This window comes from Symphodus melops (genome assembly GCF_947650265.1).
Source record: "Symphodus melops genome assembly, chromosome: 4".
Lineage (NCBI taxonomy): Eukaryota > Metazoa > Chordata > Actinopteri > Labriformes > Labridae > Symphodus > Symphodus melops.
The window spans coordinates 25,822,936-25,893,977 of record NC_136694.1 but is presented as its reverse complement, the minus strand read 5'-3'; the positions used below and the strand labels follow the sequence as shown (position 1 = coordinate 25,893,977).

At 38.1% G+C, this 71,042-nt stretch overlaps 3 protein-coding genes across 4 annotated transcripts; all 3 read left to right on the top strand.

Moving 5' to 3' along the window:
- The first annotated feature begins 16,093 nt into the window (after window positions 1–16,093).
- igfn1.1 (immunoglobulin like and fibronectin type III domain containing 1, tandem duplicate 1) lies at window positions 16,094–39,801 on the top strand. Of its 2 annotated transcripts, none has more exons than XM_079340887.1 (25): window positions 16,094–16,238; window positions 20,841–20,926; window positions 25,895–26,014; window positions 26,655–26,797; window positions 27,171–27,270; window positions 27,740–27,784; window positions 28,822–28,855; window positions 28,951–29,134; window positions 29,234–29,347; window positions 29,424–29,592; window positions 29,799–30,071; window positions 30,240–31,154; window positions 31,543–31,653; window positions 34,227–34,351; window positions 34,461–34,602; window positions 34,768–35,061; window positions 35,163–35,459; window positions 36,120–36,299; window positions 36,431–36,559; window positions 36,657–36,965; window positions 37,234–37,319; window positions 37,422–37,614; window positions 37,720–38,016; window positions 38,727–39,053; window positions 39,183–39,801. In XM_079340887.1, the coding sequence occupies exons 2-25, from the start codon at window positions 20,878–20,880 to the stop codon at window positions 39,185–39,187; spliced, it is 4,641 nt and encodes a 1,546-aa protein (XP_079197013.1). In that variant the 5' UTR covers window positions 16,094–16,238; window positions 20,841–20,877; the 3' UTR covers window positions 39,188–39,801. The 2 variants fall into 2 exon arrangements, with proteins under 2 accessions (XP_079197013.1, XP_079197014.1); XM_079340888.1 differs by lacking the exons at window positions 16,094–16,238; window positions 20,841–20,926 and adding exons at window positions 20,983–22,213; window positions 24,096–24,196.
- A 2,638-nt stretch (window positions 39,802–42,439) lies between these two features.
- On the top strand, window positions 42,440–50,200 carry igfn1.3 (immunoglobulin like and fibronectin type III domain containing 1, tandem duplicate 3; the record flags this gene model as incomplete). Its single annotated transcript, XM_079340889.1, has 23 exons — window positions 42,440–42,491; window positions 42,667–42,789; window positions 42,866–43,002; window positions 43,106–43,205; window positions 43,302–43,343; window positions 43,432–43,477; window positions 43,677–43,860; window positions 43,998–44,111; window positions 44,200–44,362; window positions 44,511–44,783; window positions 44,901–45,500; window positions 45,592–45,716; window positions 45,814–45,955; window positions 46,072–46,365; window positions 46,449–46,745; window positions 47,620–47,799; window positions 47,902–48,030; window positions 48,115–48,423; window positions 48,527–48,612; window positions 48,749–48,941; window positions 49,232–49,528; window positions 49,722–50,048; window positions 50,134–50,200. The coding sequence occupies 23 exons, from the start codon at window positions 42,440–42,442 to the stop codon at window positions 50,136–50,138; spliced, it is 4,218 nt and encodes a 1,405-aa protein (XP_079197015.1). The 3' UTR covers window positions 50,139–50,200.
- Window positions 50,201–56,421: 6,221 nt separating this feature from the next.
- On the top strand, window positions 56,422–68,283 carry LOC306823098 (immunoglobulin-like and fibronectin type III domain-containing protein 1; the record flags this gene model as incomplete). The annotated part of the gene is made up of 21 exons (XM_079342463.1): window positions 56,422–56,467; window positions 58,119–58,241; window positions 58,397–58,536; window positions 59,844–59,943; window positions 60,211–60,292; window positions 60,384–60,576; window positions 60,760–60,873; window positions 61,123–61,291; window positions 61,463–61,735; window positions 61,884–62,123; window positions 64,072–64,187; window positions 64,440–64,581; window positions 64,668–64,961; window positions 65,086–65,388; window positions 65,698–65,877; window positions 65,980–66,108; window positions 66,214–66,293; window positions 66,498–66,690; window positions 67,192–67,488; window positions 67,864–68,190; window positions 68,279–68,283. The coding sequence occupies 21 exons, from the start codon at window positions 56,422–56,424 to the stop codon at window positions 68,281–68,283; spliced, it is 3,546 nt and encodes a 1,181-aa protein (XP_079198589.1).
- Window positions 68,284–71,042: the final 2,759 nt, after the last annotated feature.

Genomic DNA, 71,042 nt, shown 5'->3' with positions numbered 1-71,042 from the left:
GAGTTTTTAGACAGAACTAGCAGAGATGTGTGCTGCAGGTGAAGTTTCTTTAAAAGTTTTGATACTGTGAAAAGTTTTGAGCTGACAACAGCCTGTGTTCTCCATAAAAAAAGCAAACAGAGGTTCTTTTTTTTTATTTTTTTAAGCAGTTTTCTCTCAAGTCTTCAGAGTCTAGGTGTTTCATGCTCAAAGATGCTGAAGTTTTGAGGTGGAGTATATCACTTGAACAGCCTGCAGGTGCTCGAGTAATTTACCACACCGCTTGTCAGCTCTTTGGAAAGCCTCCCTGCTGTTTTTGTTTAAGTACAATCACAAGTCCTTGAATCAGACAAACTGCTTTCATCCGGCTCTAATGACTAGAGACACTGACAAGAACACAAACTGCACAGGGGGACTGGGAAGCTTCGCTGTGCATGCACGGAGAAATGAATGAACATTAGCAAATGGACTGATGATTCATTATCTAAGGACATAGGTGGGTGAGGCAGATGAGTAATTCTGTCCCTTTCCTTAGAAATGATTGTCAAATTGCCCTTGATGAAGGCAGAGGTGTGTTTATTCTGCAGCAAAGCCACGGAACGATCCCTCAGGTGATTGTATTAGCTTAATGTTTTAAAATTAAAAATAAATAAAACATTGCTGAAAAATTAAACCTTCAGTTCTAATAAATATCAAAGCAATAGTAAAGGCTGTTGCAGAGCACAGGGAATTTCTCTGTTAAAAAAAAATAGGATACTAAATAATCACTGATGACAATTTTGATGCAAAAAAAAATATTCTTTAAACTATTTGACCAGAGTCAGCAAAACAGAGATGATTGCATATCTCACCATTACTCACACATCGATATTATAACATTGTTGTCAAAAACATTGTCAAAAATAAGAAATCCACAAACATGTCGTTATGTTATGGTCGTGCTTTTAATGATGAATGGGAAAATCACATAATAAAAATCCCAAAACTAAAAGCGAACCTGATCAAACTGTATTTATCAGTTTCTTTATCAGATTTTGTCAACATTGTTTTAATCAGGGCAAGACACTCCTGAAACAAGATGATGCTGATCAAAATGGTGTTTTTGAATGTTATTTTATATTATTATTTTGCACATATTCGTAATTTGAACTATTAGACCTCGTGTCCACCGAGCATTTTTCCAGGCCGAAAAGAGCTGGCTGTGCGCTCTGGAGTGTTTGCATGATGCTTGTTTGCTTGGAAGAAAAGCGCTGCACGTCCTTCCTGTCTCTATGACAACAGTGTGTTGACAACACCCGCTGTATGACAGACACTGCTTCGTTTCTTTTTACTACATCTTTTATCTTCGAGTTTTTTTTTTTTTTTTCTCCAAACCAAACATGGAGCAAAAAGGATATGGGTACAAGACACGATCTGTAGGACGCTAAAATACGGGAAATATCATACATTTGAAAAAGATAGCCGTGACGTCTAACATCGCCTTTCTAAAAGTGCTCGGAGCGGCTGCACAAAAACGACAGAAAGCTCGGAAAAAAAGATGCTGGGCATTGCGCTTTTCATCCAGTCGGCTGTTTCTGCTGCAAAAGCTAAGCAAAAAACGAGGTCCTGATGAGTGAAAACAAAACCAAATAGTTTCACTAGAGACTGAGGATCTTTTTTCAAACAGTCCAGAATAAACCCCATCACAGATGTTACAACACTGTGTTAATCATTTGAAACATATGTACATTTACATAAATATTAAAAGAATGATATTGCAATTAGTTAGGTTTGAAAAAAATAGAGATCAGTTTCATACATTTATGAGAACAAGTCCTGTTAAATTAGGTATAATTGTCTTGTCTGGTATTCTGACATCATGCTTTGCAGTAATAGTGTCAGAGCTCAATGTTAAAACCTGTGGTAAGTGCAGACTTGTAACATGATGCCCACACACAGATAACAAGGTAAAGCAGAGGAAATGTGATCGGTAGGGAAAGCGGTCCACACTCTATCTCGCTCTGCCTTTAGCTTCTCAAAACAGAGTTATCAGTCTTAGTTTAGCACTGATATCATAGCTGTCTCATGAGTCAAAGTCACTTTCTTGAGGGGGGATCATCCATTGCAATCATTGATTTCGGGGGACTTTCTTATTAATGTTACACTTTTGCTTCTTTCTTTTTCTTTTACCTGGAGCATCTGAAAATAAGTGGAGTGCTGCTGTTCGCACAGTGTGACAAGTGGAAAGCCTGGAGAGATTACTTTTTCAACGCTGTCTACAATAACGTAATATTGAAGCTTCTTACCATCCAACCCTAGGGGTACTGCTGTCCGTCCCAAAGTAAAGCCTTTGATGTACTATTTGACGTCTAAAATGTTGTGTATGTTCAGATTGCCTAACATATGCAAGATCATAATTTTACCAAATTACTTTCCAAACTCTCACTTTATCTGATTTTGATTTGTTTCGGTGCTCTTTTTTCTTAAGATTCAGTGAGGGACTGGAAGGTTGTTGGGATGGAAGGTAATAGACTGCACAACAGCAGCATCTGTTTCTAAAGGCAGGGGTGCTGCTTGTCAACAGGCAAAGCTGGCAATCGCCTGGGGACCCAGGATAGAGGGACCTCCAAGGTCTGACAGAGTTTAAACCACAGCAGTGGCTCAAAATGTTTACAGTTTTCAATGATGGAAACCCCCCAAAGGAGGCTCCATCTGACAGCATTCACTCGTGTTGCACTGTCAAGCATTGCATACATTATTGCTGTGAATGAATGCTGGTTGGTATCCAGAAACAGCACAGACGGCAGAAAGTCATAAGCAGTCCAACTTCACATATAAAGACCTGTGCATTCACCTGTTTCTGCCAGTCGACCTCTTCCACCAACCTGTGTTATTCCAATATAATAATAATGACACTTCAGAAACAAATTACACTTTCTTTACAGCAGTCCAATATGATAGAGACTGAGCTCCAAAGAGCAGGTACAACATGTTCTCAGGTTCTCTGCTTTTATTTAAAGTGTTAACATTCAACCATAGCTGCTGTATTTTTATAGTTCACTGTGGGACTCACAAATCCCTAATAACAAATTTAGCTCACAGGTCAAATAACTAAAGGCCATCTGGTTTCTAATTCAGATTCCAATTGCCCTTTTCTAAATAGAAAAAGAAATGTAAAATAAAGTGGAAGTATCTCACATGGGCCGTTACAATGAGGCTTATCAGACAGCTAATCAGCTCGAGGCAGATGAATGGCATTTAGCATAAGCAAACGCTGAGATGGGGACCTTCAGATATAATCCTAAATGATTATCACAATTTCCCCCCAAAAGAGGATACATTTGGTTGGTAAGCAAAATGCAGGAAAAGAAAAATAGCTGTAAAGAGTTTGACATACATGCCTTTATTTTTTTAAGAAGTACCTAAGAATACATGCGCTTGTATGTTAAAAACAGAACATGTACATTGAGACAAAAGAAAGCCTGTTTTAAATGTGTTCAAATCCTTCATCAAAGATTATTCGTGAGTGCATGCATTAGATAAGTGAACAGCTGGTGGATTTTTAAGATTAACACCAAAGTGAGTATGACTGATCTCCTGTGGACAATTGTCTGCATCCACTTAGTTCAGAGTTCTTGGAATATATCAAGCCACAAGCAAAATGGTGGACCAACTGAGGGACGGGCATTGCTGTCAAATAGCAGACCTTGAGAACAGAGCAAATTAAGTGGCTCAGCTTCTTGGAGTTAACCTTTGGAACTGTGAGGCTCATATGTGTATGCATCTGCTGAATAAAATATATTCATCATTTCTTTCAATGCTATTGAACAAAGGGTTATTCTCTGCAGCGACAACCTTGGACAGCTCAGGTATTCAAAGGAGGCAAATTTCAGTCTCCTGAGTTTTCTCCCACATGAGAATTCTAACAGATAGGACCTTTATTAAAGAACTGGGTTTTACTTAGGGTGTATTCCTACAAAGGGGCTCGTCTTTCACCATAGGTGCGCAGTGGTCCATTATTACACCAGAGTTATCACCCCTGTCCTTGGCAACACTGCAGTGTTCGAACGGCTACTTTGAGGAAGAGTTATGGTGACTAAGAGAGAGATATATTACAGCCAAGCATCCTGTGATGAATTGCTGCTTTGCCTGGGCTCATTTGTTGGTACTTAGGGGTTGGCTGTGATATATACCAAAAAGCTGTGGCCTGATATGGAGGAGGTTTAAGGTAGTCTCTCAAGGTAGTTGGAAATCAGACAAGCCAAGAGAACAAGTGGGTTGCAAAAAAAGACCTTAATGTTTGGGTTATTTTGGGCTTTAATAATTAAAGTATACTCTATAACACCTCCTCATTTTCACTGTTCAGTGACAAAATGCTAAGCCTTCTAGAAGAGATATATTAGATATGGAGATTCCATAGATTTTTCCATAATGCAAATTTGCATGTAGTTCTGCATCAAAAAGCAAGATAGAAAAATCAATTACTTATATTGAATAATGTATGCAATGTATTATGAAACCATGTTTCAATTTTTTAAAACAGTGACGTATATAACAGTAACTGGTCAAGCTTGGATTGAAATGTAAAGGACTAACTTGTACCAAATTTCAAGAAAGCAGTCACAGCCAAATGCAAGGTTTGGTACAGAGTGTTGTAGTTTGAGCTGTTAAACCATTGTAGAGGTAAAAGTCAAACTTAAATATTAGGAAACCATATAATAAAACATTATATTAAAATTGCCTTTACAAGAGTCAAGTATTCATTTTAGAAAGGTGGATGACTTGATCTTGAATTTGACAAAATCCTGAAATACAAATAATACAAGTGTGTGAGAGCATGTGGACGTAATAGAATTCAACCTGATTAGCAAGAAAGCTTGCACAGCCCATCTGCCACACAGTAAGGTTATGTATGTGTTTCTGAATGGATTGACATGTTGTGTAAAGCGCGTTGAGTGGTGAAAAGACTAGAAAGGCACCATGGAAGTGCGGTCCATTTAGCATTCTTGAATAATGTGCTTATCTTTTCAAAAGAGTGCTGTAAGGTAATTCATGATGTGGCCATGAGTCATCCCATTGTTTGATCAAACACTACGATGAATGCATTACTACACTCTCGAAAAGCGACTTTACCTGCTTTTCTATCACTTCCTCAGATGACCCCCTTCTTTGAAGCCTCATGCTTTAAAATGTTGCCTTAAGATTCTTCAAAAAAGATCTAATTCCTTTAATCCACCAGTTCTCGAAGACTTACTGCACTTGTAAAGCGTGTTTATTCAATACATTTTTACACTTTTTCGTCTTTTACAGATATCAAACTCTTTGGCCATAGATTTACATTTTTAGAAGTTTACGGTTTTGTTCTGTGACATGATCTCTTTTCTCCATTATGAGAAAAACTCTGTGACAGCCGGTAATACCTCATACTCTTATTTCATACTAACTTAATTTATAGTTTCTAATTCAATGCCACCTTCAGTGAGTTATCCACATGAGAAATGCCGGACGTGATATGAAAAAACAAAGCAATTGTGTTGGTTTTCCCTCGATGAATGCTTGGAACAGCAGGAAAAGAATTGGTTTCCCCTTGGCAATGCAATTCAATTTTACCTCTGCCTTCAAACACTCAGATTTTTAATGTACGTCTACTGAGAAATGAATAGCCATTAAGAAATGGAGGTCTTTTAGTTTATGAATATACATATTCCAAGACACCACTTATCATCCTCTTGAATTTCAGAATGCAATCAATACTTCATGGCATCAACACAACGAGAGCCCAGCCACAAAACAACAATGAAATACTGGATCTTTAAATTCTGACCATTGTGTCTAGATGACCCCACAACATTTTTATTTTTTATTAAATTAATTTATACCTTGCTTTTAGGGACGTCAGTCCACAGAAGGCGGTGCGATGCAATAAAGTGTAATAATGCCATCTAGTGGCAACGCCAGACACTGAGCAGTTCATTTAAAGTAATCAAGTCAAGCTTTTGTTACTCTGTGTGGTGATTTTAGGTATATATCTTCTCCAGGTGACCTGGTTTCAAAAGGTAATCAACAAGTTTTACTTTCATTATGCTGACAAGGCCATTTATATGTTGTCCTCACCCAAGCATGAAGCAGAAATCTGATCTATGTGATTTCACTGCAGCTCAGCACAGACGATCAGTTTTCCAGGAGCTATTTTAAACCCTGCTGGCCACACACAGGCCACCAACACCAGAATATGCTGTGAGCACTCAACTGGTGCTGATAGGCTGCAGCTCTGCAGTTTGAAATGACAAAGCTTGTTTATGATGAAAGCAATAATCCATTTTCATGACATCAGATGAAAATGTGTTGCTATGATAAAAAAAAATGTATGGGTACAAACGATTAAATCCTCTAAACAAAAGAAAAGGACTGGCGTTGTAAGTTGTGATGGATGAAGCCAATCAGAGATGAATGTTTACGACATGCCAAAGTTGATCCTGACAAGTCACAAGGGGGTCATCTGAAACCACAAAGACCTGCTGACCTATATAAACAGCCTCCTGGTTTCACAAGGCCCAAGTTCAATACCACTGTGCTACATATTCAATGATTAAGTGAACATGTAATGACTAATAAACCTTATTCTGTTAAGATATTGCTATAACGGTCAGTCTTGAAGTAGAAATTATAAAGAGGTTTCATTTTTCTCTGAAAAATAGAGCGCTCTTTTCATTTTGTTGCAGCGCACTTAAACTCAGGTCAAAAATCAGTCAAATTGTGCCCTTATTCAGCAAAAAATACAAATGTATGTGCATGAACCTAATTTCACAGTTACTTGAATAATTGATATTCACATTATGTGATTGAGATTTTTGGGTTTTAACATGAAACTTTGTTTTGAACTGAACCACAGATGGTGGTATGTAGAATGTGCTCAAGGATGATCACTTTAGCTCAGAGTCTTTCTGGGAATAGTTACAGCTTCTTAAAGACATGCTGCATCTACACATAAATGTAGGTTGTCCATGTCAGAATGTAAGAATGTGCTGGCGGATCTAATGTCTTAAGGCGCCTCTGTTTACCGTTGCGAAGGAGTCAGGTGGAAACAGGACAGATTCTTTAGTCCAGCAAATTGTCAAACATCTTCAGAGAAGAGCGAGGGAAACTGGTGACCCTAAGGCTATCCTGGATTATGTTAATGATATTAAACATATTGTGTTTTCCTGAGTGGTTTAAAGCAGGCTGAAAATAAGAACGTCCTGGTAAAGTTAAACTGAGGGAAATGTTTTGTTTTGCAAACAACATTTGGATAACTTCGGTCAGGATGCAATCATTTGTTCAGAATGGCTGAATGGTCAATGTACTTAGCTAATGAAAGAAAGCTTAACAGAATGAAAATAGAATGAAAGAGTGGATATTAATCAATAGAAGGATGTTAAGCTTGTTGTGGACAGACTTGTATTTTCTGTCTATACTTTACATATTGGAATATCCTAATGAACTAATTGTATCCCTGGCAAGCAAACTCACAAGTTTGCAGTTGAAGATTTCATATGTGTTAAAACTTATTTACATCAAGTGTCGTTTGCAAGCTCACAAAAAAGAATACAAACAGAACAAGGAGTTAAAGTGTGAGAGTCACCTCAGGTCTCCTTTAATTTGTAAACTTGTATACATTTGTGATTTATACTTGGGAAATAACCATAGGTCTTCCAAAATGATTTCACAAGATGTGAGGCACAACTTCAACGCTTACAGGCAGGTTTGGTCTTTCAACCAAAAACTTAAAGTGTATCTGGAGGAAATTACATACCCTACCTTTAACACAAAGCCATGTTCTCCCCTTTTTGCAAAAAGCTTTAGCAAACTAATTTAGCAGGAACGAAGCATTCACATAAAGTTCACTGAGCCTGCTGAGCATTAAAACATTATACCACTAATCTATAACAACCTGATCAGTACTGCCTGCAGTTGAGCTGTTAGGCTGTATTATGAAGAGTGTGCCGAGTAAATGGGAGGTGAGACATACCGGGGAATATACAATATGCTGTGTAAAATAGTTAGAGCAATTTAATGAGTAGGTGCATGACGTCAAACTAACTGGCTCCACCCCTTTCTACCTGAAGGCAACCTCAGTGGCAGTGGTTGTTCGAGACTAAATGCATGTCAGATCTACTTGTAGAATAAGCCTTGTGAATTGCCTTGTGTCTGAACAGCGCCGTATAAATAAACTTGCCTTGCCTAGAGCCCTAGGCAACAATTAATTTGGGGCCCCTCCAAACATTATTTTATTTACTCTTCCTGTTTCTTTTTTTTTTTACTCCCAGACAGACAACATCTCTTCCCCTCCAAACGTTGATTTTCACAGTTGCCTGTTGACAAGCAGCGCTTCTGCTGAGTGTGGGAGAGTTACGAGGCAACAGGAGGAGCACTGACTCAGTCAGGGGTCGTCACAGGTCCTTAAAGAATATAATATGGATCATGCATCTCTGATATTTGATCATTATTGATTCATAAAAACAGTCCCTATTGACAGATTATTGTACACTTATAGTGTGCCCTTTTGGAGAGATGCTTTAGTTTGCCTTTTTATAAACTGTATTGCTCAAACAAATTCATGTTTCTTGAAAAAGTTAGACAAACAGTCCTTCTGACAAAATAACATGGAGAGGCATTTTCTGAACTCACACCCCTGTCAGCAGGACATCATTCATCACATCCTCCCAGCGGCTTACAAACAATCTTACATCCATCGGTTTCAAACATTTAGGAAACAAAACCATGGAGTCATGGTTCTGAAATATGGAAGGTCATGGTCAAAAGAGACTGTCAACTGTTGCTAGGAAACAGAAAACAAAGAGTGTTCCCCTATGGTTGACTGTTAAGATGTTCTTCTTGATCTGTCAGCCCTGAGCACCTGAATGTGATGTTGGCGCTGTAAACAATAACTTTGAGCTCCTTTCACTGTTGCTCCGGACAGTCCCCAGTTATAATTCATTTAGCTGCTAGAGCTCCTTGTGGCATAAGAACAAACAAAAACATGTCCATTTTTAGTTAGAGGACGATAATGCTTTGTAATATAAAATGGAGGATTTTAGTGGACAGAGTATTAATGGCTTTATTTAAGAAAAAGCTCATTATAAAACTGATAATTTCATTATTTCAAGATAAAAATGCTTAGAATGTACATTTAACAGCTGATTTCATTAGTGGAATGATGATGTTACATCACAGTAAAGTGACGCAGTCAGAGAGCCCTTTTTATATACTGTATGTATAGTTGATATAGTTATAGTTTAGTTATATAAGCTATAGAAATGGTGTTAATGCTCTCTGTAAGTGATTTACAAGTATGATATAATGTGTTGATCCTAAACTTCCTACCAGTGACTCAACGTCCCCAGCTTTTGTGAATTATATTACCTTCAGTTAGCAGGGGATTGAGCAGCATTAATTAGACACATGTCACCAGTAAAAGGATACTGGGCTATGGTGGGCTGCGGGGGATGGTAGGGTAAATGAGCGAGTAGTGCCAAGTTTGCAGTGTTCCTAGTGAAGCGTCCCGGCATGCACCAGTAACAGGTGGCGCTTTTATGAGTGCTCTGAGTGTTGCATGTCAGTGCCTGCTTCGGGGTTCATCACCACAGTCAAAGGGACAGACAGGCCACGGGAGAGGGAGCAGGAGTTGAATACCAGTGGTTGAGCAGTAAAAGTGCGACTTAGCAAGGTGTGAGAAATAAAAAAGAACGGAAATGGCTCCTAAGATAAAAGAATCCCAAATGATGCTGACGATGATGTGCTAAGTCTATAGGTACTGAGTTTTCCATTACGGCGTGAAGTAATGAAGCAGATAGTTCCTTAGCTGGAAATAGAGACATCTCAGTTATCCTAAGCGCTCCCTCAGCAGCCGAAGCACATGATGCGCGGAGAATTCCAGGGAGGCCATGCTAACCTCGACCTCCCGGCTCCCTCCAAAGCTAAAAGAGCATTGGATCGTGACTCCAGCTCAACCAGCAAATCTCAAAGAATCAGAAAGTGATCACGACTCTAAAAGCCTTCAGTGAAAACATCTAATTCTTAACTAAATCTGCTCGCCTAAAATGTACACCAACTCGTCAAAACGATAAAAAAAAAAAGGAGTAGGAATCCTACCCTGCATGCGAGAGGAGGTCAAATTACAACTTCATACTGCATGTTCAACTGATCCTTTCACCCTTCATATTCAGGTTGAATAAGCACTTGTCTGGTGTATGTGCAATCCTTAAACATTGAAAGATATCAAATATATATGACTGATTAAGAAGGTGATGTTGCTCTAATTCAATCTCTTAATGCACATGTGAAAAACGTCAATCTCAACACCACAATGGGCGCTATACAAAAAAATTTAACATGGCAACTGTTTTTTTAAGGAATATCGAATTGCCAAAACCTTTACACCAACCCTATTAAAACCTCATTTTGACCATGTTAAACGCCTTGAGCCAAGAACACTGTGAAATCTAATTTAGCTCAATGCACAGTGTCGACATGTTAACACTTCTCTCCCACTCATGATGGCGAAGTGCCAAGGTGTGACCATTCGAATACCTGCTAAATTGGTCAATTAACATGTATGACGATAGAATCATCTCTCATATCACAGGAGTACATGCATCTGTTCAACCATCTGTTAACTACACCACGCCAGAGCTGCTTATGGGCCATACAGCCAGAGAGAATCCAGTTTCTCCTGCACACACTTCTCTCCTTATTAGAGTAAAACTTTCAAGTAGTTAAGTGAATGATACAAAGTTTTAAAGCTGGAACCACTTCTTTCTTTTTTTTACTTTGCATTCAATGCGATACCGTATTTAGCATAGTTTAGCGTACAGAGAATAGGCTTCCAACCATTGTCAAATCGACTTAGACAAAAACAAGACGATACATTGAAAACATTTAAACATGGTGTTTGAATTACTTAATTACTGAATGGTAAACATGCCATGTGAATGAAAAAGTTAGCAATAACATATCTGCAAAATAGTTTTTTACCCCAAGATGTCTAGCTCTTTTAAACTCCTTAGAAAATTTTAAACATTTAAAATGTTTATAACAGCTGTGATGTACAACTACAAATTTAACATTGGACTTCTACTTCATTATATTTTTGATTAAAAGAACTAAACCAGTTGTGAGTTGCTTACACATTTCAGGTCTAAAATAGCAACAGAAATGTCTTCTACTGCCTCCTGAAATGTTGTCTAATTACAGTAAGATTGTATATAAGAAATCTAAAAAAGTCTAGTCAGATGTGTCAAAGACATCTTCTGAGTTCTATATATGTAGTTCTGACCAGGTTGCATCAGCACAGCAAAGTTACAGAGAAGTTATCTGACACATGGTGTGACCTCATCAGTCACTCTCTTCTTACAGGGACTGGAGGCATTACCTTGCCTGATCCTGTGGTACACTCCCTGAAGCGTCAGACATCCACAGTGGATAAAAAATGCCTTTCTTATTCTGATACTGTTGATAAGACACCTGACGAGAAGAGTTGGTGGCCTTTATCTACAAAAAATGCTCCATTGCAGTCCTGTTGGTCTTCATGCAGAGAAACTCTCAACATACATGTTTAAATTTGACAAATACAGCCTGGTTGTCTTACTACATTTTTAAATGTGGTAAAATGTTAATTCGTCCAACAAGTAAAAATTTGACTTTGTACTGTTGATACTCTTAAAAACAGTCCTTTACATTTTTCAGACGTGGTCATGTAGCTTCCGTTTAATACAATTGTAATATATGGTGCCTGAAATCAGCATGGGAAACTGACCATGAGGCACTTACAGAGGCAGAATTTATAATATTTTATGTTTAATGTGAATACTGATGAGTGTTTGATGAATGTCTTTCTGTGGCTGCAGCATGGGTGAAGAGGCACATTTTTCACTTTGTGAGAGTAAAGTTAATCTTGTCTGATTGACAGCCTGGGGTGCTTGAGGTGTCTCGACAAAGATCGTACTCGAGTACAAATGCTTTGGAGATGTTGCAAAGTTCACGAGTTTTGGCCTGCGATAAATACACCACGAAGGAAAATGTATGGGCCGCAAAATCCCTCAAACCCCCGGTCACTTTATCTTGGGGTGACCCCTCAGCTTTAAAGTTACCGAACTCCACCACTTGTGGACTGGACCCAGACTGTTTTTATGTTAGGAAGGAATCCTTTTAAAGAATGGATAGCTTCCTCTGCACCAGCACCATCCTTAGGGCACACTTCTCTTTGCCAACTGGCTTCTCTAGAATTATGACAGGCTACTGGACACGATAAAGGAGTAAGACTTGAACTGAGGGCAATACCACTTATTTCTTTATGTCAGCTGTGGAGTATACTGCTGTAGAAGCTCATAATTATTGTTGATGTTGATATTGTTATGACTGGTCAACAATAACAGTTTGTTTGGTTCATCGTGAAAAACAATAAACTGACTTTATAGGAGCAGTTTCCTCTCTCCCCTTTAGCCTATTGTTTGAATGCTCATTGGCTGCAAGATGAAGTATGATGAGAAACGTTTCAGAACTATATTTCAAAATGATAAAAACTTGTAAACCAATTCCTCATAGAGAAATATGAGTTGGGTTGAAAACCACTTTTTGGCCTAATAGAGCTACAAATCATACAGCGACCATGGTGGATCAAATTAAAAGTGATATTAGTGCTGAAGGGATCGCTTTCAAAGAAGGGAGGGACATTTTAAATAATGGACGCATTCGTAAGGAAGAAGTGTAAGAAAGGTAACAGGCAGCCAGAGAAAGCAAGTGTGAATGATGACAAAGACCATAAGAGACACAAGCGACAGTCATAAGAAGTCATTTGGAAAGTAGGTCAAGGAATTGAGAAAATACTGAGTCATCATTGTACCTATTTACCAGAGACCTTTATTCAGTGAGAAGCAGGGGGAAAAAAGTAACGACACATGATGGGAGAACGTGTACAAGCGAGTTATCTAAGACAAGCCGTCCTTTTTGTGTGTGCTACAATCTCTCTACTGGCATTCACCGTCTGGGGGAACAAAAACAGGGGTGGTGATAAAAAGACTGTACCTTTGGAAGACACCCATCTTAGCTGTCTAACTGGCTTTGCTGTATCCTCAAACTGGCTTTAGAAAAACTTTAGGAAATCAGCTTTTTGTCACAGAATCAGCACTATCCCTTCAAGTCTTTTTTAAAGGGATTTTATAAAAGAAGTAAGAACAGTAATAATAAAAAGGAGCGAGACTTGCCTTAAAGTACTTTTTCATGACTGTGAAACTTTTTTTCTCTAACTTTTCCTATGTGGAGAAAGTGCAGCCATTTTAGCCCTCATGATCGCATCTTGGTTACTTTATAGAACAGCTGAAAAAGACAGGACATGTGAGGAGGACAGAGAGTGGGGAAAGACATGCAGCAAAGGCCTATGAAGGACCCTGTCAAAGAGCCTGTAATGCACAGTATATGGGGCACGCAAGATAACCACAAGGCCATCGGTGCCACCCGTCACATTATATTACAGTTCAAAAATCATAAATGAGTGAGTAGAAATGTAAAAGTAGTATAGTAATTTATAGTTTTGCATTCATTTATTGATCATGGGTGGAGCAGCCACTTCAATAGTATGGGTGCTAATGCTAATGTCTCCCCCCCCCCTTCCAATACAAGATTTCTCCAGGGGTCAAAGTATTTTGGATCCTGAGAGGATGATGAAAAACTTAAAAGCTAATTTGATTTGATTGCCCACCTGTGCCCCTTCACGCTGTGTCATCAACCCTTTTTAATAACCGACATGATTTATTGAAAGTCATTGAGTTAAAAAGTGTGAGGGGTGAAGTCATGTTTTAGTGATAGTGGGGGTGTCACAACAGCCATTGGTGCAACGTGCCTGGATGATACTGTATATAGTTACACCAGACTAGTGTGTTCCAAAATGACCATTCAAAACAGAGAGCCGAGCAGACAGCCCTCTGATAAGTGAACGTATATGTTTTATGTAATGTATGCATACTGTTTAAGTAGCTACAAAAGTTCTTTGAATTTAGTCTTTTACAAAGAGACTTTAAGAAGTTTATACAAAAAAGAAAAAGAACAAGAAGTAAATTCTCATTTATTAATACATTACAGAAGAAAGGATATACAAAAGTAGGCCTCTAGAAACACAAAAGTCACCGGCCATTTTCACTAAATTAAATTAGGTATTTTGATGGCTTTTCATCAAAGCACTTAACTCCTATTGACACCACTGTGGGTTATTTGTGGTTCACGACACACAGTAACCCAAATATAGCGTGGGACAGCTTTTATGCTCTCAGCTTACTCTTCCCATACCTCAACCTGACCAGACGACAAGGCAAAGCCTCTGATCAATAAACTATAACATGCCTGTGGTGTCATCTTTCCATGTAAGGGAACCAGTAAGCCAGTTCAGTAGTTGGGGAAAGTCAATGTGTGCTTAGGCCTTTATGATTTGTAATCGTATGACATCCAGAAACATGTTAAGTACTGCTGTATTAGACGTCAAAACCCATGATGGATTTTTTGGAATAAGTGCACATTATACACATCAAAGCAGAATAAATTATTCCCCAGTAAAGAAGAGGTTTAAAAATAAATGTTGATTTTGAGACTTATATACTGATAAAACTTGTGTTAGATCAACTATATAAAGAAATGGTTACTGTCCCAGGACGGTCTGCTTGAAAATGCTTGAGATTTATGAACAGAACAGATTTATGGTTGTTTATGTTTCTTGAAGGTTAAGTTCACTGGTTCTTATGTCGGGGGCCACAAGGGTTTGGGTATCCAAGAGGTCCTAAGAAAAACATTTTAGGGTGGTCCTTCAGTGTCTTAAAAGTGCTTGTCTAGTACACCGAATGTGTTTGTCACTATTCCTAAAAGTAAAACAGTAACATACAAATTAAATACTCAGGTGTGTTTTATGGTTAAAGTCAGTTTGGAAAGTGGAGCCCATATAAGGGGTTGCACATTTTAAATTGCAAGATAACTTCACTTGTCGAGTTGCAAACGATTACCAAGGATTTTTAATGTTTGGCAGCCTTGATTCTCTTGTTTCATTTGTTATGTGTCTTATAAATGTGTTATTGTTGGAGGTATTTACACATGTTGATACTCTTGATCATGTTTCAGATGTTTATAGCAACATAAACTCCAAGCAGCTGCTCAGTGTTTGGTATGACACCTGTTTGGACGGGACAATGTTCCAAACTAACGCATCATTTCTTTATATAAGACCCTTGTGCACTGAGCATCAGCTGGCAACATTCACCGCCGCTGTGACTTAAAATAATACAACTCTGTACATGACGTGCAGTGAGAATACCAGTGACTGTAATAAAAGACAAGGGATGAAGGCATTCAAGGTCAGCGGCCTTGAACCTGGATTTAGAAGCTATACACATAAGTTGACTTCATAAAAGGCCAAATGCATCACACTGTATTGTTTCCTAAGCTGCCTTATTTAAAAAACAAAAAAGTGTGATAAAGATTTAAAAACCAACGTCTCTGTTTCAATTCCAGTTTGTCTGATAAATACCGAGCATTTCCAGCTTGCTTCTTTTGTGATTTGGTGTTTGGAGGATGGTCATAGATTTGTCACGGATTGTAACTTGTAAGACGAACACATTCTGACACACTACGGCATTTGGGTTGAAGTGTAAATATTTACCTGACTGCTTTAATGAGCTGGGTGCCCTTTTACCTTTTTGCAGTGTGACGTTTGTTATCAAAGTAAAAGTATTCCGATTCAAAATGAGTAAGAGAGTCAGGTACAATAATTATTTACTTTGCCCTAAAGTGTATCACAAACAAATAACAATGGATTGGTTGCATGGAGTCGTATGTTCTTTATTTTTTACAAAGAATATATACATTCAGGACATGTGAACTTGATTTATAAAAAACATTACATTTAAAGAAGATGCTTCTAAACAAGACAAAATCCTCTTTGTTTATGTTCCTGTACGTGGCTAATGCTAACAAATGATTCTTTCAGAAGTATTTAACCTGCTCTCTGACCCAACCTTTACTGTTCCCCCCCTTCATCACCGCCCACTCAACCTCCAATGTCTTTGGAGTCACCACAAATACAAAAAAAGCCTAAACAGCTTTTGGCAGTCATTGAGTCCCGTCAGTAGAGGAGCATCAAGCACAGACATACTTGCACGCTGCTGGAAGGATCTATTACATCGAAAAAATTAGTAGAAGGCACAGTGTGACCAGACTGCTGCCTGAAAGGGAACAGAGCTGACAGCACTGAGGACTGTGGGCAGGTAGGTGGCTCTCTTAGTAGAGGCTGTAGAGGAAAATGTTCTGGGTAGTGGAGAGAAATGGATTAAAGTCAAGCTATTTCTTGTGAATTGGCCCCTGCACGTGTAATCAGGATTAAGACAATGTGTTCTGTCACAGTTTGCATCAGTACCGACGGAGCAGGTGCAGAAACAGGAGCAGAAAAATAATCTGAATAACACATGTATGTGGATGATTAAGCCATGTTTCCATATGCAATATAGCAGATCTTTCTGTGTTCAAACAGCAAGTATAGTGATTTACAGTAAATTGGATTTTTATACCCTATCTAATTTCAGTTGCTCAGATTACCTTGTAAATAATTTATTATATAGTGTACATTAAAGACTGTACAGGATTTAGTTACACAGAGAACACACAAACTTGGTGTTCAGTGCATGAAATCACTTTAGTCACGCGTGCAGGCTTCTCAGTTTAAATTTCACAGTTTTACATCTGAGAGCTGGCTCACAGCATTGAGGTCAGAGCTGTAGGGTTGTTGGGTGCTGATGACTAACTTAAGATGCAGGAATCAAAATCGATGTGCAGCCTGAGAGCCATGGAGGGTGTGGGTTGTAGTTTGGCTGAAAATAGGACTTGTGCTCACACTGAATAACTACACAGGACTGGAATAGGTACTCTGCTGGCTGCAGGTTTACTTTTAATGCGCTTCAGACTTGTGAGCATCCAAAATCTGTTTCTAAAAATAAGCTGTTAAAAAAGCGTACATGTCACGGTGAAACTTTCAAGACGAAAGACTTGACATGAATGAAAGACATGTACATGCATCAATGGGAAAATTCAATAGAAGTCCATATAGCAGCACGAGTGCTCATTTGACACCAAAAGGCCTTGTCATCAGGTCCAGTTTTATGTGAGCTGAAGCCACTTTCTGTCTTTACCACTCAGCTGCAGTCAGTGATGTGTCGAGAAATGCAGAGGCAGACATTCGAGAAGCAACCAGATGCCCTCTCAGGAGTTGGTACTGTACTAAAGTGGTTCAGGGATCTGCTGTGGGTTGCTGAGACTCGGGAAAAAAAACATGTCACGTACGACTGACACTGAAGGCTTTACATGTTTGTCTGCCCCCACCAGACTTTTTGTAACCTTACAAACTTTAATTATCATTGCCAGCATCATATGAAGTAAATGTACAGTATTTCCCATCATTAATACAACAACAAGTCAACTTGGGGTAAAGTCCAGGGATGTGTACCATTGGGTACCAATGTAAAGATGAAATTAGAGTCAAATATGATAATGATTCATCATGCATTGACAGCTAAGGGACGATAGAAAATGAGTAATCATTATGTAATAATGAGAAGATAATCAAGCAGGGAAAGGTAATTGTTATCTAAATTAAGACACCAACATTGTGTTGGGAAAAAAATCACAAGTATTTAAACAGCAGAATAAAAACTGCACAGGGTAGGTTTAGGTTTTACGAGAAGCACAGGTTCTGAGATGTAGTTGTATATGTACAGTTTTATGTAAGGGTCGCTCTGAAGGACATTTTTCTCTGTGCTTACTGATCATCATGTCATATTCAGCTTACACTTTAAATTCAAACAAAACAGTTTAGCTCCATGTGTACCAGAATTAAATGAAAACGTTGCACTTGTGTCGCTGGAAATGTTAGTTTTGGGTTACTTTCCTCCAGGCAAAGTTCCTTCTACACTGCTTCATCTGGAGTCGTCTCTTTCAACACTACATTTCTACAGTATCTGTCATACACCTGTCATGACTGATATGGCAGGAATAATCGCTTTAAGTGCAATTGGCCAATCTGCCAAGTTTGTAGACCCACCTGGTTGGTAAAAGGTGAGCAAAGATGTCAATTTAAAAAAAAAGCAATAGATCATTTTGAATGGATAATAAGAACAGCTACAAGCACCCTTTGAAAAGACATCAAGAGCAGAAAGTGGAGATGATTGTTCTGAAGATCATTATGTTGGTATGATTGTGTGTTTAGAATAAGATATAAATACTTAAACATTCATGAGATCAGTAATAAGTAGGAAAAAAAGACAAGGGAAGGGATGCTTCGGTACAAACTATGGGTTGACAGAGGGTTAAAAGCTGGATACATTTTCTTTCTGCTGCAGCAGTCCGACATTTCAGATACCTTGTGTCTAAATTTAAGCTTGGTGACATGTTATGTTGCAGCAGTGACAGTCAGCCTGCCTGCCCACATACTGGTTATACGTAATGATATTATGAAGCATGTATTTAGGGCAACAGTATGTGTAAAGAGTAAACTGCAGTGCAGCCTGCAGAATAAATCTTTGAAATCTTGCTGACAGCAACAATGACAGATACTCAAGAGTCTATTGACAGTTTTTTGTCCACATCCCCCTCCCCCACATGTCAGTATTCATTTAGATCACTTGAGAGCCTCAGCCAAACATTAAACTATAAATGTGATGGGCTAAAATGGCAGAGGTATTCAGTGGGAGGAAAGGGGAGTGGGTTTGCTTTAATGCAAAGGAGCTCCTGCCAAGCTGTCTCGTGTTGCAGGCTGTTTTGCAATTACCATATGTGTAGTGCAGTTCATTTTCACAATCCAACAACAGCCGTGATTGCCGATGGAGCCCAGAACGTTTCTGAACATATGCTGCTGGATTTTTGTGGAACTGAAAATGAAACACTTACTTTCCAAGACGGCAAGTTTTATTTTTAGTCGGACATGAGGACGGACTGTAAATGTTTGAAATTCAAGGTCAAATATTCAAAACTAAATATCTTCACTTCTTCAAATCAAGACTGATTAAAAAGGTCAACTTCTAGGCCATTTCTGTTTTGTTTAATGGGAAACTTTGCAAAATCTTTGCAAAATGTGTTACCATCAAACTGCTTCTTAGTGTGAGAAGTTAGCTTCAACACAATCTCAAATGGGAATTTAAGAATAAATGTCTTAATCAATCATGTACACTGAAAAAAAGCTTAAAAAATAAATAAATACATTTTTCAAAGTCATTGTAGGCTCTGAGAGTTGGAGCAGGTTAAGTGTGAAAGTTTTAAAATGTAAAATCCTTTATGAGTCAATCAAAGGATCATGCAGTCAAGGAATTACTATGATTATTGTCATGCAGCGGGAGCGTTTCACACGAGCAGGTAGTAGAGTACATCTGTACACTTTATACTAAAAGCTCTGGCAGCACTCATTGGTTATCAAAATATTCAATAATTATGAAAAAAATCTAAGGCACATGCATTTAAAACTAATTATCTATTTGATGTTTACATGAGGTTATACAAAGCACAATGTTATTCACACACAGCATCCAAAGCAGAGTCAACCCTCACCTTGTCATGTTAGCAATATTCTCTGAGGATGTATGTTCAGCTACTAAGTAATCGCAATATTAATTGCCAATACACAACCACACCTACTTTGAATCTCTGTCCAATCAGAAGGTTAACACCTCTTCAGTGGAGAGTCCTAAGTTCAGATTTTACAAGAACAAGAAATAGTAACAGCTTAAAGTGATGCATGTGACCTTTCACAACTGAGGGATATGACTCATGTAAAATATGAGGCAGTCATGTAGCAGCAGGTGTTTTTTAAACATAAATCAATCTTGGTGTCTTAAAACAAAGATGTTAACCTTATGCATTTGGTAATTAAATCCCCCTTTCAGTCGCTGCTTAGATTTGTTATTTTGGAAAATGTATTGGCCCAAATATTGATGTAGACTTGATTTATAGACTTTAAAAGAGACCTGAAGGTGCTGCATGCTGCATCTTTCGGCTTTTTGTTTCCTGCTACCATCACATTATGTGCTAGTTCAGCTCAGTACTTATTTAAATAAATTAATAATGAATGAGGACTAGGAGGATTTAAACTGCCAGTATGCACAGTGTTTTTAAATGTAACTCTTCACCCTCTTTATTTCAGCATCTAAAAAAGTCCCTTGCTTAATTATCACAGGTCTCCAAAGGATTGCTGAGACAGATATTTATCCCATGTTCAGGCCAACAGCAACTATAAATGACATTGGTTGCTGCCTCTCACTGACAGGTTCAAGTAACTGCAGTGTACATCCCAGCAGTCAGAGCAATTGAGCTAAAATGATCCAATAAATCCATAACATCATTTGAGTGACATTCTTTTTTTTCTTTTGGTAATCCCTGTGTGGGAAACTGTGGTTAGCATCCCGGTTTTTTAGTGACATGCTTCTCATACACACACAGGCCTGAATCACACACAAGCACAAGCAGGACCTGTGCACATGCAATTAGAGGTGTCAGAGTGTGGCGGAAGCCCACACTGGAGGCGCCTCCTGAGCTGGTGGGGTTTCGATGCCTTGCTCAAGGGCACCTCAGCAGCGCTTGAGAAGTGGTCTGACACCTCTCCAGCTACCAGAACAACTTCCATATTTTGGTCCGTCCTCTGGTTCCCAATCCAAGTCCCCACAGACTGAGCTACTTGCCGGCCCTGACATGTTCAAAACAAGAATGAGAAAGAGCTAGACCTATTGTGAAGTAAAAAAATATATAAGTCAGTCCGTATTACTTATTTACCTTTGCATCTATGCAGTGTTAATAATTCCTTCTTGAATCGTGTGTCTGTTTTGCTACAGAGCCTCCTGAATCAGCAGAGCTCAAGAGGAAGCCAAGATGTGGAAGAAGTCGAAGGTGACCGATCAAACTGCCGCTGGGCAGGCGGGTAAGTGTGGGGTGTTTTATGCCCACTCTGCATAGGTAGGTTCAGGGTTGGTATTGGAGCTCTCTCAACCTGTGTGTCTTATCTGAGGATGAGGGTGAACAGGATTCACCCGAGTTATAAAACCAATCTTGAAGCGAATAAAGGTTCATGACATTGCGTTTCAAAAAAAAAAAAAAAGATTCCCCACGCAAGAAACACCTGGGAAGAGTTCAACTTCAAAGATTGCACAAGATCAGTGCCGACAGAGTACATCTTTCAAGAATCTGTGGAAAACCCAACTCATCGGAAGAATTCTGCTCAATGAAGACGGTTGAATATTTGTGCAGAGAGAAAACAAAGACAGGAACCACAGCCTCTTCTGTGCAGATGAAGTTGTCCCAATCATCATCATCATCAGGGATCTGTTGGCTCTACCTCGAGGAAATCAAGCACAAACCCTTTCTGTAGCAAAGTATACATGTGCTACTTTTTTGAAGTTTTTGCCGAAGAAAAACTCGCTGAAACAAGTCGTCATTGGTCGACTTTTCTTTAACCAAGGATTCGGAATTGGATTGGGAAGCTGTCTCTCAAATGATAGACTAAAAGTTTCCAGTCGCAAGACGATTACATGCAATGAAGTGGTTGTCCCCGAACAAGAGCATGTTGAGAAACAAAATCTCTCCCAACAAATGATATCCGAAGAACAGTGCCAACAACAGCGAGTGGCTTGAAGAATGATCAACAGTCATCACAAAAGATCAGCTCAATACTCAATATTTGATGCTGCAATTGAAGAGGATATTGAAAATAATTGGTGCTTATGATTGGTAAAAGATGAAATGGATTTTTTTTTTTTAAATACATTTCCAACATTCTTCTTCTCTACAAAGTATTTGCTCATAGTTTCTCTCAAGCACTGCGCAGAAATCATCCTGAGATGTCAGCCATGAGAAAATGCCTACGCCAGCTTGAAGTTAAGTCTAATCTATAGTTGTACAGCACAACTATTTACACGCTGCTGTAACAAGATATTACTAACATATTTTATCACGTTTGTCTATGACTTACCATTTTGTGTTGCGTCTGAGTGTTGTGTTCTGCCTCAGGTCTGTCCGTGTTTGTGCTTCCCATTCATGGGTTCTACTATACGTTGTGGTGTTTTATGTTCATTGTTCAATAATCCTGTCAAAGTTCCAACCTACCATGGTGCTTTTGTCAGGATTTATATTTACCTGTCCTGTTCCCTCTCCTGCTGTCATGTTATGTGTTAAGTCGACGGTTCTGAGGGAAGTCACCCAGAAGACAAAGGTATGGGAGCAAAAACCAAATCAAATTACACAAACGACTCACCGTCTGTAAGTGCATGACTCCATGTTGGGTGAGTTGCATGTGTGATGTGGTCTTCATCACCCCGTGAAAGGTGTCATCTGAAATGGATGATTCAACTTTCAGTGTCACAACAGATGCATTTCATTGTGACATTCTAAACAAACGTCATCCAGTATGAAAACTACCTCAAGGCTATTGCTGCTGTTGATTTCCATGTGTCTACTTCATCTTATGATTTAAAGGATAAACAGAATATTGACACATTTAAGGCTCATTAAGTAAACCTGCCCTAAAGGGACACACAACAGAAGTGGCTCCAACTCTTCTTAAATCTGCTTAAAGCTGTGACGACCAGGACCTTCACAGATACAAAATTGCACTTTTGATGATCCAAACAGTTTGTGGTCTTATAGTAACCGTGTGCTGTCAAGTTACCTCAGAACATCGAGGTCTCAAGGTAATCAGCTGGAAAAAAACAAAAAACACCCATGACCTTTTGCAGCCCTTTAGCCTCACCCAACTTGAAAAAATGTTTGATTTCTTTAATTTCCTGAAAGTCACGGTATAAATGGGGCAACACCGGTACATAAGGCTTTCATGTATTAGCCTTTAAAGTTTGAAATTAGTAACTGTACCTGCTTTCCAGCTACAAAACTAGATCGCTTTTCAGCGAAGACATGCAGAGGTGCAGCAAAGTCCTAGCAGAGATCAAGAAGTGTCAGTGTTGAAAATAAACACAATACATGACAATAGAAGGGACATGATGGTGGGGCAACAGGTTTTGAAGTTATCAAATAGGTTCTGGAAGTTATCTTTATTATTCATGTTATTGTGTGAGGCAAGAAAGCTCCAATTATAACCATGCCTTTATACACAAAGGTATTTCAAAGTGCATTATAAGCCATTACAAGATGAAACAAGTAACACCAGAGCTAAACTAAACAGAAATAAATAGAAGGACGTACTTCAGTGAAGTGCAGGGTTTTAATACTAATATTTAGGTTACTCTTTAATGTTGGCGTCATACCATTATTGAGACAACTTAATGGTCCAACACTTGACGGATACTTTTCTCTACTTCTTCCTATTTCTGATAAAACATTAGTTTCACACGAACACGTGGAAGCATTAATTATGTGTAAATGTTTTGGGATTTTTAAGGCAGTAAACAGTTAACTGACCCGTGTGCAAACATGCAATCAGCTTGCAAAGTCACATTTTATGAGACAAGTTTATTTTTGATGCTACTATGGGCCCTGTTTTCCTCAAAAAGGAGATCTTGAATCTCAATCGGCCAAACCTGACTAAATAAAGGTGAAATTAAATATTTTACTGCATATATTACTCAAGAGAACAAGCTGTTCTCCGGTGCAACTGCACAACATGCACAACATTTTTAGAGACAGAAACCATTTTAAGATCGCAACAAAAATATGACACCAAGATTCTTGGGATGGTTTAAAATGTGATCTATTATTGTGATAGTCATGTTTAATCAGTTCAGGGATAATAGGCTCTTAAACATATTTTTGTTCCAAAGGTATCAAAATTATACTTTATCAGATATTTTTCGCTGACTGACCCATGAAATCAATGTCTGGCTGAAACATGCAGCTTAAATTGCTGGTCTCCATTAATAGCCTGATCATTATTTTCCATGCAAACATCTGGCTTTTAACAATGTCCACGGCAAAACTCATATAACTATCAGCATTCTTCAACATTCAGGACATACTGTTGTGGAGCACCTGACGCAAGCAATTCATCTCTAACGTGCTTCAGATCGCAAAATGCTGGGCACAACGCTCATCTCTACTTACTTTATCTACATATTCTATAGTTCATATTCTGCCTGTTACAGGTTGTTCATGCCAAGAGAAAATTATTAAAGACCAGGGATCCCTGGACCAGCTGAACCCCTGGGATCAGCATTCAGTGATGATCCCCTCGAGATTTCTGTTGGTTAGTCCAAATGGGTTGCTTCGGGGGTTTTGGGTTCTGCAAAAACACGTCAACTTGCACTAATGTCTTATTCTGAATCAACAGTTTTGAAAAGCCAGACTAGACCTGAGCATAATGTAAGCAAGTCAGTTTCAAGGGCTCTCAATTTTTACTGAACTATACAAAGTTCAAAACAAGTCTTCAAATCTAAACTTTACCAGAAAACCCCTTACGAGTTCATTGATTCCACCTCTTTAGATAAAATTACTTGTTTGAAGGGAGGGTGAGACCACATGGGGAGACTTCATCTGGGCATACACATAACATGAATTTGGGAAATGATTTAGATATGGGGGGGGGGGGGGGTCACTTTGGTCTGTATTCTGTTTGTATTTGAGAAAACCTGTTAGTGAGGCAAGCCTCAACAATCCAGTCATCAAACTGAGCTGTGGTTAAGGTCATCAGATACTGTCTCTGGAGATGGTTGAAAAATTAGTTGAGTTCTATGTGGCGCCATTCTGATGTCATGGACCCTGACAAGAAAGAAATTGTTTTCCAACATACTGGAAAGGAAAATATCGGGGGCTTGTATCCAATCAGTAAAAATCAACAAAATGATCCCCAATATCACCCACTTCTGACGAGCAATAAAGAATTGCTAAACTTTGAAACCTGCAAGGGACCTCTAGCAGCATCCCAGAATAAAAACATATCAAATCATATCATATCTTTAAACTGAGTTTGTTCAACTTTCCACGTACTTGTATTAACTACTCACATTTTCAACACAACATAAACATCAATGTTTATGGCAACTGTTTTGATTTGATCACAACAAAGACTTAGTTTATCACATCTTCTACTGACCTTTATAAAAGTCAGTTATGGGTGCATGTGTATTTCAGGCCTGAACACTCACTACTAATAGAGAAAGGCCCATGAGAAGGCAGAGTCCACATTAAATACTCACAGACAACTTGTTTTAACTTTGTCTTATATTTAAAAGTTAATGAAAAAAATTTGTTTTACACATCAACAAATAAATGGATAACTCCAATAATACCCATGAAAAAGTTCCTGAACTTCGCCCCTCTTACTGTTCTTACAGTTTGGACTTCTCAATGTTAATATTTCTGTGAAGGTTTAGTAAAGACTGAAGATAAAAAAAACAGGATATGTAAACTGACTCAATTGTAACTCAATTGTAATTGTAAGTTCTTGCAAAAAGCTTCAATAAAACGTAAAAAACATTGGTAGTTATTAGGCTGCAGGAAAGTCATGCTAATTTGGTTCAGAACTTTTAAAATACTTATCCCAATTTACACGTCACTGTTTATTGAACATACCATACAAACGACTGATGAGACTTTTTATTTGATCATTGTTTTGTTATTCATTACATACAAGTTGAATCAGTTATAAAACAAAAAAAAAAGAGTAAACTCGCCACATTCTTTACGATTTGCAAAATTTGCAGGGTTATTTTCCTGGTTTAGGAAAGTGTATCAATTATGTTGAGCAAAATCTTGAGCATTCTTAATGAGCCATAATTGTAAAAAAAAATACATATAAAAACACACCTGTTTCTCTGGTTTCCAAAGATCTCTCTTCATAGTCATTTACATGTTCATGTCTTGATGACTAGATTAAAAACGCTGTATATTTACCCTGTGTTCTCTATATTCTAAACTTATTCTAATCTTCTTTTGATTTGACCAGGGATAAAGAAGAAGTCGAAGGTGCCTGGGGTGATGATTACGCAGTTTATCGAGGAACTTCCAGCAGATATGTCAACCCCTGATTTCACACGCAAACCTATTGCTCTGACCATTCAAGAGGGTAAGTCTCCTTGTCTTGAAGGGATATTTTTTTATTCACTCATAGACTACAACATGAAAACAAACAAACTTTTAAAATATATATACAGTACTCTTGGGGGTCACTACACTGGCAGGCACCTGCTACCATGCTGGTGGCGTGGTTCCTCGGGTCTCCCGCTCCGGGCGTCTGGAGGGTCCCATAAGTGTGTTGTGGGATCCGCCGGTCTGCCCGGGCTGGGGGAGTCTGTGGGGCGGCGGCACCCCCTGTGGTCATAAGCTGTGCCGCTCCCAGTGTGGACGGCCCTCAAATGTGTCCCTTTCCTCACCTTAGTCCTCAGTGCCATGCCATGTCTCCATACTACCAGCTGTCTGCATGTGTGTTTATATTTCGTGTAAGCACACTTTGTTTAATATGGGTCTTTTACCACATTGCTTTTGAACGTGTTCAGCACTTTGTATTACATTTTAAATGTATAAAAAGTGCTATATAAATAAAGTTGATTGATTGATAGAGCAACTTTAAGGGAACATTGTTGGCACGTTGTTGATTAATGAATGTGTCAGCAGGACTCAGGTTTTTGTTTTCTGTCTTTAGATTAGATCTGAGATGTAATATAATTATACTTTAATAATGTAATCCTCAATTTATCCCATTGTAGGTAAATGTGCTGTCTTTAAAGCCATTGTTGTGGGCAACCCAAAACCTTCTGTAACATGGACCAGAGCAAACGGAGACATTCATTTTCATCCTGACATGTGCCTGCAGAAGTATGACGATGTTACCCACGAGCACACCATTGAGGTAAGTTTTACAAAGGAGCATCGGAGATATACATGATGACAATCTGCAACAAATACCAAGGGAATGGTTTCATGACATTAACACTGTGATGCCCCAGTAGGGTCAGCAGAGGGTTAACAACTAAATAACCGAGCACTCTGGCTAGAAGAATGACATGATCAAAAATAGAAAGCACTGGGTCCTTAGTGTCAATACTGGTCATCTGTTCGGTCAAAGGTTACGATTACAAGAATTGGTTTGTTGGTCAGTTCAATATCAGTTGCAGAGTGATATTCAAATCAGCAAAATCTATAATGTGGTTATGCTTAAAGTGAAGTTAACTCAAGCTGCATTCAATGACGATAATCAGGCCCTTCACTCTGTGCTTCCATAGTTTCCTAAGGTGGCTCCCGAGGATGCTGACACCTACAAGTGCTTTGCAACCAATGAGTATGGAAGGGCTGTTTGCACTGTTGTCTTGAACGTCATTGAGGGTAGGATATCACTCATTATTCTTTCACCTTCATGTCTTTTATGTAAGATGACCTATGTTCGCTACTTTTCCAAGTTGGTATTGAAGGTAGGGTGATGAGTAAAGAACAAATGTCAAAATAACACAGGAGGATTAGTATTTATGAAATAATTGCAATTTATGGACTCTGCCTTTATCCGGATTCTTATGAGATGTCTTAAATGTCTTGTGAAATTCTTGAACTTTTGAACGGTTGCCTAACGGAGTATTTTCTATAAAAGTTGTGGTCATAATAAACCGAAGCTTCAGCCCACACCTTATTGGTCAGTTTAATCCCTAAATGTACTTATTTGTACATTTATTATTCATATGTAATGATGATAGTATTATGTGTTTTGCTTTTTTTTTTTTTTAAATACTGTCATAAACTTCATTTCACTTCAAGTGTGAAACAGCTGTTTGTAATGATGTTTTTTTTTTTTTGTCAACAGTTGGATTTTCAAAGACCAAAGAACTTCAAAAGACACAAGGAGAAGGTGAGCTTGACCAAATGTTGATCCATACACTGTCCTCACTCCTGTCCAGACACAATTCCTGTAGTACTTGGTACCAGTCAGGCCAAACTGTAAATTAGAACACATTTTTACATGAGCACTTTAAGGGATTAGGGAAACCATCTGTGAATAAAGATTGATGGTTTTCACCCAAGCTATTTATAGTGGGAAATATGCAGCAGCTGAGATTCTCTGTTCTTTAATCTGGGTCATCTATTTCCATGGAACATGCACATTTTATTTTAACAATTTGTTGTACGGGGGAACAAATCTGCCTGTTGTGGTGCATCTGTCACAACAGTGCAGTGCCACCGTGTGCCAACACGTGACACATAATTAACTCTAAGATTCATGCTGCTGAAAACAAAGTGCTGGTGCTGGATGCTGTGTACTCAGTTGCCTTCATGTTTAGTAGGAGCTCATAAAAACATGGTAAAATCAGGCTGGTATGTTGGGTTGCTTTAGCCTGAAGGGTTAATGGGACAGTGTAACGTGTGTTATCACACAGAAAAGTGGAGCAGTCTTTTTTAATACTCTGTGGGTGACACATTAGATAGGAACAGCTTCTTCTTTCAGCCATTAGTCTGAAACTATAGCTTTGTTTATAATATGCTGTTCAAGGAGTATTTTAGAACAGTGGTTCTCAACTGGTGGGTTGGAACCCAGAAATGGGTCGTGGTAATATTTTCAGTATAGATCATCTGGAAAAATCTTTTTTTTTTCTTTTTTTCTGGCAAACGTTTCTTGTTTTTGTCAGATGTTTTGCACCATACGAAGTACAAGTGTTTTTTTGTTTTTTTTTCAATTAAATCAATCTGATTGGTTGAACAATATCAGAATTTGGGTCACAATTTTTTAGCGAATAGTTGTTGGTCGTTCCTGAGACTAAGCACATTGAGAAACACTGCTGCAGAACATAGTTTTTGTAAACTTTGAATGAACTTGAATAGAACTTGATCTTTCTCAGACAAAGTATGAGAGTGATTTGCAGATTGATGTTTCTTGTAACGGCTCCACAGATGCAACAGACTTCAGAAAAAAACTCAAGAAACGGTGAGTGACATTTTCTAAACTTATTCGTTTGTCTTTGTAAATTTCCATCAAACATTAGTTGCTTTCGTGGCTGAATGAAAATTGTTACTTTACAGTAACCCTGATGGGACACGTGAAGAAAAGCCAATGGAGCCAGAGGAGAAGGTCTGGGAAATTCTGCTTAGCGCAGACAAGAAAGACTACGAGCAAATCTGTTGTGAATACGGTGTCACAGACTTTCGTGGGATGCTGAAGAAACTCAATGAAATGAAAAAAGAGAGAGAGGAGGAGATCGCTGAGGTTGGTGTCATTTTTTGATTCTTGTTTTAACTTGTCCAACAAAAATGTGTCTTTCCTAAATGTTGTGGGGAATTTCTTTTGTCCTTCTTGTCCCTGCAGTTTGTTACACAAATCAGTGCACTGAAACCTATTGAGGTGAGTGATGACGACTGTGCAACAATTGAATTGGATATGGACCTCAAGGATCCTAGCAGCAAAATCTTTGTGTACAAGGTGAGATATAAATAATAGTTCAGCATTGAATAATTTCATGTGTAAACAATACTAATATGTCCTTATAATTCTGCAGAATGGTGTCATGGTTCCATTTACCGAAGACGAAGGGGATGAATTAAAGCACAGTTTGAAACAAGTTGGCAAGAAATATATCTTTCGAATTAAAAAATTGGGTTCGGAAGATGCCGGACTTTACTCAGTGGATGTTGGGGGCGTCAATGTTTTTTCCACAGATTTTAAAGGTATGTCTTCCAGAACATTAAAGTGATCATGCTATACGTTAAGTGTATATTACTGAAGACTGCTAACACTGAGATTAGCTTTTCTTTTCTTATTGGAGTTAACTGATGTTAAATCCATACTTTAGGACAGAATAAGTAGATAGAATTACTGGTGTTATTTAAAAGTCTCTCTTTGTTTTGTTGTTTTTCTTTTTGTAACCATGCAGTACCTGAAGTTGATTTTGCAGTCAAAATACAGGAGGTAAAGGCAGAGGAGCGAGAGGATGCCCTCTTCCAATGTGTCCTTACTGCACCTATGAATGAGGTCAAATGGTATGGCAAAAGTGCGCTGCTGTCACATAGTGAGAAACATGAAATCTCTGTGTCTGAAGATAAACTAATCCACAAGTTGATCGTGCGAGACTGTATGCCTTTAGATGCAGGTATCTATGCTGCTGTGGCAGGAATCAAATCCTGCAACAACTGGCTTATAGTTGAAGGTGAGAAAATTATTCTCCTACTTATTTGAGCATTTTCACTTTGTGGAACTTATTGTCATTGCACAAATCACTATTGTTATTTAAAAAATGTTTAAATGACCACAAACAATTGCTTGTTCCCTTATGTTACCTATAACATGCAAATACTCAAATATTCTTATTTTATAGCTGACAAAGATCCAGCCAACAAGGGCAAGAAGGGAGTTCGCAAAACGACTATGGCAGGGACCTGCAATGATGAAGAGCTGGTTAAAATAGCTAAGGAACAGCAAGCAAGATATGAAAAGGAAATGGAAGAAAAAATGGAAAAAGCCAAGAAGGCTCAAGCTGAGAGAGAAGCTGCAGATGCAGTTGCCAAAGCAGAGGCTGAAGTTGCTAAGAAGGAAGCAGCTGAGGCTAAAGCTGCAGCCAAGGCTGCTGCTAAGGCTGCCGCAAAGTCAAAGAGGGCAGCAGCCGCGCGAGATGCAGCGGCAAGAAAAACCAAGAAAGGTGCTGCTGCTGGTGCAGGCTCAGCTGCAGATGGGAGCAGTGGTGCTGGCGGCGCTGGAGGTGCTGGTGGAGCTGGAGGTGGTGCAGGGGGTGATGGAACTGATGGTGCAGGCGGCATCGGAGCTGGTGCAGGTGGTGGAGTAGGTGGCGGTGCAGGTGGCGGAGTCGGTGGCGGTGCAGGTGGTGGAGCAGGTGGCGGTGCAGGTGGCGGAGTCGGTGGCGGTGCAGGTGGTGGAGCAGGTGGCGGTGCAGGTGGCGGAGTCGGTGGGGAAGGAGATGGAAGTGGAGCTGGAGCTGGCGTCAAAGGAGGAGCTGGCGATGGTGCTGGTGGAGAAGAGGACTATGATTCGTTTGAAGATTCGGATTTCGACTCTGATGAAGAAGAAGGAGAGGAAGGAGAGGAAGGAGAGGGAGGAGAGGGAGGAAAAGGAGGAAAGGGAAGAAAAGGAAGAAAAGGAGGAAAGGGAGGAGAAGGAGAAGATGGAGAGGGTGAAGAAGGAGAAGAAGGAGAAGAGGGCGGAGAAGGAGGTGGGAAAGGAGGAAGACGCAAGAAACGTGCAAAAGATGGTCCACTTGGTGCTGATGAAGTTATAGGTAAGAAACTAAGTGATTCTACCTTTTCTGCAGTTTTCAGCATGAATTGCCTCCAACATTTAGCTGATCGTTTTTCTAATGGCTTGTCATGGAGAAACTCATTGGAATAATTATAACAATCAATAATGGTATCTTTAAAAACGTATATTCTGTTTGTTTATGTTTTGTGTGTTTGATACAGGTCTCATATTTAACTCTACAACTACATGTGTCAACTGCATTGTTGTGTATCATGTGTGTTAGGGCACAACTTGTTGTGAAACTTCATCAGACTGATCAGTACAGTCTGTCACCACAAGTCAAGTCATAAATAAGTATAACATTGGCATAACAAAAAACATGTATTGTTGTAAACAACAATAAAGTTGCTATTTATTATCACTGATAGGAGATATTAATGATGGTGATGAGGAAACCACAAATCAACAAGGTGAAAGGTCTGGGAAAAAAGGAAAACGTCCCAAAAAGAAAAATGTGGAGGTTGAAGAAGCTGTTGTTGGTAAGAGTTGTTTGAGGATGCATGCTGCAGATAGTTTACTGATGAGTGAAGTCATTTTGAAATAAAAATGACTTTGAAATCACAGTAGGATATTCTAGATGCAGCTATATTAACAAGAAGTGTATTTAACGCCAAATTGCAAAGCTTTACGCTGCTGCACTTTGACAACTGTGTAATCATCAGAAGAATATCTCGAATAGGTCTCCTCAAGCCGCAGTGACACAACTTACTTCATCACAGTGGTGTACGACTGCTGCATGGTTGTAGGTGGTTACTTTGGTAGCATAGCTCCAAGAAAAACTTTTCCGCCCCGCCAAGTTAAGAAGTTATAATCACCATCTTTTTAATGAACTTATTGAGCCAGTTGATGAATAATACCTAATCTTGTGTCTTTGTGAGCGCCTGCTGTTTCACCTCACCTCAGAAACAGAAAGCAGAAAAGCATTTTAATGCGATGCTACATTCTGCATTTTCCGGTAACTCTTTACCCAACTAAATATAGAACAATTCTATATTTGCGCGTGTCTAATATTCTGCATTCATGTTTGTTTTCATGTTTTTTGTTCTGTCTTTAGTTATAAATACATCACATGTTATAAATGTTACATAATAAGATAAACTACATTGATCCCCACACTGGAGGAAATGTGGTTCGTTACAGCAACTCAAATTGTGCAATCAGCAACAAATAGCAAAATGCAGGAATTAAGTAGAAAAATACGGTAGTAAATTGCGTAAATAAGTAGTCCGAGAAATATACACACTTTATAAATAAGACAGCACAGAAACAATTAAAAACACAAACACTGTATATCATACTAAATAAGATAAACATTTTGATTCTGTCAACTAAGACATTTCATGAGTCATGTGAGACTGTTAAACAGTCTGACTGATGAAGGACCTGCGGTAGCGCTCTTTCTTGCAGGGCGGATGTCTCAGTCTGCTGCTATGTATCCAACATGTGTACATACACATCTCTACTTAAACACTGCATATATGCTACAGTTAAATTCAATCTGATGAATTGTAAATTATACACACATCAGCCCTTTAGCTATTTGTACCTCAAGGTAATGAATGTGTTTGTTATTTATGTCTGTGCTGCTGATCTTGTTTTGTTGCTTTGTGTTTTTGCTTTACAATCATTTGCCATCACTGTTACTGTTTTCATTAGTGTTAATTGTGAGGCATATCCAACATCAAATGAGAAACATTGGATTGATGGTAATTAAGATGCTATACCCTAAAACTGAAAAACAAAAACCACAGAAGCCAGTGGTGCCGGTGATGATAGTGGCATCGGGGCAACAGCTGAAAATGGTGAGGGTGCAGACGGCAGTGAGCCGGTGGCAGCTGGCAGCCGTGCAGGCCGTGCAAGGAAAGGCCGATTGATCGAGGAGACAGTTAGTGGTAAGATTACTGGCGCTGCACTAATTGCTGCATGGGCAGTCCTAAGTCATCAATGATTTGCGGGTGACTTTTCCAAGGATTTAAGTGTTGACATTAAACCTGTGTGGCCTCATATAATAATCAGAGTAGAGAAAGCGTGAATTTAACCTTGACAGTTGCTTTAAGAAATGCTAATCGAGTTTGACGCACTAATAGCTTTTGCTTGAATACAATATAATTATTTCTTTTGTTAGCAGTGTTGTTATCAACGCTGCTTTGGAGACAACAAGAATTCTGATGAATTATCTTAATTCCAGGTTGGACATCAGCAGGCGATTTTATTTTATAATATTTGAACGTCCGCCTCTGTCGCATTGTGTTTGCTTAATATACAGTATGTGTGTTTGTGTGTATATGTGTGTGTAAGTTTCATAGCTTTGCTTGCTGTGCTCTATGTGTACTTCCTTGCCTCTTTAATTTTAATTCAGGATGAGTCGGTGCATTGAGGTTGTCTATTTAAATGACCACATGGAAAAATTATAGCATTCTTCGTTAAATAACTACACAGCTCGTGTGTAGAAACACTCTTAATGTACAGCATCTGAAGAAGGAAGACAACTGAAGATGACTTTGAGGATGACTCTTCTTGAAACAAATGTCTGCACATTGAAGACAAAATTCAGATCAAACAAAGAAGTCATTTCTTCCACAAGGAACTGCCGGTCTCATGAGGGATAGTTGGTGTCTTAATAGTGCCTATTTCTCTTACGAGAAAATCATCCTCTCGCACTGAAAGTCGTGTTGTTGTTTTTTTATGAACTGTGCCAAGGTTTCAACTCTGCAAGTTTTGAAGTTGAAGGAAACTCCCAAACAAGACAGTCAGCTACTCATTGACCAAGAAGACATCTTCAAGTTTGAAATGAATGCCAATTCTGCTCTTCTTTCACCACATAATCTTTTCAGAAAACGCTTTCATTTATCTGCATTGAAACATGCATTTTCCATCATGTCCATTATAAAAAAATACATGATATGTAAAGTTCAAAGGACAAGGTAGGTGTACAATTCTTTGTAATTGTTGATCCACAAAAAAACAACTTGAAACAACTAAAAAACAATTAATACAGATGTTTGCTGTTAGCCAAGTCCATTCACTAATTTGTTGGTTGATAAATTCTCAGACCCAGGAGTTCACTTTCATGCTGGACTCTCCGACTGCAAAGCCATTAAGGGAGAAGCAGCAGAGCTGGAGTGTAAAGTGAGCAGTGAAGAATGTGAGGGGATGTGGTACAAAGATGGAGAAGAGGTAAGATGAGCACTTAATGTTGTCAATGTGTCGAATGAAGGCTTTGGGGCTATAGCTCAATAAAGTCTCATATGATATGCTTCTCTCAAACAATGATGTGACTTTACAGATTAAATCATCTGAGGGTATAACCATTTCAAAAGAGGGAAGTTTCCACAAGCTGAAAATTCACAAGGTCACAGAGGAATTTGCTGGAAAATATAAATTTGAAGCAGATGGGAGGAAGACAGAGGCCTTGATTGTTGTTGAAGGTAAAGAAAACAAAAACATGATTCAACTACAACATTTATCTTACAGTGCCCGGAAGGTCTATGTTCTCATATGAATGTATTTTTAAATATTGTACAATTTCACTGAACTACATAACTAGCATCCCATTGCTAAATATGTCTGTTTGTATTCTTCATCAATTGTAGATCCACCCCGATTTGATGCTAAGGAACTGGAAGCATTCAAAACCCCTGTCACGGTGAAGAAAGGACACAAGGCTATCTTCAAGTTGCCTTTTGTTGGTCAGGAACCTATAAAAGTGCAGTGGTACCTTGATGGTGAAGAGCTTTCAGATGAGTCAAATATCAAGCTGGAGCACTCAGATGGTTGCAGCCGTCTCCTTCTTACCAAGCTTCAGCGCAAGGACAGTGGTGAAATCAAGATGAAACTGAAAAATGAGTTTGGAACTATTGAGGCCATCAGCCAGCTTGTGGTACTGGGTGTGTATTTATAGGTTTTATACAGTTTTTAGTTATTTTATTAGAGGTCCACATGTCTGTTTTATTTCTGGTACTAAACTCTTACCTACTTTTTTCAACAGATAAACCTACTCCTCCACTGGGACCTTTGGAGATTGTTGAAGCCTCATCCTGTACAATTGAGTTCAAGTGGAGGGTTCCAAAGGACAGTGGTGGCTGCAAGATAGGCAACTATATCCTGGAACGCCAACAAGTTGGTCGCAACACCTGGAAGAAGATTGGGCCAATTGGAGCAGAGGCAAAATACAAAGACACTGATGTAGACCATGGTAGGAGGTACTGCTATCGCATCAGAGTGGAGACTGAAATGGGCAGCAGTGAGATGATGGAAACAGAGGACATCCAAGCTGGTACAAAAGGTATAGTCCAATATTATCAAGTTATCTCAGGGATACAAACTTTAATAGGCATTTGAAACAGGTTTATTTCAAATCAAAATTAATAAATTCCATTGGAATAGACATCAGACACTCAAAGAACTCCCCAGTCGAATTGTCCTTGGTCAGCAGCAAGGATTATTGTATAGTTGTTGACCAATGGTGTTAAAGTACTAGAGTCCAAAAGAAAGAAATGTTTGAAACGTTTCAGTTATGTTGCCTTATCCAGTTTTATTTTACCCTCCACTGTCTTTGTATATATTGCTCCCTCCAAAAAGACTGAACAAAAATCAATCAATCACTTGAAATAAACCAAATCAATTTTATTTGAATAGTGCCCATTCAAAAGACATTTTTCAAGATACCTCATATAATGAGCAGGTCTAGATTGTACTCACATTATTTAACAGAGACCCAACATTAATCCGTCGTAATAAAATCCCCTTAGCAACATTCAGTGGCAAGTGAAAACTTTTTTTTTTTTTAAAGTTAGTAACCTTGAGCAGAATTAGACTCACATTGAACTTCCATCTGCTCCAACTGTGTTGGGCATATAGGTGGGTCTTATAGATGGGATATATGGAGACGGAGAAGAAAGAGATGGATGGAGACAGTAATATACTAATTTGTGTTTGTGTACAGCATACCCTGGACCTCCATCAGTTCCAAAAGTTGTCAGTGCCTTCAAGAACTGCATCACCCTCTCTTGGTCTCCTCCTGCCAACACTGGAGGAACTAGTATTCATGGATACAACCTTGAGAAACGCAAGAAAGGCAGCAACCTTTGGGGCGCAGTAAATCCCCCTGATCAGATGATCAGAGGTTAATATATCATTTGTTGATTTAGAAGTGTTTGACAGCCAATTTAAATACAAATGTAAACATCTCATAATGATGATAATAATAATCAATTGTTTTAATCCCTATATTGCATATTTACTGTTGTTACACAGGTAAGGGATTTGGGGTTAAAGATGTGGTTGAAGGCATGGAGTACGAATTCCGTGTGTCAGCAATTAATGACTCTGGAGCTGGTGAATTTAGTACGCCATCAGAGTTTGTGTTTGCAAGAGACCCTAAAAGTAAGTGGACATTTTCAAATAATATAATAATGGTTGCTTTAATCATAATTCCTATAAACGTATTAATGCTGTACTGACCGTGAATCATGTCTTTCAGAGCCTCCTGGTAAAGTGATAGATTTCAAAGTGACAGATTCCACCTACACAACTCTGTCTCTTGCTTGGACAAAACCCAAGGACATTGAGGGGGTCGAGGATGAAGCCAAGGGATACTTTGTGGAGATCAGGCCTGCAGAAAACACAGAATGGGATCGCTGCAATATGCATGCAATAACTTCAAATTTCTACACTGTGAAAGGCTTGAAATCATTGGCAATGTACTGGGTGAGAATTATTGCTACTAATGATGGAGGAGAGGGAGAGTCACAGGAACTGGATAACTACATCCTTGCTATGCCCCCTCCTGGTAAGAAAATGTCCTGGAGTGAGTTCTGTAAAACACAATATAATACTACAGGGTGAGATGATGAGAAGCACATGAAGTAACACCTTTTTCTATTTTTATATGTTCCAAAGATATGATTATTTATACTTTAGAAGCTAATTTTAATCAACACAATATTGTGCACCTTAGTTAAAAAGTTTGAACTTCATCATTTGTCTGGGTAACCCACATGCTAAAAATAATCTAAATGAATTCTGTTAAAGAAAATTTCCATTATGCTTTTACGTAGTGAGACCTCGTTTCACGGATTCCAAAATAAAGAGTTTCATGGTGGTGAGAGCTGGAAACTCTGCAAGATTCAACATTAACTTTGTGGTAATTATTCATCAATACGCCCTTGTAACATTAATTAAATGGCTACACGGATATTTATCCGTTAAAGGACTTGCCATAATTACATGTTCTTATTCTTTTTAGGCCTCTCCTTGGCCTGATGTCATCTGGCTTAAAGATGGAGGGCCAGTGTCCAAAAAGGTGAACATCAGCAACACAGAGGGCACGTCCCAGCTCCTGATTGCTTCCTCTGAACGCTCAGATACTGGAATCTACACTATCGTTGTCAAGAACATTGTTGGCCAAGAAACATACAGCATTGAAATAAGAGTCACAGGTATGTTGAGTATCCTTGTTATAAATTATTTCCTCCCATTCAATCCAGATAAACGGAAAAAAAAAAAAAATCTCTGTCTGTATTCTGACTGTATTTTAACATCAGATGAGCCTAAAGCACCAGGCCTGGTGGATATTGACGAAAACGTGCCTGGCACAGTGACTGTTTCATGGACTCCATCTGCTGACGAGAAACTTGATGACAGGCTGCATTACATGGTCATGAAGCGGGATTCAAGTAAAAGAACCTGGAACACCGTTGCAGATCATATCTTCAACAATAAATTCACAGCCTGCAATATACTGCCCGGTCGAGAATATTGGTTCAGAGTCTATGCTAAGAACGACATGGGCTTATCCAAACCCTCTGAATCCCCCAAGTGGCTCAAAGCAAGCAAAAAGGGTACGTTTATGACATTGGACAACACATGTACTGTTTAATGCACCTAATGTTTTTTGAATGATTTTATACTTCATATATATATATATATATAAGGATTGTGTGTGTGTGTGTGTGTGTGTGTGTGTGTGTGTGTATGTATGTATATATATGCAATGCGATGTTAAAGTTGACACCCACGTAACAGGCATTGGTGTTTGTAGGTACAAGTGCAAGTACTTTTTTTGGGTGTGTGTGTGTGTGGTGGGGGGGACAGTAATCCTTTGAATCCCACTTAAGTCTCAAGATCAGCCCTGGTTTTGAAGTTTTACTTTTACACCTTTTATACATTACCACATTCCTCATATCTGGATGAGATATAATATGGATTTTCAGCCAATTAGCTTTTCTAATGTGATGGAATTTGACTTGATAAAATGGCCACATCAAACAAAGTATGTTTAAAAAGGTTGTTTATCAAATTCAATCAATTTGTCCATTACATTCTATATTGATAAAACAAAAACAGGAGGTGGATAGAGTGTCTGTATTGCTTACATGTATCCTGGTAAAAAAAAGAAAAAAGAATAGTACTTAAATGGGAACAGAACATACAGCATTTTGAATCAGATTGTACCTTTACCAAAATCAAGCCATTGTTCAAACATGTTTTCTTTTTCTCAATTGTAATTTCAATTAATATTTATTATTATCCCTATTATTTTTTTTTTCAGAAAAGTTCACTCTGAACATGCCAGAATCAAAGGTCTGTGATTTACAGTGTCCTCCCAAGTTCCTTGTCCCACTGAAAATGCACACTGCTCCTCAAGGCTACGAATGCTACATGAGCTGTGCTGTTAAAGGAGATCCAACACCTCATGTTACATGGCTTCGCAACGGCATGAGTCTAAATACCAACACCAACTACTTAATCTCCAACACCTGTGGAGTCTGTTCTCTGCTCATACTTCGGGTTGGACCTAATGACGTGGGGGAGTACAAGATTGTTGCAGAAAACTCCATGGGGAGTGCAGAGTGCTCTACCAAACTGACAGTCAGAGGTAAATGTTTTAAGGAGTGTACATTTTAAAAATGGTGTCAATATATTCTGCATTGGTATGAACGTAGTGACTGAAGTTTGTAAAAACTGACACATTTCTGTCCCCCCCCCCCCCCCCCTTTTCTTCCAGAATAAAGGAGCACCCTGGAATGGCAGAATTGTAAATTACAAGTCCTGTCATTGATCAGATACTGCATCTTTAGAGTTAGGCAAACCCTCTTAAATGTCTAAGTGGTAATATGTAAAATTGCCCTTTATACCTTCCTTTAAGTCTGTTTAATACATGATTTTGCCTGCAAACATTCAGAGTAAACAAAACCATCTGAAGGCCAAAGGTATATTGATGGCATCCAGTCCAACTCATCTTTTGTTTGTCTTGATGTAAGCAGGGGAATCTCAAAAAAACTATGCTTGAGACACTAATGATATTTATTCATGGCACTTAAGAAATGTAAGATGCATGTTCTACAGAAAAAAAGTATATTAGTAGATACTGCTTGACAGAGATTCTTTGAAATTTAAGGTTATTGTTTAAACATGTTTGTTTTCAGCTTTTAACACATTTGTTTCCATTCGTGCTTATAGTGACTGACATGGTTTTCATATTGTGCATTTGCAATCCTGCCCTCAATAAAAAAACAAAACAACATAATATCCTTATTGACAAGAAAACAAAAGTCTGCTTGTTTTTGGCTGTTCTCATGCTAAAGCATGTACAATTAATGTAAATAAAAAAAATCATCCTTCAATTGTCGTTTTCATTTTTAAATCTGACATTTATGCCACAATGTAAAAACACTTAAGGTTTAGCCAATTGGTGTTATGGTTGGCAAAGGACAGTTTACAAAAAGTTGTGCACATACTGTGTGCTGATAGAACTGGACAAATACAGTAGTGTGTTTGGTCAAACACAGACACGGGCAAGCAGGTTTTAAATCCATACCACTTGTCTACCTGCATGAAGGTTTATGAGAATAATTTATGTCCAGTCTTCTTGTATTACCTCCCTGAAAATATTTGAGGAGTCAGATTTTGCCAAAATTAGAGTCACTGAAGTAGAAAGGGTCAACAGTTGCACCCAGGGCTTTAACATGACTGACCAGTGCAGGGTGACACTTCTCAGTTTCAAAGACAAGTACAAAGCTAAAATAAACAGCACCATAACTTACTTCTGTTCGATTAAAACAAATAAAATAAAGTTACACTTGAATCATTTGTATGGCAATGAGATTGTGCTGATTCTGTTTGGTTTTAGTCTTACTAAATGTCCCCATCAGAATCAGGCTGAATGTCTGTGGAAAATAACACTTTTCTTGGATTAGCTATGACCCTAAAAATGAAGGTTATACATTTTACATTTGTAGACACATTTTCGAAACATTTTAAAACTAACCAAATTAAAGAGATAACAAATAACTTAATTGGCACTTACCTCTGAGTTAAATGTAATGATCATGAAGACAGCCTACATGTACAGTACAATTTAGTCACAGGAAAGGAAGCTCAAGCACTGGCACTTCTGTGTCACATCTCATGAGACTTTAAAAAAAAATAGAGCAGTCAAAAGCACCCTCCTGTCGTACTACAGCTGAAATTCCAGTTTTGAGGGAGGGATTAGGAAGCTTCTCTGCTGCATTTTGTCTGGTGCCCCCTTTTCAAGCACCTATAGCACTTTAGGGCCAAAGCGCATGTTGGTAAACCTATCCCCTAGAGCCCCAGTGAAAAAGCATTGAGTAAGGTTACTCTGAGTGTCTCTGAAAGACTTTATTGCTTCTCAAAACGAAGAGTCCACACTCAAGAATCAGCAGCAACCTGACTGCAGCAGACTTCAGACAACAGGCATTTTCTTCATAAAGAAACAGTAAGTTCATTTACCAAGTGCGGCACAATTGCTAGTATGGTTTCACATTTCATAACAAATTCTGTCGATTTTGTTAAAATCAATGCACATTGATTTATGTCCTCATACAATATTTATCTGCATGTTGCCATATATCGGCCTTCAATAGAAGAGTTAATTAACTATCTAATTAACAGAAGAAATATGAGTTAACCATGCTGACTGCACGTTATATTATTCAACAATGTCTAAAGATATAAAAGATTAAACATCAACATTTTAAAAAGCTACACCAATAATTTAAGATCGAAAAGAAAAAAAAGAGTAATTCTGAAAGGAAAGAAAAAAAATAGGGCAAATTGGACTGTAGTTAATTAATTGTCATAAAAATGTTTCAATATTATGGCACAACCACATAAGAGCTGCAGTAATGTGCCAAGATTCAATTAAGAATCTTTTATGGGTTTTTTTAGTCAGTTGAAAATTAAATTTAAAAAATGTGCTGTGCCACTGAATGCTGTGCTGCCACATTCCTGACCAGTCATTCATAAATCAGTTCACTCATAACACCCTGGGCAAAGCTATTTTTTTCAGACAAATATAGCTTCAAAGAAGCTAAGCAAGTGTTTTAAACTGCTGAATATGCCTGTACTTTATTACAGGATGGAAAAAAAAAAGTTGAAGTGATTATCAGCATGAAGTAACAAAATTCCCCCACTAATAGATTCAAGAGATTATAAATTGGTGATTATAAAAATACATCATTTTTTTGTATGTAGAGAAAGAGTAATACAATCTCAGATGTTTTTTTATGTTCAAAAAACAAGCAGGAAGGACAAACCTGAAACTAAACTGGACCAAAACAAAGGTGGTTAATTTATGGATCAGTTGCACTGAGGAAATAAAAACATGTGACATCTTCGGAAAGTTTAACACATTTTAAAGAATAACATATTAAACAGATATAATTAAAGAGTCACAGAGAAAGATGACTCAGTGTAAGATCTGTACTGTCTACCACTAATGTGTATGAAACATTATATTATTTATATTATATTAAAACTCAGATCTTGGATAAATTTATAAAAATAAAAAAAAGTGGTAGGACTGGATGTTTGTTTTTTATTTCATCTTTATACTCTTTTCGAACATTGAATACTTAAGACAAATCTGCCACTACAGAAAGCATGCTGTTATTGTAAGTTGTTGCTGCACTATCCAGGGATTGATTTGACTCAAAAGTACATCATCATGTTGCAAAAGTGAGCAAACAGCCTTTAGTCACTACCCAAAGAGTGAAACCCAGTTTCTATTCATACCACCTTAATAACATTCACTGCATGACAGTTACTAACAGTGACCAAGCCATGCTAATATTTCCTGACTACCCATTTTAAGACTTGTTTGGTATTGATTTAAATAATATTGTTCACTAAACTCCAAGTATGTAAGGGAACTAAACAGTTCTGTTTAGAAAATAGCAATGGGTGTTTAAATTGAACTATATATCATATTTTTGTATTACAGATAGCTGTTTTTGAATCAATATGTTTAAAATACGTAAAGCGAAGGATGAGGAGCCAACCGCCCCGGGGCAGGGTAAGTAGCAGACTTCAAGTTCTTACCACTATGTGTACTTTACTGCCACACCATCAAACCTTTTTGCAGTGTGCCAAACCTTTCTCCAACATACTGTAGAAATAATCAGCAAAACTGTCAAATCTTCACAGTTCTTCATAGATGGTAAAATCATTTCTTTCTTATTTATTGATAGTGAAAATAAAAAAGAGGTCAAAGGTGCCTGGAGTTATGATAACCCAGTATGTGGAACAACTTCCTGAAGGCATGAGCACCCCAGATTTCACCCGGAAACCCATTGCTATAACCATACAGGAAGGTAAGGCAACATTTTCTCATCTCACTATTCCACACTATTTAATGATAACATTAAATTGTTGTAACAATTTCCGTAGGTAAACCGGTTATCTTCAGAGCTGTGGTTATTGGTAAACCAACACCAACTGTCACCTGGATGAGAAATAATGGGGAAATTGATGAAGAAACTTTCAAAGTTGTCCATGACAAGAGTTCAGGAGAGTACCAGCTACAGGTGGAATCACCGACCATAACCTGACAATACATCAAACAGAATGATCACTTTCTTACAATATACATGTTTTCCAACTGACTGACAATCATGCAATGATTGATAGATACCAGACGTATGCGTGGATCATGCTGATACCTACAAGTGTTATGCTAGGAATGAGTACGGAAAAGCTGTAGTGACTGCTACACTTAATGTTATTGAAGGTCAGTTACATTTTTTTTTTTCAATTATTTTATATGGCAAATATGAACTAATTCTGAAGAAAACATAAAACCATTTCATTTTAATCTAATTTTAAGTGGGCTTCAAAAAGAACAGAGCCTTGCAAGAATCCAGAACAGGTGAAAAAAATCTACATTTCATTTGTTTCAATGCAATGTTAGTCAACCATTAATTAAAAAGTTTGACATTGCTGTTGTTTTTTTGTAGCTGTCCGAGAGATGCCAGAGGACTTCAAAAAGGCCTTGAAACATACGTATGTAGTGAATTTATTAACGATCAGATCCAAGTGCATGATTTTTTTTTTCTTAAGGTGGCCTTCAATTTTTTAGAATAGAAAATTCTTTGCACGATTGTAAACCATAGCTTGCTGAAAAAGTTGCACCCAGATGACGTCATGCAGCCATGTATGTTACTGACATGATTGTATCTAATCAATTATTTTCCTTTTCTAGCGTTGATATTGATGCAAAGGAAGATAAAAAAACAGAAATTGATGAAAAGTTTTGGGAAGTGTTGATGAGTGCTGACAAGAAGGATTATGAAAGCATCTGTGCTCAGTATGGTGTCACAGACTTTCGTGGGATGCTGAAAAAACTAAATGAGAAGAAGGTCGAAAGAGAGCATCAGCAGGAAAGGGTGGGTTTCAAACAAACTTTCATCTAAAATAAAACAACCCACTTACAATAATGAAATGCCTGACTAAAGAAATGCAAACTCTGATCCTCAAACATTAACAGTACTAACTATGCTTCAAATCATTTCAATTATTGTAGGTCGTTGAAAGGCTTTGCAATCTAAAGCCAATTGAACTGAGAGCTGATGGTGATGCCGAATTTGAACTTGAAATGTCACTGAAAGACCCCACAAGCAAAATCTTCTTATTCAAGGTAAGACATTTATTCATGTTTTTTTAAATACCTTTATATTAATGCTGGATGCTGATTTTATATTTCCCTCGGCTTCTTCTTTAAACAGGATGGAGTCATGATTCCCTTTGATGCAGACACAGATATAAAACATGGACTGAGGCAAGTGGGCAAGAAGTTTGTGTTTAGCATCAATGGAGTTGATGCTGAGGATGCAGGATTATACCAAGTTGAGGTTGATGGAATTAAGATCTTCTCAACAGATTTCAAACGTAAGACCAACACTAAAGCAATGATCTACATACTTCTAACACATACATATCCATATCAAAACCAAAAGAGCCACACTTACGAAATAAGTTGTCCGTTCAAAAGGAAATAAGCGATAAATGTTAATCTGTAATGTTTTGCTTTGTCTAGTTCCCCCTGTAGACTTCCTGGTTAAGATTGAAGATGTGAAAGCCGAGGAAAGAGAGGATGCTCTTTTTGAGTGTGTTATCTCGCAGCCCCTGAAGAAGATAACTTGGAAGGGAAAGAATGTAGTACTTGAGCAAGGGGACAAATATGACATCCTGGTGTCAGACGACATGTTGATTCATTCGTTGGTGGTGAAGGACTGCGTTCCATTGGACAAAGGAATATATGCGGCGGATACTGGAATGGCATCCTGCAATGCATGGCTGGTTGTGGAAGGTACTTCTTATTTATACACTGCAAATATCTTAATGTTCAACATAAGTTTATAAATAACAAATCATTCCCATGGATATGTACAAGAGTTTTAGAACATGTTTTTTTATTATTCTTTAGTTGACAAAGATCCAAAAGGGAAGAAGAAAGCTCGTAAAACAACCAGAGCAGGAGGTGGTGGACCTGAGCTTTTGAAGATTGCTCAGGAGCAACAGGCCAAGGTACAACAAGAGAGAGATATATTAATTGCAAAAGCAAAGGCTGAGGCAGAAGCAGCAGCAGCTGAAAAAGCAGAAGCTGAAGAGAAAGCTAAAGCAGAAGCAGAGGCCAAAGCAAAAGCCAAAGCTAAAGCCATAGCAGAAGCTAAAGCAAAAGCCAAAGAAAAAGCACAAGCAAAAATGGCAGCACAGGAAACCACAGATGGAAAGACAAAGGCTAAAACAAAGGCCAAGGCAAAGGCCAAGGCAAAAACAGAAGGGGGAGAAGATACAGGAGATTCAGCTGCTGTTGTCGATGGGGAAGAGGAGGAGGATGATGATGAAGAGCTAGAATATGAAGAGGGGGAGATGGAAGAGGACGAGGAAGGAGTGCCATCCAAGCCTAAGAAAAAGGTACAAACAAAGGAAGGAGAGGATCCTGCTGAAACTGAAGAAGAGGAGCCAGTTCAAGAGAAAAGAAAAAGAGTGAGAAAAGGCCCACTTGTCCCTGATACAGTCGTTGGTAAGATACATCAACCAACTGTAAATTATTCTTGCTGCTTTGCTACTGTATTTGTTGTTCCCTGTTGACAATAAGGCTATGTTTCTTTTAGAACAAGGAGTATACTTCACCAGCGGTCTGTCAGATGTAGCCATCATTATTGGGACTGATGCAGAACTGGTCTGCAGGCTTAGCAATGAGGAATGTGACGGAGTCTGGTACAAAGAAGGTCAAGAGGTGAACAACATAAGAGTTGGTGAAGAAATTGACGTATTCATTGGTGTTAGTATTCATTTGACGTATGTACGTATGAATATGTTTGTGTGTATTTCAGATAACAGCAACAGATAATATATGTATTGTAAAAGATGGGAACTATCGCAAACTAATTATCAAAAACTGCAATGAAGATGATGCTGGAAAGTACAGATGTGAGGCTGATGGCCGTAAAACAGAGGCTGTGCTAAATGTCGAAGGTACTTTCTTTTCATAATTTGGAGCTATCAATTTGAAGCATCAAACAAAAGCGAATCAACTGGGAAATCGTGTAAAAGAAATCTCAATTCGTAAAGACGTGTGTTTTATTCTGTAGATCCACCAAGAATCACCCCTGAGGACCTCACTGAGTTCATAAAACCTGTTACAATAAAAACTGGGAAAGAAGCAGCTTTCGAAGTCACTTTTCTTGGCCGGGAACCGCTGAAGATACAGTGGTACAATGAGGGTGATGAGCTTTTGGAGGACACCCATGTCAAGATCGAAAAGTCTTCCACTCACAGCCGCCTGCTCTTAACCAAGTGCCAACGCAAAACCACAGGAGAAATAAAGATTAGGATTAAAAATGAGTGTGGAACAACTGAAGCCATCACACAGCTTGTTGTATTAGGTATGGTTAATGCACATAATGTTGAAATCCACAGATTCTTAATTTTGACCAAAGTTACAACTCTATTCTTTGCCTTACTACAGATAAACCAACACCACCCCTCGGCCCAGTGGATATTATTGAAAGTTCTTCATCCTGCATTGATTTCAAATGGAGGGTCCCAAAAGATGATGGCGGTTCACCCATCACAAACTACGTCATGGAGCGCCAGCAAATTGGACGCAACAGTTGGAAGAAATTAGGCAAGATTGGCCCAGAGCCTAAATACAGGGATGTTGATGTGGATCATGGCAGAAAGTACTGCTACCACGTCAGGGCAGAAACTGATTTTGGTATCAGTGAAATGATGGAGACTGATGACATTCAGGCAGGAACAAAAGGTTAGCCCTTTTTTCAAGCAGAACAACGTTAAAGGGGACATATTATAAAAAAAACCCATCACTTTTACAGTGTTTGAACGTTTATTTGGGTAACTTAAGTGTCTACCGACCCACAAAATGTGTAGACATAAAACAAAACATCCAGTCCTTTGTTTGTGGTCTGCATACCTCTTACAACACAGAGAAAAATACTGTTCAATTTGTGACATCACAAGTATGATTATGGTAGAAAAAAAAAAAAAAAAACGTCCCTCTGCTGGTATCTCCACCCATGGACCCAACCTCCAGCCTAGAGCAGGGGTGTCGAACTCCAGGCCTCGAGGGCCAAATACCTGAAAGTTTTAGATGTCTCCCATCTCCACCACACCAGCTTTAAACCAATGTGTTGTCATCAAGCAATGCAGAAGCCTGATAACGAGTCGCTCATTGGATTGAGCTGCGTTGGAGCAGGGAGACATCTAACAGTCTGAGGAAGTCGGCCCTGCAGGGCTGGAGTTTGACACCACTGGCCGAAAGAGCTAAACTTTTGTGTGGGTCACCCATTTCAATTCTTGTTAGCAAATGTTAGATGTCAACTGGTAAAACTCAGGGTGGGCTCATTGCATTTAAAGAGACACACACCAAAACTGTGTATGTGTTCTGAGAGTGCTGGTTTATACAGGGACACAAACCTCCTCTGGTGCTTGATTCATGTTATATTTTAACCAAAGCACAGAACATGTTTCGTTTAGACAAAATGGGAATGTTTGAAAAGGTGGAAAAGGGTTATAATATGTCCTCTTTAACTAGTGAGGGTTTTTCATACATCGTTGCTGTCTACAATTTTTTTTTTAAATGAACCAGTAATAAAGTGGCACTTACATTATTCTTTCAGCATACCCTGGAGCTCCCTCTACACCAAAAATTGTTAGCGCTTTCAAAGACTGTATCAATCTGTCTTGGTCTGCACCTACAAATACTGGAGGAACCAACCTTTTTGGATACAATGTTGAAAAACGCAAGAATGGCAGTAATCTTTGGAGCCAAGTCAACCCACCAGATGAGCTCATAAAAGGTCAGGCATTTTCACAACTTCTTTAGATTGAAATGTGCTTCTACACTAAGACAGGAGTCAACTATTATTAAGTGTTGCCTTTACTCTTTGACATGTCCGCAGAAAAAAAGTATGCAGTGAAGGACGTTGTTGAAGGCCTTGAGTATGAGTTCCGTGTATCAGCTGTCAACATTTCTGGTGCTGGAGAGCCAAGTACACCCTCTGAATTTGTGATTGCAAGAGATCCAAAGCGTGAGTAAAATGGTATAAAATTAAATGGATGTGATCTTCTCAGTGCTTTATTTGTCATAAAGGCTTAATTGTTGACAATTTCAGAACCCCCTGGTAAAGTCATTGACCTGAAAGTGACAGACTCCACATACACCACTTTATCACTGGGCTGGACCAAACCCATTGAGGAGGAAGGGGTTAAAGATGAAGCCAAAGGATACTTCGTGGAGCTCAGACCAGCAGAAGATCCAGAATGGGGTCGCTGTAACTCCAGTGCTATCATTATGACCTCCTATACCATCATGGGTCTGAAGTCTATGGCCATGTACTGGGTAAGAGTTTTAGCCACAAATGAGGGTGGAGATGGTGAGTCTCAAGAGCTGGACAACTACATCATTGCAATGCCTCCCCCAGGTGAGTCAATCTAAACTATCTTCAGCAACAATGTCATATATATAAAGTTAAATTAATCATTTTTGAGTTGATTTTGTCTTGACATGTTTCCACTTTTTCACAGTGAGACCTCAATTCACTGACAAAAAAATCAAGAACTTCATGGTGATGAGAGCTGGAAACTCTGTTCGCATCAACTTTAACTTTCAAGTATGATATAACATGACCAGGAGCTTTAAACGTATTGTTAAGGAGTTTTTTCTGGAGTTGATTGGACAGACCTTCACTGCTCTTTCAAGAAAAGGCTAAAAACCCAAGTTGTGTCCCTGTTTTCTATTGTTGACAGGCGTCTCCTGTACCAAATATTAATTGGCTTAAGGACGGTTTTCCTGTGCCTAAGCATGTGACAGTGAGCAACACAGACACATCATCACAGCTAATCATTGCTGCATCCGAACGTCATGACACTGGAATCTACACAATTATTGTCAAGAACATTGTTGGACAAGAAACCTCTAGTGTTGAGATAAGAGTCACAGGTACATTGAACAGATTATTCTTAACTAATCCCTAACAACAATTTCTTTGAGTGTCAAAGGATTTTCCAATGATACAGCTGCTTTTCTTCATCTATATTTTTTTTGTAATACTCTAAAAACTAATGTTGTTTTCAGAGAATGCAAAAGGTTTATATTTTTGGAATAAAGAATTTTAACTTCTAAAATATTCTAGCTGTATTTAATAAAGAATAAATTAAGAGCATAGCAAATGAAGACAACATTTCTACAGAATTTACAAAATGTTAGAGCTGACAATCTTGGTTTTTAAGATGACCCGAAGCCTCCAGGCCCTGTGGAACTTGACGAGAACGTGATGGGAACGGTGACAGTCTCCTGGGCGCCCTCACCAGATGAGAAGAAAGATGACAGGCTACACTACGTTGTCACCAAGCGTGATTCTGTTAAACGTTCGTGGCAAACTGTGGCAGACCACCTCTTCAACAATAAGTTCACCGCCATCAACATCTTGCCTGGAAGGCAGTATAAGTTCCGGGTGTATGCCAAGAATGACATGGGACAATCCAAACCCTCTGAGTCAGCACCATGGGAAGTAAAAAAAACAAAAGGTAGGTTTTTTTCAGAAGTGATCTAAAAGATTGTTGTATTGATCATATTCTGTCATCATAGCTGTCAAAGGGTTTTTGCGTGTTTTGAGTCAATGCATAGGCTTTCTTGGAGTTTTTAAGGACTATTAAAAAGTATCATAAATGCATCATTTAAATCATTAACTTGTCTTTTGTGTCTCGTTTGTCCTTCCAGATACATTTTCATTAACCCTTCCTGAATCTAAGGAGTGCAGCTTTGAGATGCCCCCTGCATTCTCTGTTCCTCTTAAAAAGCACAACAGTCCAGAGAGCTATGAATGCTACATGAGCTGTGCTGTGACAGGAAACCCCAAACCCCACGTCACCTGGTATAAGAATAACATCAGCCTCAACACCAACACCAACTACTACATCACCAACACATGTGGAGTGTGCTCAATGGTGATTCTCAAAGTCGATCCTAAGGACAGTGGGGAATACACAGTCATTGCTGAAAACCCTCTGGGCAGGGTGGAGTGTTCAACTAAACTTGTTGTTCAAGGTAAAAACATTTAAAAATATTTAACACCTCAAATTCTCACCCCTCAGGGTATATTTAAAACAATCATCTTCATCTCTTTCTACAGATTAAATGTATGCAGCTGGCCTGAACACCTCAAGATGCCTGTCTATGTTACACGAATGGAATTGCAGTGAAAAAACCAAACCTGCCGCCACATACTTTTCCCTGATTCACTGTACTACTGTGTTGAAATAAACTTTGTAAAAGAAAGGATAAAGACAGGAAACACGATGGTGGTTCAATTGTTTTAAAAGTATAATTCTACTCAATGTATCTGCTGGTAAGAACTAGTACTTTGACAAAGGACACTTGTGATTCAGAGCTAATGATGTCTTCCCGGGCTGCTTATTTGTTGACCTTTCTCCCAGAGCTCTCATTATACTGTCTCAATTGGAAAGTTGTTGATATAACCGTTTTGCTTAAACCAAGTGTCTTCGTTTTTGAATTATTAATAATGTCAACATGTGAATAAATCCTTCCTGCTTAACAGTGACCTGTAATATTTTCATATCACATATTTTTAATGTGTGAAGAGGAAGATATACCACAGTACATTCATCCTTCGAGGGGAAATTCAATTTTACACTCTGTTGTTAAAAAATTATACACACACATTGGCTGAAATAAACACACAAGCACAAACAGGATCCTTCGTCAGAGTGAGGGGGCTGCCTTGCTCAAGGGCACTTCTGCAGTGCTCAGGGATCTAAGAATTTACTCAATAAATATCAATTGATCCAATAGTTTGAGACATTTTACATTGACGTCAGAATGCTATGAGGCAGTGTTTCCATGTTCTAAACGTGCAATCATTTTGCTTTGCCAACTGTCACATGGCATCAAATTTCTCTTTTACTGCAAGCAAATGCTTGCACGCTTTCAGAGGATATTGTGAGACTATTATGGAAAGCCATAAATGAAAAAATTGTATCTGCATGACGAAGTGCAACCTTGCAAACAACTGTATGTCTTCCTGTGTAAAGTCTAAGGACACATTAATATTATAGTTGCTGCATTGCATTTTGCTAAAATAGACAACATTTACTGGGAGTATATTTTACAAGGCTTTGACATTTAACAGCTTCTAACCACATGCCAACTGCATTTACACGTTCCCTGTAAACAATCCAAAAAGATTACACATGCTGCTTGCATCACATGTTAAGAAGCTGGTGTTCTTAAACTTTTTCTTTGACATCACTAAACATGGATGCCATAAATCTCTTGCCCCATTGAGGCAAAAACTGTCCATATTTTTGTGAAGTTGTATTAGTTCAGTTTAATAGGTCACTTTAGAGTGCATTCCTTTGAAAACATACATAACAATTTTGCATTGGGTTGTGTAATGTCAGGATATTTTGTCATTGTTTTGCAGGGCAGAATTCAAAGCTCCTGACTTCATTGACCTCTTGTAATAAATGCCTTCAAGCACTTCAGTCCTCTCATAGCGCCTTTCCATGCCTGAGAACAGTCATAGCTCCTGAGCCACGCATCTGCTTTTATTACAGGGCTTGAAATAACCACACACACACACACTCGTGCTCTCGCAGAACATAGCTACGTTATTACTTAGACCACAATAACAAGGCTGTGGCTTCAAGTGCCAGCACCCCAGGCTCCATGAGGAATCTGAATGACTCTTCCCATGTAAGTAAATATCTTCCAGGTGGTCACGGTGCAACAGATGACTGAAGAAAAAAACTCGCCCAAATGACAAAAGAATGCAACTCCTTCCTTAAACTTTTCCGTTTTAAATGTTAACCATATACACCAGTTTTAAAGACAACCTGAAAAGGAAACATGACACCTGCCTTTTGGCATTGTGTGCTTATATTTTTCCATAAGCAGTTTATATTTGATTTTTCTTTTTTAAAGCTGATATAGTCAAGCCCTTTTTCTTCATTTTCTTTCAGCCAATTCATTGTTTCATCTATAAACTAAAACTGAATAACTGAATTGTATTTCTACCTGAATCAGATCATATCTGTCAGGCTAATAAAATAATGGATTGATTAGAACCAGGTTTCATGAAGACCAAATTCAAACAGGGGTAGATCTGCAACCATGACTGTAAATAAATATAACAAATGGTGGGATGTACCTTTTGTATCTTTAAGTTTTGCCCTCTGCTTCAAAATGTCCCTAACAAGTCTCATACTTTAAGTCAATAATTTATTTTACACAAAAGCCCTATTGTGAACTAAATTCTGGGTTCAAGGTGGTGAGACATTTTTAAATTGCTTAAAGAGTTCAGTAACTTCCAGAACCTGACATTTGACATTAATAAAACCGACATGTCATGGCTCTTTTTTTATTTCCTGGTCTCCAGATTTCTGACTGCATGAAAACATCTGCATTCGCATGTCAACTTATGAATACAAAACAAAAAAAAATAATGATACACTAAAAATCCAACTTTTGTGACCATAAAACAAAATACAAGTTATACTACTATCTGTTTCGTGAGGACTTTGATAATACTTTATGCCTATGATGACCAGTTTAACTATACAGTAAATGCCTCTTTTCTGAAGTCTGTGGGGTGTTACGTTTATGAATGACCCTAGGCTATTCAAGACCACTTAGACATCTAATAAACACTATGTATTTTTGGCTGCAGTCTATAGGAATCATTACAGCATCTTAACACGAACATGTTGTTCTTGTAATTTCTTAACAGTGTCAACCAGAGCGTGCTTACCTGTCATCACATTACTCTGACTACAAACGTATTCTTCCTCTTAACTCCACAACTCAAAACTAATTAATAATCATATGTTTTATTTATAGGCGCCTGTCATGACACTCAAGGTCACCTTACAGAAGAACAAAAACAGCACAATAAAACTCGAACACAATTGACCACTGATAGACTTTGCTCAACTGAATGATGCAAAAAAAGAAAAGAAAATCCAACCCAGTAGATTCTGGCTATACACTATTTTGACAGAGAAAGTGAACTTAATCTACAAAGCTTGCATTGTTTGTCTTAAAGGGAGAGTGTAGAATCTGGAGGGACTTTTATAAAACAAAGTTAAAGGCAAAGTAAAATATAACCAAAGCAGAGTAATAGAGACTTCTTGCGTTCTCTTAAGTCAAAACAAAAATGACCAAATTATTTTTTTTTTCTGTGAAAAAAAATGCGTATTACCAAAAGCACTCTTAATGAAGCCCTTTAATTGGTTAAACAAAGGCAACAGTCATGGTTTTCCCATGTTCATGCTTTATCCAGCCTAAGCTTTTTCTACTCCCCTTGGCTGGAGGTTGTGATTTATGACATAAACAAAAACGCAATCGCCTTTCTTGGCATGCACCATGTCTGACACATGGATGCAGGTTGTGTCGTCATAGGCATTCCTCTAAGGACTTAATAGCTTGAAGACCAAGGAAGCCACACTGAAATATCAGACTGGGAAGCAGCACGACACGAGAGGATCACGGGAGTAAAGTGGTAAGTTCATCATTCATCTTAGATAGAGCACCACTCTTGGATGGAGATGATTAGTGTTTGTCTAAATCTTTCATAATGCACTAATCCTTTGGAGTATTTACTTGTAAAGATAATTTATAAAACATGCTAACATGTTTTTGTTTCTATAGATAACAGGGAAATGTATTTCCCTTCAAACAAAACAGAGCTGCCTTGTTTCATCACTCTCACCACTCTCATATGTAGATGCAGTGTTTTATTTTTCACTGAAGCCTCCATTATTTACTGCTAATTTTTAAGGTGCGAAGTTTTTGCAGATTTAATTAAGAGAGACTGTCGATAGCAAAAACATGTAAATACAGTATGTACCAAACATCATGATTAAACTCTACCAATAACAATAGCAGCTCCTAACAACATTGTTGTCAGTGTCAGTGATTACATGTTTGTGTGTAAGTTTGTATGGTCACCAGAAGATGGAAAACCCAAATAATTAACCTTCATTATTCCTTTTGTATGTTCTGTAAAATAGATATGGTGCATTAACAAAGCCATTTAAGATCACTGATGTCTATAGGCCTGAATGAAATATCGGCTGTTCTGTATTTGTATTTGTACGACCAAACTAAATCTACTTATTTTTAATACACTTCAAATTTAAAAGGTTAAACAGAATGCTAAACAGTTGTTTCTAGGGGTTTATTGCCTCTGGAAAGGATACACTGCATACCCTAAAAATTGTCTTTAAAACTTGGTCATAACCCAAATTAAGCATCCTCTCCTTCCCATGACCAGTGTCACCGTTTATTCCATAGTTAGCCACATGCTTCCCTAGCATGCCCTCAGAAGAGTCTTTAACCATTTTTATGATGCTCTCACTCTCTGGATGTTCTGTCCCGTGCAGTATTTCAGTTGTGGATCATTAAGCAGCTGGTATAGCTTTACAAAAACATGCAACTCAGCCAATATGAAACCCATTAAAAAAAAGACCTTTTACTGCAAGTACGCTGTTTGCTCATGAACCAGTCAAAAGAACATAAACAAGGCTTAAGCAGCATTAAAACTAAATCCATGTATTTGTTAAGGGCAGAGGAAATGTTCTTCTTACTGTCGTCATTGAAGAACATATGGTTTGGTTGCAAAAATAAACCAAAGTTGAAAGCTTACAATTTCATGTGTCATGTGACGTGTGCATCATATTTAGAATTGACAGTATACAGTTACAGCATAATTATCCCACTTTTAAACGTTATACTATTAACATGCTGATTCAGCTATGTGTGAAATATATTTTGTTGAAAAAGTGTTGTTGTAATAAAGATCAAATACTTGACATATTTTGCACCTCAGACCACTAAAATAAGGTGTCATCCAATGTTTTAACTTGCTGTGTGAGTCTGCCATCATGTCAGCAGTGATTTACAAGCATATTAAGATGTTCAGGATGGGATGTTCACAGTTTTATGTGGCATGTGACCTATCAGATTACAATCCACTTTGCTCATTTTACAACAGCCATAGACCACTGTCCTCCTAGAATGTCAGCCGCCTATACTGAGCAGTGCTTGCTTTCTGCATATACAGTATTTGACAGGTGAGGTTATGAATGGTCAAACGTTCAAAGTAAAAGTTACATTGTGTCCACCTTATCATTAATGCTGTGGCTGTCATTTTGAAGCAAAACCAATTATGCTGATAAATTCTGTGTTCATTGTCCTTATATAACATTCATAGTACAAATGTGCAGACAAAGCTTCATTTAGTCAATCCTAAACCTGATGCAACTAATGGAGTTGAAATACTCTGTATGGATAAATTAAAAAAAAGGGCTCATGAATCATCCTTAAAAATCTGTTAAGAAGATGTTTTTTTTAAAAAGAACATAAAGTTCAGTATACATTAAATCAGAAGTATTTGAAACATTAGATTTTATGACCTCATGGCAGGAAGGACTTCTAGGTTATCAGCAATGCTTGCAACAGCAGAGAAGTGTACCGACAAGTAAAGTCAATTGGTCAGTCGGTCATTCAGCCAGTCGTTCAGCCAGTAGGTGGATGTGTCTGCCTATTCACCTTCAGGTGTAGGGAGCTTTACACCTTTTTTTTTTTCGACACACTGTTCCACAATTAGATCAGATGTGTATAGCTCAGATCACGTACAGTGCATAACCCTGTAAATGTGCAGACACATCACACCGTTAATAGCATGTAGTGGCAGTCAGCAGGGCTGTTAGTCATAACTGGTCTTGTGACAAGATAATGTTTCCATAGTAAAGAATTGCAGAGTTCAGAAAGCACTGGCCATGTTTGCATAAAGGAAATCCATTTACAATCAAACGAGGGCAGACTCTAAATACAATATTCTTATCCATGTCATCAAATGTTGAAAAGATGTTGTGAGTAAAAATCACTAACAAATCTCAGACATAAAACAAAATAACATTAAAAGGTCTTCCTTCTCATTGAGATAGCCTTTTCACCAGTATGGGCTGGGCAACAGGTTCATCTGCTACATTTTTTTTCTGTTATTGAAAAAAGTAATTTATACATTATTGTCAGTAAATGTTTCATGTTGTCAAGCTTCTACAACTAGCCAGCCAAACACTACAAAACCTATGCGTGGAACTGGCCGATAACGAATAGGTTGGGTCAAATTATACAATCAAAACCTGCCTGAGGCAACTTTACTACCATCACTTGAGGCTGTCAGACAAGCCTCTACCTCATCTGAATCCCTGAAAAAATACTGTATTTTCAATGGAAGTCATTTTTGTAAAAAAAAAATTAACTTGAGAGCTACTGTTTATCTTCTACTTGTGGTTTTGAATCAGTTAAGTTTTAAACACAGCACTTAAGCTATGTCCACAATTTGTTACAGTTGGGGAAATCTTTCTGAATTCATCCAGCTATCAACGGCTCCAAGATGTTGCGAAGATCGGTTGTAACCGATGGGACAGCCACGGGTCAAGGTAAGCATTTGAACTCAACCATATCTTCTTTATTAAGCATAAATGAGGAAACAGATATCAAGCAGGTGTCTGCCCAGTATAAAAACAGTGTATTGCTTTTCTCTAATTGGGTACTCTTTAGGTCAAATTGAAATAGAGAGGTCACAAGTTACCAAATAATATATGATTGATCGTATCAACCATAATACATTAATTAACCTTGTTCTTACACATTGAATACAAACAAGAAAAGGTAAGTAAAACATCATTTATAAAGAGGTCAAGTAAGGTATACACAGATGACTAAATGGGTACATTAATTTGACAATAGTACAGCCGATCAGCCTCAGTCTATTTTGCCTCTCGCCCATTCGTGGGTTGGATCAATTCCATCCCCTTGGGACACTGTCAGTATAAGCAGTAAAATTAATGGATAGATGATTTATATATCTTATAAAGATCACCTTCACATAATTTGACAAAGTAAAGAGATGGTACAGTTCCAGGTGAGACTCTGACAGAATTGACAGAATGAGATCAGCAAGTAGATCTGCTTCTGAATAAATCGATATAAAACATATTTCAACTACACACATGCATTATTTCAGTACGTTTGTGTTTGATGTCTTCAATAGTTGATTTTTTCTTTGTCTCCGTCACATCTTACAAAGACATCACTAGTCTTTTTGCTGTAACACAATTAAATTCAATCAAACACATTTTTTCCAGTTAGTTTAAATCTGCAGTTTGTCCACGAGCAACCACAAGTAGACTATAAACAGCGTGCATACACCATATATAGTAGGCTAAAAAATACTGTTAAAAAGATGCACATTAACAACAACGAAATCATAATAATGCAAACGGAGCAGCAGCGTGTTTAATGAACCAAATCATGAAACAAGAAGCATTTGAATTATATATTTCTATAAATATTTTTGTGCCCTGACAACCTGCAGCACAAATATGACAAGTGAAAAATGCTGTAAATGTTGTAAAATGTCTTACCTGTACTGATGTGATTAAGCCTCATGCACATAATTTACTTTTCCCAGACCGCCCCTTTAGTTATTAAAGTCTAATCCACAATCTAATAGTCATACCATGCTGACATGTGCTGTAAATGCTCTTTAACATGTTCCTCATCAGGTCCTGCTGATGACAATTGCTATGGTAAAGAAGGTAGGCTTAGGGGACAAGAGAGAAGCCATCCTCAGCTATCTTATTCCCTCAAACTGCTTGCGAAGGCATGACGAACTGATATGCAATGGATGTTTAAGTATTATGCATAATGAGCGTACATGCCTCTATTCTGTGCTTGGATACATTGCTGCGTCATTACATATCAGTTCTCAGGTTGAATTTGAGGCATGGATTCACAAGGGAAATAGGTTAACGATAAAATGATTGAAATGCTAATGAATTTAACATGTGACACAAGTGAACCTTAGACCTGGCAAAACAGAAACGGCCTAGATTGAAGGAAACTGATCCAGCGAGTAACATTAAACATTCTAATATTTCATGTATTAGAATGGGTTTTAGCATGGATTATGTGAGTGATAAATTGCTGACAGAATAATTAAAGTTTGTGATACTTCTATAAGATCATGGTCATGGTTTTCTTTTTTTTGTGTTTTCATCGTTGGTGACATTACATTTTCTAATGCAGTGGGGATCAAGAAGAAATCTAAGGTCCCTGGGGTGATGATAACACAGTTCATCGAGCCCTTGCCCGAGGGAATGAGTCACCCAGACTTCATCCGCAAGCCAATTGCTTTGACCATTCAAGAGGGTAGGATTGATAGCACAAGGATAATTACACAGTAACAAAATTTGCAGAAGACAAATATTACCCCGTTTAAAACATCATTCATAACAAATATTTAACATACATCATTTTGTTGTTGTTACCAATGACATGACCTGCCCTTGTCTGTCTTTTTACAGGAAAATTTGCTTTTTTCAAAGCCATCGTCATTGGAGACCCAGCGCCGAAAGTAACATGGAGCCGAAATAATGGAGATGTGTCTGATACATCCAGATACCAGACTAAATATGATTCGAATTCCAATGAGCATACATTTGAGGCAAGTGATATGGGCTATCAAATCCCAGTGATCCTGTGCAGGAAGATATTGATGTAAAGCAGTGGTAAAATTGGCACAGAGAGAAAAAGATAGACAGAAAAAAGAAACAGCAGCTATGTGATCACACAATTGTGAACATTGGATCTGCTTTGTCAATTAATTTTAACAATAAGGGGAATTCACTCATTTTAATAGCACTGCTTTCGAAAGGTCTATTAATGACCACTTTTTAAAGATTGAAGATAATGTAAAAGACGTGCATTTACAAATCAAGAGGACATATACAAATCAAGAACTTAAGGACATTTTGTAAATTTGCCAACTTTTTTCAATCAAATTGGGCTGTCTTGTACAAGATGTCACGGTAAAACATAACTGAATATATAACTAATCTTTGGTTATTGTATACCAACAATTATCAAACGGGGAAAGCACTGTTGAGGGTACTCCTGGGCTTGTCAAAGGGTGGAGTTCAGCAAGTATTTTAAAATCTACATTAGCACCGAACATCATGAAGATAATTAAACTTTAATATGGTAGCAGGTTGATTTCAAGCTGATTCTTGATAATAATTAACTTATTATTGTAACCTGCTTACAAAGATTTCTTGATTGAGTTTATACACCTTAATCTAAATGCTTCTAATAATTCAGTCAACAAGTCTTCTTCTCTTGTTGGTTTATTTGGCAGGGACAGATGCAGTATACACAGAGAACTGAACAACAGTTTGCCAAAGCACTGCCACCACGGCTTTTATAGCTAATGCTAATTTTCAAAGCCTGTAGAAATAGATTTCTTAAAGCCTTAGGGGATAATAAGAGAAACATGCTCTCAATCAAAGTTGGAGTGGTGCAAATCAGACCAGACTAAACCTACTGAAAACTACTGAAACCTTGAAAAAAGACTAAGTAGTCAGCGGACATTTACTGATGACATTAGGAGGTTTGGAAGCACCATCATAGCGCTACTCCTTTCACTTCCACTAAATCAAGAAGACCCCTGTGTGGTATTTTATTAGCTAATTAAAACAAAACTATTCCGAAACATGAGCACCTGTACATAAATCATCATGACAATTAACAGTTTTTGAATTGTATTTTCAGTTTGACTACTGTCCCATTTGTTATTGTGAGGACGCAGGGTACATACTATATATTGCAGCCAGTCCTGAGGGGAAGCTCTAAATATTTTGGCTCCCCTCAAAGGAGCCTGTCTATCTTAATATACAGTTTATGGTACAAACTTTTGACAGAAGTAGCATATTATCCCACTTGGTATTTTTTAATACTTTGTCTTAAATCTTTTAGATGCCAAATGTTACGCCAGATCAAGCTGATACCTATAAATGTTTTGCCGTAAATGAATACGGACAGGCCGTGGTCACAGTTATTCTGAATGTTATTGAAGGTAAGACATGTTTGCTTTCTATGAACATAGAAATGAATTTAAGTTATGTTATGCAGTTATTCAGTGTTTAAAGCTGGCTGACTCATCTTGCAGACTCAATTGTTTCCCTTAAAAATAAGCATGCTTAGATTCAAGGTTGAGTTTTGCCTCTACTACCTCATGCCTTTTAGTACATCACAATCACCTGAGTAACTATTACTCTACAGCAACCATGAATGTTAAGCACACGATCATAATAACAATGTCAGCACCCTCTTCTGCATTCAGTTGGTTACAAAAAAAACAAAGCCCCCGAACCAGCAGCAGAAGCTACAAATGGAAATTTTAAGACTGTACTTAAAAGGAGAAGGTAGGTTTGTGTTACACATGATTATCATAATTCTTTCGCCTTTATATTTTCTGTTGAACTTAAACTAATGCTTTGCCTCATGAATTTCCAGTAAGATCCGTCCGAAATCTGAGCAGTCGGAAAAAAAAGATGGAGAGATTGATCCTAAATTTTGGGAGCTCTTGATAAGTGCTGAGAAGAAAGACTATGAGAGAATCTGTGCAGAGTTTGGAGTGACTGACTTTCGTTGGATGCTGAAAAAACTTAATGAAATGAAGAAGGAAAGAGAGGAAGAGCAAGCTGAGGTTTGTAAATGTAGATATGTTCACATTGATAGGTTTATTTTTTCAACCAGATCATATAATTGAATATTGACTTTATACGGTACTGCAGATAAACTCCTAAAAAGAGGCTGTTCCAATCGTGCAAGGTTCCGATAGCCTGAGTACAAGCATTGACTAATCTCACTGTATTCTGTTTTGTCCCAGTTTGTCAAAAACCTGTCCAACCTGAAGCCCATTCAAGTGAATGCAGATGGTAGTGCATCCTTTGAGATCGATATGGACCTTATGGAACCAAGTAGCTCTGTTTTCCTGTACAAGGTAAGTCTGGAAAAAAAATAGAAAAAAATGTGATAAAATAAAACAAAATATAGGAAGTTACCAGAGACATCTTGTCGATTAACTTAATGTCCAGTTGTGTACAACAAGACCTTGGCACTTCAGTTTAGGATTCATAATACACTTTTTTTTCATTTTAAAGCAAATTAATGATATACAACTATTACATTTGTATGTTCAGTTTCATTCTTACCACATGGGAAAATGTAACATCTCATATTTCACCCACAGGATGGTGTGATGGTTCCATATACAAAGGAGTTGGGAGACAAAATGAAACACAGCCTTAAACAAGTGGGGAGAAAGTACATTTTCAGTGTCAGGGACCTTATGCCAGATGATGCTGGGCTGTACCAGTTGGATGTTGAGGATGTGAATATGTTTTCCACTGATTTTAAAAGTAAGTGTTCCTTCGCACACGTGAGAGCTTAGTAACCCTCAAAGATCGTTTGATGCATGACAAAAAAGCCTACTTTGATGCTGTGTCTTAAGTTCTAATGATTAAGGGAGATATACTGTTGTTTACTATTCAATTTACAATTTACAATTAACCAATTTGCTTTTTTCCCAGTCCCAATGGTGGATTTCTTGGTGAAAATTCAGGAAGTGAAAGCAATTGAGAGAGAAGATGCTGTTTTTGAATGTGTCCTGTCGAATCCATTCTCCAAGATTTTGTGGTTTGGCAAAAATTTACCATTGGAAGAAGGGGATAAATATGATATCCAGGTTTCGGAAGACAAGCTCATTCACCGTCTTGTGGTCAAAGATTGCATGGTGGTGGATAAAGGAATTTATTCTGCTTGTGCAGGAATAAAATCCTGCAACGCATGGCTCGTTGTTGAAGGTATGTATTTTTTAATCGAGGAAAAAAACTGTTTCATAAATCTCAAAAATGAATAATGATTTTATGAAATAAAACTGAGAAAGCATAACCATTGCTGTTATCATTGCTCAAAGTGTGTGCTCACTGCCATCTATGAACCCTATTCTAGCTGATAAGGAGGCACCGAAGGGCAAAAAATCTGCCAGAAAAACTACAAGGGCAGGAGGTTCTGGTGTGGATCTTCAAAAGGTTGCTCAGGAGCAACAAGTTAAATTAGAGAAAGAGAGAGAGGAAAGGAAAGAGCAGATTCAAATTGCAAAAGAAGCAGCAGCAGTTGAACCTCCACCTGAAACCCCCCCGGCGCCTGCACCAACTAAGGCTCCAGCCAAACCAAAAGACCCAGAACCAAGTAAGAATTCTGACCAAGGAAATGTGACTTTTAATTCACAAATAACAAAGCCATTTTCATTAAGACTAGCACCATTGTTAGCACATATGTGGATTTTGTATACCTGTAAATATATTTTAGACCCCAGGGAGACGAGCTGTGCTCTGGGTACAGCTGACAGGATTCTTACTAAATAATCAGAAATGATCATAAAAACTGTACTGAAGTCATGAACTATGGCTTATTTGGTTCATTTGTTTTTCTTCATTAGAAAAAAAAACGTATTTACTGTAAAAGAAATATAATGTGCACAGTAATATAAAATGTATCTACTTGTGATGCTTTACAGTTGTAAACGAACCAGCAGCTGTGGAGCCACCAGTAGTAAGCCCAGGTAGGTGACTGATCTGATATTTTGGATTGTGAGGTATACCTATTGGACATGTTTTAACTGTTGCTGTTGTCTCTGTAATGTCTGCCTTTAGTCATCCTCCTGTTTAGCTTGTTATGTGATTATTCACCATTTAATGGTTGGATCACTAAACTGTGTTTAGAAAATGCATATACTTGTTCAAGGAATATTCCAGGCACGGCAAGATAGTCCTGATCTGTGGTCTTTGTCTTTGGGTTGATTAAATGTTTATGTTTGGCCTCAGGGGAGTTACAAGTGCATATTTTCAGAATTTGCAAAATTGGGTGGGCAAGCCAATTTCCAAAGTATTGTTAGATTATTATTTTTTCAATCACACATGAGATGTTTTTAAGATTATGTTCCCCACTATTCAATACACTCTTACCTACTTATATTTGCCTTTCCAGCAGCTATTTGGTGGCATATGTCTTTTAAAAATAATAGACTCAAAGAATATTTGAATCTATAAACTTAAGGCAGAACACATTTTACATGATACCTATATAACATACACACAGTTTAAATCTACATTGTTTTCTCTTTCATTTTGAATTGTCATCAATAGCATCAATAACCACAGCTGAAGAACCAGGAAGTGGTAAGAGACAACAGCAGATCATTCAAAATGGATAAATGCAACTAATCAAATGCTGATAGCTAAATGATGTCATTGGTGTTAGGCCACTCAACAGAAGAAGCCGCAGTTGAAAGGCTTGATCAAACACTTGTGGATACAGAAGGTTGTATTAAATAATCAGAGCCTAATCATAACTCTGATATATTCAGGACTAATAAAAATAATTATCTATTTGCATTAGTGACAATAGTTGTGAGATTAACAAAATAATCAGTGATTAATATAGAATATTCTGTAACACCTAAACTCAATTAATACGTTGTACTTAAAAGCTGGAGTGTGGCACTTTTCCCCCACTTATTTTCGTCATAGCCATGATGCAAACAGTCTTAAATGTGATTTCATTTTCATCTGCAAGAACTCTCCATAGTAGAAAAGCTGTACCAAGAATTGTTTATGAATTGTTTTTTTGTTTTTTTACAATAATTCTTCCTCTAAACATAAAGTTTCAGACTATTTTAAGATACCTCCAAAGTATTAACTCCATTGGTTCTTAATCAGCATAGTATGAACGTGTATGCCAATGGGTGGGAATTCAAAAGACAATTCATTTACAAGAAAAAAGATCAGCACTCTATTCAAATGTCAATACATATATGAGAGGGTGTGAAATGACTTACATACATTTTTTTTACATATATTACCACTGATCTAGAGCCTCTCAATGTTCAAACATATCTGTGTCTTCTTTGAAAGTCTTGTGAACCGCCTCGGATGTGTTGAAGCTTTTTGTCTGCTGCTTGTCGTCTTGCTTGCTTTTGTTGTAACTAACTCTTTGTAACTTGTCTTGTCCCTTATTCTCTTAATTTCTTTCTTTTAATATTTATGAACACTTTTATAACTTGTTCTAAAAACAACAACTGATCTATTAATGTACTGTATGCACAAAATAGAGACTAACTTTTTTTGTTGTTGTCCAGAGCCAGGAATTACCTGTGGGCTGTCTGATATTTACTGTCATCGTGGCCAGCCAGCTGAGTTAACTGTTACAATGAACTTAGACTGTGAGGGGTCTTGGTTTAAAGATGGAGAGCAGGTAAATCTCTGTACACATCATGTTTACATGCATTTCACAACATTTGTCTCACATTAACTTTTAAGTTAAGACTTAAAGAACTTGGACTTTCCATCGCTAACAGTGTCGAAAGTTAAATCAACTTGCTGTTAAACCTATAATGAAAGAAACAGTATTGTTTCTTTGGATAGGAGTGTGTTGGCGTTTTTTGTACATTCCGCACTGTAATGTTGAAATTAAATGGAGGTTTCTTGTTCATGTTGGATTTACTAGTTAAACTCAGGCGCTGGAATCAGCCTAACCAAAGACGGAACCTCTCACAAACTGACAATTCAGACCTGCAAGGATGATGACTCTGGAGTTTATCGTTTTGTATCAGGGGATCAAAGTACTCAAGGGAAGGTCACTGTTGGAGGTATGATTTTCTATGATGATAGAAAATATATATTAAATAACAATAGCTGCTGTGCATTTAACTAAATTACCCTGCTTGTTTCACAGGTGTTCCTGAGTTTGACCCTGATGACCTCCACAAGTTCTCCAAACCTGTGATCATAAGAGTGGGCCAGAATGCTGCTTTCAAGATGCCCTTTCCTCCTCAAGAGTCTTTGGTGGTCAGTTGGTTCAAGGATTGTACCGAGATGAAAGACGGAGGAGGAGTTAAAATCGTGAGGGAGCCAAATCACAGTCGGCTACTGCTCAGAGACTGTCTGCGGACAGACGCAGGGGAAATAAAGATCCAACTCACAAACCCCTTTGGGTCTGTGGAGGCCACATCTAAGCTTATTGTGCTCGGTACGATAACACAGAAAAACCAAAACATTAAAAAAAATGAAAATAAAAATCATAGAAATGTTTACTGCTAAAAATTCACATTTGTATCAATCCCCATATATCATACCACCTTTATCTATAACAGATCGGCCAGGTCCACCAGAGGGTCCAGTGGAGATGGTTGAATCCACTTCATCTATGATTGAGATTAAATGGAATCCTCCAAAAGACGACGGAGGCTCCACTGTCACCAACTATATCATAGAACGGCAGCAGACAGGACAGTGTCTGTGGACAAAACTTGGGGACGTCTCAGCTGACAGGACCTCCTTCAGAGACAGGAATGTGATGCATGGAAAGAAATACAACTACCGCGTCTATGCAGAAAACCCTGAAGGCCTCAGTGACGCCCTGGAGACAGCTGATAGTATTATGGCTGGCATAATGAGTAAGCTTTAAAAAAAGAAGAAGTCTCCTTTAGCCTTCCACAGTAGATCCCATGTTAACGTCCCTCAGGCTGTAATGAATGAACATTTCTCTGGATAGGTTTTAAGATGACTTTAAATGGTTTATCATGGTTACAATTTTGTTGCTGTAGAAATCCAAACTTTTATTCTTACCGGATTACTTTTTATATCTCCAAGAGGAAAAGTTTGAATGAAATGAAAATGTTGTTAAATTATTCCACGTCCTGTATTACATCTTAGTTATTAAATATGAGGATGGCGGGTTAATTAGCCTACTTGTCATTCCAAAGTACTCTCCGGACCACCTGGTGCACCCCAAGTCATTAGTGCCTCCAAGACCTGCATCAACTTGACCTGGACCCCTCCAGAGGACGACAAAGGGGTACCAATCATTGGTTACCAATTAGAGAAACGAAAGAAGGACACAAATCAGTGGATTGCCCTGAATGCAGTTAATGAACCCATTGAAGGTTTCCCATACCCCTTTCACATTTAAATACATTTACTTTAAAGAAAAGTTCCGAACTTTTTAGCGTTTTTTTCCTCTGAAATCTTTTTTATTTTTTTCTCAGATATAAAGTATGCAGTTAAAGATGTCACCGAAGGAGCAGAGTACGAGTTCAGAGTTTCAGCAATAAATGAGTCAGGACCAGGGGATCTTAGCCCCCCCTCTGCAATGGTTTGTGCAAAGAATCCCAACAGTAAGTCGTTACATTTCTTTCAAGTGAATAATACAATATTGTATTGTCAACCTGTCTAGGATTTGTTCACCGTCTCTATTTGTTGTTTTGTGTGTTTTCATACAGTGAGGCCTTGTTTTAAAAACCCAGAGGACTTTATTGTTGTCAGAGCAGGAATATCCGCACGTGTCAAAATTTGCTATGAGGTAAGAACCTGTGTATTTATTTTAAGGCTTTCCTTTGTGGAGGGAATTCTTAATCTATCTTGTCAAGTCTGTACTTTGTATCTTACCCACCAATTCCAGCCATATCCTATTTTTTGATCATATTAAATAATATTTAGGTCACTAAACAGTCACTCTTCGTATGTATCAGAATTGATCTCTTTTGATTTATATTTATCTCTCCAGGCTGAACCTCCTCCTGAGATCACATGGCTTAAAGACGATGAGCCAATATCTCCATGGATAAAAATCATCAATACAGAGGGAATGTCTCAGCTTGTTATTCCTTCATCAAAACGCTCAGATTCAGCCATTTACACTATCATAGCCAAAAACTCAGTGGGTGAGGCTTCCTTTGACATTGAGGTTCGAGTCACAGGTAAGAACAATCAACATGTTTCCACACTGTAATCAATGCAGAAATGTTGCGAAACCAGTGATGATATTTTTAATAAATACTTCTTGTTTTCATTATGGTGTGCTGATATTAACTCGATACAATATCAAGTTAAACATATCATTGCTTTCCTTTTCTTTCTCTAACTAGCAGAGAAAATCATTAAATAAACAGTCGATACTTTTTTACAAGCTAAATTCTGATTACATAGCAATGTACAGAAAACTCAGTGTCAGACCTGCATTTACATTGAGGAATCTATAAAGGGAATTTAGACAATCTATAAAGAGTAACATGCAGAAGTATTTCAAGATCAACTCACTTGCAAATACAATCATGGAATAACCCATGTGGGAGTGAAATGCCTCTCAAGTAAGGTTAGATTAAAAAAGATTCCTTTAGAAATTCATTAGGCGTGGATAGGACAAACTAAGGTTTCATTATTCTTAGAAATACTCTGCATCTAATCCTAACTGTTTCTAGATGAACCCAAGTGTCCAGGAGCAGTGGAGTTGGAGCAGACAGTCCACGGAAAAGTGTTGGTATCATGGGCTCCCTCTCCAGACCAGGAGATCGATGACCGCCTGTGCTACATGGTGTCACAACATGACTCAAACACCAGAGTGTGGAAGACTATCGCAGACCGCCTCTTCACCAACACATTCACTGCCAACAATATCCTTCCAGGGATAGAGTATCATTTCAGAATCTATGCCAAAAATGATATGGGTCTCTCAGATCCATCTCAGTCACCAACATGGGGCGTCAACAGCAACAGAGGTTGGTTATCATACTTCTAATTCAAACGTATTTGTTTTGTGCACCAGTATAGTTAATACAACCCTAAAGTCAGTGTCTGGCTATGAGATTGGTTTCATTACACAAACACTGCTATCAGTGACAGACATTAACATTCTCTTGTCAAACATGAATCTTACCAGACTCTTGTAATATTGCACAAAGCAACAACAGTTCTTGAGTTTTTGTGTTCCCTGATCAGCCTCTTAGTTGCAGAGCAGAATTGTATTGCTAATGCCTAAAATATGTTTGTTATAAAACAATACCAAGTTCTTAAGTAAAAAGCCATTACGAGAAAGCTAAGATGATTTGAGAATACCAATGCTTTCCCCATTTTCTGATTTCTCCCCCCCCAAGTTCAAAATACTTCAAAAGGAGGAAATTCAACAGAGATCTGCTTCGAAAGGCCTCCATCCGTTCTGGTCCCTCTAAAAGTCCACACACCTCCAAAAGGTTACCAACTATATATGACATGTGCTGTCAGAGGATGCCCTACACCTACTGTGTCATGGTACCTGAATGACATCTGCATAAACGCAGACAACAACTACTACATTACCAACTCATTCGGCGTGTGCTCCATGTACATTATGAGAGTCCGACACCAGGACAGTGGGGAATATAAAGTGGTCGCAGTCAACTCTCTTGGCAAGGCAGAGTGTTCTACTAAACTTGTCGTCAAAGGTAATGTTTGACAGAAGTGTCTGGATATGAATACAATACATTTTCGGGGTTTTTTTCCCCACTAATGACAGTTTGTTTTTCTCCACAGATTAAAATGGCATGAAGGCTTTGTGAGTGTTTCTGAAAATTGTGAAAGTAGAATCTTTTCAATGACTTTTAACTATGAATGGAAAGTGTGACTGAAGTGTAAGGTCCTGTTAGAATCATTTAAAATTGTGTAATTTATTCAATTTATTTAAAATGCAAGTGTTTTACAATTGTTACCCTCTTAAAGTAATTATTTCCTAGTACAATTAAAAATAGAACTTATAGTACTACGAAAGTGGTGAAAGCCTCAAAGACCTGCAGCAAGTTGACCTGGACGACAAACGGGTGCCAATCATTGTTTACCAATTGGAGAAATGAAGAAGGATGCAATGGAGTGGACTCATCCAAGTTTTCACATGCTAATTGCACAACTGTTATTCAAAATACTGACTTTCTAGCACAAGTGAAAATAGAACTTGTGGTCCTTGGAACTTCACCTGGAACTTGTAGTAATATGAAAGCTGTGAAAAGGGTCCCGCTCTTGTAACAATAAAAATAAATGTAACAATCTAACAGTTCTGTTTTTGTTCTTTCTGCTCATGTTTTGTCACGTTTTTTTCCACTAAATTCACTGACAGAAACAAAGTCAGGAGCTATTGCTAAAGCAAGTGGTGTTTCTGTCATGTATTTACAGTTGCACATGCACACCACAGTACTGCACAGTATGCCCCATTTGGAACAGAGGGCACATTATCCAAAGCGAAGGATACCAGTAAATTGCTATTAAAAGATTCTAAATATACATTGGCTCTGCATGTATGCTCTAACAACAGTTAAAATGAGGAGCTGTCAGACAACTGTCTAACTGCCCTTATTTATAGATATGGAGAATAGATTTATTTCTACCTCAGCTGGCTCCTCCCCATCCCCCAGCGTATCAACTCCTCCTCCTCACTTAGAAAGCACTACACAATTGAACAACCTGGCATCACTCTACCTGTCTGAGCTCCTTCACCTGCACACTCTCGCCTGTTGATGTGAACCTCCTGTACCCAATTACTGTGCAATTGCATACTGTACATGTGATGACTCAAACACAATCTTTTCTTAGGAATATAAGCTTTTCAGTTAACCCCCAGAGCAATGACTGCGGAATACATGATGAGCCAGACATGATGTGAAATTGTTCTTACATTCTTACATTGGTGCACAGGTGTTAATGAGCCTGCTTCATGTGGGAGTGTTAATCTTGTTTCCACTGGGATGTCAAAAGGTAAAACTGGTGTTTATTTTCAACTCGTGTCGTCACACATTTTCATATGTCAAAGTCTCTTTAATGAGGTCAGAGGCGCAATTTATACCATCTGGAATTAAGTCATGCTAGTTTAACCTTTGACAATGTGACCCCAAAGACTAACACAGTGCATTAAGTCCAAAACGCCACCACACCATCTTTTTATATTTCCACCACAGGTCCAGTGTGACTCACTGCATATCAAAATCATCATGCTGTAGGATTTCTCATTGATACTTTTTTGGGGGGCAAATTGTAACAGCCAATTCATTTATACCAAGCAGATATTATTTTACCAAATAAAATATATCATGTGAATGTTTATTGACCAATAAAGAACATAGTGCAGTCATCATATTACTAGAGACCTTGTGAAGCTGCCAGTCAAAATCTTTGGTTCGACGCTTTGACTTGTAAAAATTAGTGTTTGCGGCTATTGTTGACGCAAAAACCATGAATCACTGACAATGACTTTCAATACAGTTATTCCATTGCTCGGAACAATTAAAACATTTGCTCAAAATCGTCATAGTTTCCGTTTGACAGAATGTGAATCCAAAGACCAGATTGGATGAAAAGTCATATTGTATTTCTAGTGCCAGCTGCAAAGTGATCGCTTTCATAGGGATCTGTAAGAGGAACCTCGACCCCCTACCACTGCTGTAATATGGGTTTTTTAGGAACTGCATCTCACCCATGTATGGGTTTTAATGCAGCCCAAACTTTTATCACCGAACAAAAAGAGGTGCCCCCTTTGAAAATGGCATATTGCATAGGGAAGTTCAAGCTGAAAAGAGGGGAGTCCACAACAAAGATCTAAAGATACAGTAAGTCAAAGTTTTTTATTGTAACTGTGTATTTTCCTGGCTCAACTTGCATCAAATAACTTTGTTGAAGAAGGCAACATCGTGAATTTCCTAAACATCCTGTGAGATATGATCACTGACAAGTGGTAAAAACCCAGGACACTTTAGGTGAAAAAAAATAAAAAAATAAATTATGCACATATATATAGAAAAGCATCATGGTGATGCACATAGATGCACCAATATTCAGATGAACAAGCAGAAAAAACTAGAACACATTATTTTTCAGTTTCATAAAATATCAATATAAGACACGTTTTTTTCTCTTGGGACTATCACTGCTACTTGTGATTTGCATACTTTTTAAATGTTTAAATTTTATGTACATTTCAAAGCACCATTTCCTTTTAATTGTTCCCCCTATATTCCCCTTGAAACTGGCATTGACATGTGCAGTATTTCAGTGAGGAGATGGCATGTTGGAGTTTTTAAGATTAATAAAGGACTAAGCATGACGACTTTAATCTGCTTGCACTAGAAAATGTGGGAGACAAATAATATAACACCCTTTTAAATCAATTATCCTGTATCATATTTCTAGTGTTTCTTTTGTGTTGCTGTAAATATAAGGATGAGGATAAACTTTATCGATCCCCCAATGGGGGAAATATGGTGCCATGCAACACTGCCTTGTGGTCCCAAACTTAAACACTACCAGTGAAAAG

Bases quoted from the DNA above. Each gene is read 5' to 3' on its own strand.
- igfn1.1 (XM_079340887.1), top strand. From the start codon at position 20,878: ATGTGGAAGAAGTCGAAGGTGACCGATCAAACTGCCGCTGGGCAGGCG. The intron at 36,300-36,430 runs GTTAATATATCA...GTTGTTACACAG, and splicing joins CCCTGATCAGATGATCAGAG to GTAAGGGATTTGGGGTTAAA. The intron at 37,320-37,421 runs GTAATTATTCAT...TATTCTTTTTAG, and splicing joins GATTCAACATTAACTTTGTG to GCCTCTCCTTGGCCTGATGT.